General features: G+C 37.8%; 3 protein-coding genes across 5 annotated transcripts; 1 reads left to right on the top strand and 2 right to left on the bottom strand.

Moving 5' to 3' along the window:
* Positions 1–7,043: 7,043 nt before the first annotated feature.
* On the bottom strand, positions 7,044–11,576 carry LOC112453113. Its single transcript, XM_025013674.1, has 6 exons — positions 11,291–11,576; positions 9,699–9,910; positions 9,264–9,402; positions 7,779–7,958; positions 7,478–7,629; positions 7,044–7,341 (listed from the first exon to the last, which is right to left on the bottom strand). The coding sequence occupies exons 2-6, from the start codon at positions 9,797–9,799 to the stop codon at positions 7,116–7,118; spliced, it is 798 nt and encodes a 265-aa protein (XP_024869442.1). The 5' UTR covers positions 9,800–9,910; positions 11,291–11,576; the 3' UTR covers positions 7,044–7,115.
* A 4,251-nt stretch (positions 11,577–15,827) lies between these two features.
* Positions 15,828–33,605, top strand: LOC112453112 (phosphatidate phosphatase LPIN2). 3 transcript variants are annotated; one of them, XR_003040572.1, is made up of 13 exons: positions 15,828–16,139; positions 25,850–26,811; positions 27,226–28,212; positions 28,281–28,402; positions 28,485–28,693; positions 28,964–29,143; positions 29,576–30,100; positions 30,213–30,294; positions 30,371–30,638; positions 30,716–31,219; positions 31,336–31,439; positions 32,029–32,446; positions 33,209–33,297. XR_003040572.1 is itself a non-coding variant. In XM_025013672.1 (12 exons), exons 2-12 carry the CDS (start codon positions 26,623–26,625, stop codon positions 33,357–33,359), a joined length of 3,321 nt encoding a protein of 1,106 aa, XP_024869440.1. In that variant the 5' UTR covers positions 15,828–16,139; positions 25,850–26,622; the 3' UTR covers positions 33,360–33,605. The 3 variants fall into 3 exon arrangements, 2 of the variants coding, with proteins under 2 accessions (XP_024869440.1, XP_024869441.1); XM_025013672.1 differs by lacking the exon at positions 32,029–32,446 and having other exon boundaries at positions 33,209–33,605; XM_025013673.1 differs by lacking the exons at positions 28,964–29,143; positions 32,029–32,446 and having other exon boundaries at positions 33,209–33,605.
* A 2,913-nt stretch (positions 33,606–36,518) lies between these two features.
* LOC112453115 (mRNA turnover protein 4 homolog) lies at positions 36,519–37,921 on the bottom strand. The gene is made up of 4 exons (XM_025013675.1): positions 37,798–37,921; positions 37,219–37,538; positions 36,804–37,040; positions 36,519–36,729 (listed from the first exon to the last, which is right to left on the bottom strand). The coding sequence occupies exons 1-4, from the start codon at positions 37,823–37,825 to the stop codon at positions 36,574–36,576; spliced, it is 741 nt and encodes a 246-aa protein (XP_024869443.1). The 5' UTR covers positions 37,826–37,921; the 3' UTR covers positions 36,519–36,573.
* Between the last annotated feature and the right edge of the window lie 16,837 nt (positions 37,922–54,758).

Below are 54,758 nucleotides of genomic sequence, written 5' to 3' on the forward strand. Positions count from 1 at the left end.
TTTAAATATAAGATTTTTTGTCTCATTTTTTTTAATAGCTATTAAAAAACTGTCGTCAGATTCAACTCAATGAATCACACTTTATCTCTCGACAAGTTCGAGTTACAAGTTCCAGGGCAATGTCTATTAATCTACACAAATTATTGTGTAGAATACATATCTTTCTCGTAATATATTTATGTTATCTATATGAAGAAATATTTTATAAGCTTAATTACTCAATTAACTCAACTATGCGTTATATTATTACAGTAAGATTAAAGTGATAATCGAAAATAAGAACGGACTAGTGGATTGGATAAACACGTTTATCGTCAATGTCATAACTCCGTTCTTTAAGAACACGACTGTAAACTTCGTTCAGGAAGAAGCGACGAATGCAATTCAAACGTACTTCGATGAAATAAATCAATCGTTAAAAGCAAGCTGGTTACTACCGAAAATTACGAATATGGAATCAGTGCTGAATAAAAATTAAATGTGTTGACTTCCTAATACGATATATGTATAATTTTATATCCTACGTTTTTATAAATACATTACATTTTTTAAATGTTTGTGCATTTATTCACCAGTGCAACTTATTCCATCGATATAAAAAGAATTTTTAAATTGCATATACTGCAACTTTGATCATATATACATGACCATCGTCCAAAAGAATCAAATTGTGAAAAAGAAAAGAGAGAAAAAACTGTACAAATAAATAAATTAAAAAATAAATTGTCAATAAATGTGGGTATCGTTTTTATTAGACATTAACTTCTTTTACTATTTAATTTACCAGATAATTTTTAAAATTTATACATGTATATGTATATTTATTTACATATATTCTAAAATGATAAACAATAAAGCTATTCAAATTATCAGTCAATAGACGGACACATGTGGACATCTTTCCTTCCATTCATTAGTGAAATCATCGCTAATATTACAGAATATGAGATGAAACTCTTGCAGTTTTGGACATTGTTCTAAAATTATGGAATATCTGTCAGGTGTTATAAAAATGTTACATAATAAAGATGTAATTGTTGGCCAGTCAAATTAGACATTTGAGGTCGAAAGTGATGTGAACTTTTTTATTTCTTTTTAGGCGTGTAGGGAGTGTTTAAAAAAGCTTATTTCTGAGTTGTCGTGTTATTTGACCCAGAGCTTTTTGAGGGGTGGAGGGGAAACCAAAATTTTCGCGGTTTTTTGCATTTATCTCGTTTCGATTAATAGATAGCATTTTTTCGCTCCTGAGAAAGTTGTAGGGCTTGAAAAAACAAAGAAAATGAGCGGTGACTCGTTCCGATTCGTCAAAAATTGAGCTGAGGGGAGCCTCCGGAAGTCGCGCGTGTCGAGCCGAGCGTTCGGAACTCGGCGCGTTTTTCGCTTCTGTCTCTTTTCTGATAAATGCAATCGAAAAATGACTAATATGCAATAATTAAAAAATGTAACTGAACACGTTCTTAAATTAAAATGACTATTTCGTGCCGATCACATGACTTTCGGGCTCTCTACTGTATGCAATTTTCAATGAAGTTCGATGTAATGTGCGGCTAATGGTAGGTATTTTTATCCTCTACAAGTTTCATATTAGTCATTTTTCGGTTGCATTTATCAGAAAAAAGTAACCATTTTATTACTAAAATTATATAATTTTTACAGTGTTTTAATATTGCAAAGATAAAATTAATATAACTTTTTTGAGATGCTCGCAAGAGAAGCAAACACAAATTTTGATAAAACGGTAATATGTATTTTAAAAGACAATTAATTCTAGCTATAGCCACTTATTTTTGAGTCCTTAATTCGCCACACTCCGATCCGTGAGACTTTGTCGCATTGTCATTTTTATTCTAATTAATAATTTTAAGCTTGTACTTTAGAAATTGGAAATACCGACTTTGAATAAGATGTTTATGATAATATCAGGTCAAGAAAATGATATAAATTTAAACTAAACTTATTATAAGAAAAATGGAAAATTATGTTGTTATGTGAAAACTAGAAAACCGAAAAACGCGCGCGCGCTTTCAGCGGTCCACTGGGCCGAAATATGGCAAGCTAAGATTATAAAAAGAACTTACAAGACAATCCATAATTTTCGTAAATTCTTACAGTCAGCGAGAGCATTAATGTCCTGAACTATAACACAACAGAACCTTAGTATTAGTACTTATAAGTTATGTCATAAATTTCTCAACTTTATTGCAACTACGCGGTCTAGATCTAAAAGCAATAGAATACGCAAATTTAACACCCGCATAAGTTGAGTTTATTGCAATGTTTTGCAAATGCGTCGAGTATCTATAAATGTGCAATAAAGGTTTAATTGTTCTAAAATCTAAATCATTTAGTGTTTTCAGATACAAAAATCCTTCGTCTTCATGTAGAATCATTTTGTCAGATCTAATTCTGAGAAAAATATATAACTTTTGTATATATTGCAGGCATAATACAAAACCAGGCATTTTATAAAATACCTAAGTCAAAATCAGGCATTTTACAAAAAGCCGGCACAATATCATGCGTGTACCTACTTATAATGCATCATTTAAATTTCGCTTAAATGTTTGAGACGTATAAGAGTTTATGTCAGTGTTATGGAAAATAATTTGCTGATATGTGTGTATAAACAGTACACATGTAGACGGAGGAAGGGCGGAGCCCTCCCTCGCCCACGCACACATTTGCAAAATTTTTTTAATTATATTATGTACAAAAATCATTTCCAAACTCTTATTTCTTATCTAAAATTCTCGTTATGTCGGCTTTTTGTAAAATGCCTGATTTTGCCTGCAACGTATATGACTGCAGAATACGACGTTCGAAATGTCGAACATATACATATATACAATATTATATATATACGTACATACATATACATATACATATATATATATATATATATATATTGCACTACAATTCAGATAACTCTTATTCAAATAACTCTCAACATTTTCAACTATAATGATGTTTTATATTGTGATGATTGTGATTATTATATTATTGCAATAATATGAAATTTCAAAGACAACTTGTCTCTTTCTATGCAGCTATTTAACTTACCTTAAATTTCGTATCTCACAACATTTTTATATGACATTATGTGCAGATTTCTTAATGTGTCTAAATACGCAAATAGTGTATATATATTGTTATTAGTTTTGATAGATATCATATTAATTATTTTCAAATACGATTTTGATAATAGTACTCCTTTTTATTATATAATATCTATATATTTTCGAATAATTTATTTTTCAAACAAATATGGAGAAAGAGGCACGGAATTCTGTGTCACATGGAATTAATCACATATTTTTGCAAGAGTCTTGTAGTCTATTTCTTTTATTTTGTATATGTATATGCACAAAATACAGCACATATATCTCGCCAATAATACAGAAATTCACAAATAGTACAAATAGTATATCGAATGTCCGATAATGTTATATATTCAAAAGAAAGATTTGTTTAAGAAGGACAAATATATGTCTTTCAGTTTGAGACTCGCAATCTATTTCGGATTGTAACACAAATCAGATAATTTGTAAATCTAATAATTAAAAGAAAATGCATATATTCAAATTGAGAAAGTTCTAACTCTCGAAGACCAGTTAAATTATAGAAGAATATAATGAGATGTTATGGTGTTGCATTAACAAAAGACCTCGCCATGCCATATATCCCTACGAAAATTGGGTTTCGGTGAAATTAGCTAAAACTTTGGAAATAAATTATAGTTTATGTAATGCTGATGAAAAGTCAATGGGCAAGATTCACAATAATCAATCGTTTAGATGTTATCTGCGTTCAAAAGTCAAAATAAGGCGTTATGTCAGTACACTATTGTAGGATTGCAAGTGGATTGCAATGTATTATTCTACAGAATAACTCACACAACTTATTTTTTTTTTAAATACAAAAATATGTATTAATGTGAAAGAAAATATGTACATGCTATATACATGTATGTCAGTTATGTTATAAGATTATAATTATATAATATGTATATACATATGCATGTATACATATTTTCTTTACATAAATACATATTTTTTTATATTAACAAAAAGAATAAGTTGTGATTCTGTAGAACAATACGTTGCAATCCACTGTCCCACAATAGTACTGACATAATGCCTTATTTTAACTTTTGATAGCATCTAAACGGTTGATTATTGTGATTATTGTGATTATTTTGAACGTCGTATTCTGCAGTCATATATGTTGCAAGAATACAAAATCAAGCATTTTATAAAAAGCCTAACGAGAGCTTTAGATAAGAAATAAAAATTTGGAAAAATTGGAAATAACTTTTGTGCATAATATAATTAAAAAAATTTGCAAATATGTGCGTGGGCAAGGGTGGGTTCCGCCCCTCCCCCGTCTACATGTGTACTGTCTATACACACATATCAGCAAATTATTTCCCTTAACACTGACATAAATTCTTATTTTTCTCAAACATTTAAGCGAAATCTAAATGATGCATTATAAGTAGGTACACGCATGATGTTGTGCCGGGTTTTTGTAAAATGTTTGATTTTGACCTAGGTATTTTATATGCCTGGTTTTGTATTTATGCTTGCAATATATACAAAAGTTACATATTTTTCTCAGAGTTAGATCTGACGAAAAGTTTGAAGACGAAGGATTTTTGTGTCTGAAAACACTAAATGACTTAGATTTTAGAACAATTAAACCTTTATCGTACATTTATAAATACTCGACGCATTTGCAAAATATTGCAACAAACTCAAAACTTATGCGGGTATTAGATTTGCGTATTCTATCGCTTTTAGATCTAGACCTCGCATTTGCAATAGAGTTGAGAAATTCATGTCATGACTTAGAAGTATTAATACTAAATACTAAAGTTCTGCTGTATTATAGTTCAGGACATTAATGCTCTCGCTGACTTTTCGTAAGAATTTATGAAAATTATGGATTGTCTTATAAGTTCATTTTAATCTTAGCTCGCCACATTCCGGTCCAGTGGACCGCTGAAAGCGCGCGCGCGTTTTTCGGTTTTCTAGTTTTCACATAACAACATAATTTTCCAATTTTTTTATAATAAGTTTAGTTTAAATTTATATCATTTTCTTGACTTGATATTATCATAAACATCTTATTCAAAGTCGATATTTTTAATTTCTAAAGTAAGCTTAAAATTATTAATTAGAATGAAAATGACAATGCGACAAAGTCGAGCAGTCTCACGGATCGAAGTGTGGTGAAATATATAAGGACTCAAAAATAAGTGGCTATAGCTAGAATTAATTTTAGAAATCGATTGTTTGTTCCGTCAATGATAATTAAACAAGAAAAGTTTGTTACTTTCGACTACAATTGGCAATATGTACAAAGAAACGTTACGACGACGACGTTTCCACCCTTCGGATTGGGTCCTTTTCAAGCATCATGGTAAATTGATCTTTGTCACGAACCTAAACATCTGTATTTACAAAGATTTTACCCGAAATAGTAATAAAATTGTCGATGCATGAGTCAGTGACATCAGAGAATGCGTTTCATAAGAGGAGTGTGGCCACCGCCAAGAAACGGAGCACGACGTGACCGCGGAGCGACTGCTAACGAGTGATTTCATGTCGGAGTTCAAAAGTGTACTGACGCCGGAGGAAAATCCCGGAAACCCCGGGATCCAGAGGACGAGCGTGGCCTAGTAGACAGCGCACTGGTCTATTGAGCCGAAGTCCCGGGTTCGAGCCCCGGTAGAGCTAAAAAAATTATATTCGCTCGTTCTCCTCTCGGAAGGCAATGGCAAACCATCGAGAGTGTTCTCGCCATGAACACTTCTTTAAAAAAATATAGCCGTTCGGAATCGGCGTTAAACTGTAAGTCCCATATACAATGTGTATAATCTACGTGCGCAACACATGTATATGAAGAGAAGTCACCACGCTCGGACACGCGAGTAATAGGACTGAGGATGATGATCCTCCTATGAACACATCCGTCTGCATAGTTCTTACAATGCCACTGACGATGGGAAACAGTCGCATTGATTCTTTAATACACGCTTTAACTAATGTTATATCGCAAATAACGTGGAGATACAGGAAAAATTGCGAAAGGAAGCAACAATTGTATTACCTGACAAAGGCGTACTGACGCTTTTGAACTCCGACATGTAATCACGCGTTAGTCGTCGCTCCGCGGTTACGTCGTGCTCCGTTTCTTGGCGGTGGCCACACTCCTCTTATGAAACGCCTTCTCTAATGTCACTGACTCATGCATCGATAATTTTATGACTATTTCGGGTAAAATCTTCGTACATACAGATGTTTAGGTTCGTGACAAAGATCAATTTACCAGATGCTTGAAAAGGACCCAATCCGAAGGGTGGAAACGTCGTCATCGTAACGTTTCTTTGTACATATTGCCAATTGTAATCGAAAATAATAAACTTATCATGTAGAATTAATTTTCTTTTAAAATACATTTTACCGTTTTATCAAAAATTTTGTTTGCTTTTCTTGCGAGCATCTTAAAAAAGTTATATTAATTTTATCTTTGCAATTAAAACATTGTAAAAATTATATAATTTTAGTACAATTTTAGAACAATGTCCAAAACTGCAAGAGTTTTATCTCATATTCTGTAATATTAGCGATGATTTCACTAACGAATGGAAGGAAAGATGTCCGCATGTGTCCGTCTATATATATATGACTGATAATTTGAATAGTACGTTTATCATTTTAGAATATATGTAAATAAATATACATATATAAGTCAGTTTACTTTATAGAAATTATCTGGTAAATTAAATAGTAAAAGAAGTTAATGTCTAATAAAAACGATACCCACATTTATTGATAATTTATTTTTTAATTTATTTATTTGTACAGTTTTTCTCTCTTTTTTTTCACAAATTGATTCTTTTGGACGATGGTCATATATATATATATATACGAAACAGCATTACCGAAATGCTTGCAGCATCAAAAGTTGCAGTATATGCAATTTAAAAATTCTTTTTATATCGATGGAATAGGTTGCACTGGTGAATAAATGCACAAACATTTAAAAAATGTAATGTATTTATAAAAACGTAGGATATAAAATTATACATATATCGTATTAAGAAGTCACATTCAATTTTTGTTCAGCACTGATTCCATATTCGTAATTTTCGAGAGTAACCAGCTTGCTTTTAACGATTTATTTATTTCATTGAAGTACGTTTGAATTGCATTCGTCGCTTGTTCCTGAACGAAGTTTACAATCGTGTTCTTAAAGAACGGAGTTATGATATTGACGATAAACGTGTTTACCCAATCCACTAGTCCGTTCTTATTTTCGATTATCACTTTAATCTTACTGTAATAATATAACACATAGTTGAGTTAATTGAGTAATCAAGCTTATAAAAGATTTCTTTATATAGATAACATAAATATATTACAAGAAAGATATGGATTCTACATAATAATTTATGTAGATTAATAGACATTACCCTGGAACTTGTAACTCGAACTTGTCGAGAGATAAAGTTTGATTCATTGAGTTGAATCTGACGGCAGTTTTAGCGCGTACATTTGCCGACGAAGCTAGAATGCGGCCCTTCAAGTTGAAAAAGACCAGGTTTACGGTAAAACTGTATGATCCCTGAATACAAAGAAAAATATAGTATCATCAATATAGTATATATATATATCGTGTAGTATATACTTAGATATGCAATTCACCTGGTATATTTTTTAATTATGTTATTTAAGACAAGTAAAAGTCAAGGATAGAAAGGCTATTCACGCTACCTGTAAAACTTTAAATTCGAAGCCAAGATTCAGCTTTACGTCTTCAGCTTTGTAACTTAAGGTGGCGTTGCCATAACGCTTCAAATCGGACAAACGTTTCAGTATACCCGAGTGCAAAATGAGATCGGCTTTGTATATCATTGGTTCGACTTGGTTCGAAATGGTGGTGTCCGAAAGGTCCTGGCGTAAAATTAAAACAGTAGCTTTCATATTGGGTCTTAATAAAATCGTGATGTATAATTTTGTTATCGTAAGTAATTGAGTTAAGCTCCGGTTTATCAGAAATTAAATCTAACAGTATATCACGTGTGGCGAGATGTGGGTATAATTAGACAAGACGTGTAAGATTTCGTTGCTTATCGGCTGCGCAGCTGCATTATCTGCATGCTCCAAAATAATAAGATCATTGTAATGCGAAATCAAAAACAATGTACATGCTTTATCGGCGATAACTCTTCTGCAGTGGCGCAAATAATCTTACGTTTCAAATTAACTTGCTCTTAAATATGACATGTTACTTTCCACGCGAATATCGCGAGTAGTTCTACTTAATAATAGATTAATTAATTATTACTTCTATGAAATAGGTAGAACAATTTGTTGGAATAATAAATAAAATAAAATGTTACTTAATATTCTGCAAAATCTACAAAATACTTTATTTATTAATTCTCAATTCTCATGGAAAGCCTTCAAAAATCTTTTTCTCTCTATTGAGAAATTTGAGAATATATACGAACTCATTCAATTTCATGGTGCTACCGGCACGGTGCAAGATAAATGGCTTAATTCACAACCGACATGATCCGGGAAGAGTTTAAGCACTTGCGCTAGAACGGCGGCATTGAACTTGAGCCCGAGCTCGCCGTCTACCTCGATCTACCGGGTGAAACCTTGGTTTCACTCTCGTCCAAGTTCAAAGATATTGCGCGCCAGCCTTCGAAGGCGCAAAAATGGGATCGGCGAAAACGAGGCGAGGGATGACCTCGGCGTTTGACCGTGATCCACCGCGGCCCAAGGTCAACGCTCGAAAGTGTCATCCCGGGATTCACTCTCGCTCTCGTCCAAGGCCCAACTCTTCGGTTTCGCTTTCTACGGCCCCGAGGTTAAGCGTGCGCTCGCTTTCGCATCGCGGCCCGCTGACCTCGAATCCCAGCTCTGACCCCGAAACCCAGCTTTCTCCCGATTTTCGAGGCAACCACTCTCGCGATTGTGAGCGAACCTGCACGCGTTTACTGTAATAACGGACTCTCTTACGTAAATGACTGGTTTTCTCGATGGTATTACGGAATTTACGCTGTGAACTCTGCAGGCTTATAATTTATTACTAAACCTTTATTTCGCGAAGAAAGATTCATTGTAACGTGTATTACGACAAATATTTGCTAACTAGTCGAACGTAATTAATAATCAAAATAGGTATCTTTCAATTTAATATTGTTCTTATCATTTTATAAATTGAATTTATATAAGAGCATTACGTACCATCCATAATTTTGTCTTCGTTTGTGGGAGATTGAGTGGGTCCAGGTTATTATTGACAATAAATTGCGAAATTTGAGGAATAAATTCGTCCACAACGTTATTTATATTAGTATCTGAATTTACATTGTCTATAATATTCCTATAATTAATGAAAATTTACGATTAATTTATTTCGATTAAGTTGGATCTTAATTTTTAATAATATTAAAAAAGAGTTAAATTGAGAAATAAAACAGATGTTACATAGCGAAATAAAAGAGTTAATAAGCAAAGTATAATAAATAATTATTCTATATCTATATAATATACGTTAAAATAATTTTCAAGATTTAAAACAAATTTTTTTCTGAGTGCAAATAATTGATATTCAAATGTTAAAAATTGAAATTAAAGTTAAAATAATAATATTTGATAGCGATGAAATGTTACACTTACAGAATTTCTAGCTCCGCCGAAGCTAAAGAGATAAATACCAAAATAACGTAAACGAACTTCATGGCGATTGTAACGAGACTATGCCAAATCTCTATGACCATATCGCTTTTATAAACTCCTCAAACTCAAGTAAATCCGATTATCGGATTATCACCATCTCTCTCTGCGTAATCTCGACAATCATCAATCAAAATGCATTCCTTCGATCATATCTTTATTGCGCAGCCATCCAAACGAATGATGAAAGCAAGGATAAAATAAACAATATTATCGGAAATATCTGAAGTATAGGTATACAAGGAAAATAAATCAAGTCAATATAAAACGCAGTTAGGGGGAGTCCGGGAGACTTGACCATAGAGGAGAGTTGAACCACTTCAAATATCTCGTTCAGATTTTGAACAAAGAGCTCAATCTGAGCACGTTAAAACACGTTTGTCCCACTCACAGTCGAAACGCATTACCAAGCGTCATATTGTCACGTGCTCGGATTGAGCTGTTTGTTCAAAATTTAAACGAGATATTTGAAGTGGTTCAACTCTCCTCTATGGTCAAGTCTCCCGGACTCCTCCTACATATCGTTTAATCTGAACGGAATTATCTCACGGAAATATAAACTGTTGGTTGTTAAAGTTATAAAATAGTTTGAGAATCTATTTACAAGAAATAAAACATATATAATTAAAGAGCTCTTATTTATATTAAATATTATATTAATAATTTATATTAAATATTATATTAATAATTTATATTAAATTATTTATATTAATAATTTATATTAAATAATTATTAAATTAAAAAATTTCTTATCTTATTAGATTATAAATTCGAACTTTATAGAATATATATAGTAAAAAATTGCGTTTATATAGCAAGCAGTTTGATACGTGTAAATGTTGTTTATTTGTTCATCTGTTCATTATTTCTACTTAACGAGGTAAAGTCGATCTCTACCGAGAGATTTTCGACGTTTGTTATCGACGCAGACTCCATCTCGTTACGTGGCGCTCTCTGTACTGTAAATCTTAATTTATAACATTCACGAGGCGAATTGCGTTACATGTATATTTACAGATAATTAAAATAATATTCCACAAATTATTTTTTTAATAACATACAATTTCAATAACGAATTAAAATCCAAGTTGCATTACAGTTTTAGATTTAAAAAAGATTTTACACTTTGTGATTTTATAAAAAAAATTCTAGCCAAATTTTAACTGTAAAGTTAAACATTTCTACAAGTTAGGAGATTATTTAATTTCAATCTTCTGTTATCTTATTGTTTAAGTTTACGTTATTATATGTATGTATATTTATTTGTGTGCATAATAATGTTTATATTATTCATTTTTCATCATATATATCTCTATAGAGTATGTTGCAATAAAAATTGTAATCGCGTGTTTACCGAAGCGAACAGAATATAGAAATTAATTTCTTAACTTTAATGACTCGTTTCTTAGTACCGAAAATAACAAGCGGCATAATGGAACAATAATTCTGTAGTTGTCGTTTATGCCTGGATATTATTCAAAGTTCGCTAACAACACTTTTTGTCTCTTTCTACGTCTCTATCGTTTTTTACCAACTTTCAGATTCCTGAAATGAGCGCCGCGACGCACTAGGAAGTCGTCGCGAGTGAAAAACAATCTTGTTTGTCGGCCCTGGCAAATTCGTCCTCGACGAATCATTTACGACGGACCAATCGCAGCTCGAGAAAAAGTGGGTGTATATCGTGACGTATCTTTACTACGCTTTAATTGCGAAATCTGATGCGTAAGAACGCGCGCACACTACACTGTAACATGTCAACATAACTGAAACGATTGTAACTTCACGCGCACACATTCAAGATCTGTTTTATGTCGATCGCATAAAGCAGCATAAAGTGACTCTTCTCGACACTCTGAATATATCGTCGCCTAGCTAGCTCGTGCACTATCATATTTCAATAGCAGAAAAATGATATTATTTTGCGGTGTAATCAGAACCCAACTGTTTAATCATTATATATCTTACTTGTATCTTACTTTCATCAACTTCATTATCTCGATGAAACTCTATTAACAATGCCGAATAGGAGTGTATTTTCTCACAGTAAGATAATAATACATTGCTTACAATCTTGATAAAAATTAATAATTTCGTCTATTAGAGATTAATAGGTATTATCAGATAAAGAAATTCCTTTAAATTAATGAACGCTCCAAATAACTCGAGATAATAGGTCTCGTCTAAGCTTCTCTCTTTTTAGATAAAAAGAAAAATGGTTTCTCGCGCATTATCGCGACATATATACTTCCTAACGGATAATTGTTCAAGCGAGAAGCATCTGTTTGAGTAATAGAGGCCTCCATCGCAGATTACCGCAACGCTGTATTGAGAGGAAGGAGGCAGAAGAGCGCATTGCTTTCTCCTTCTATGCGGTTGAACGATCGAGGTCGTTGAAGAGAAACCCGCGGGCGGCGCGCTCTTGTTACTCCATTTTCGCCTTCGGAGGAACTCCTATACGGCCTGCGTATAAAAGCCGCGGATATATACATGGTGGTTAGTAATTGCACTCGCGATTTCCAAGGTCGGTGACCTCGCGAACGGCCGTGACGTAAGGCAGGCCATCTGCTATCGCGGAAAGGGATATCGCGAGAAAGTTTCGAGACTGCAGCACCGCCAACGTATTCTCGAGGGGAAGGTGCAGGACGAAGGGCTCGCGGCAGAAGATTGACAAGATAACAGAATCGTTGTGACGCGTACACTTTGCAGAAACTTATTTAGCGGGAAAGCGAAATTTCAGAAAGATAAAAGATTGAAGCTTGATTTTAGGAAGATAAAAACTTGATCTCGAAAATTCCAGAAACGCGGTAAAACTAAAAATAAAGCGCTAAGTGTATGATATCTCTATCTCGGGCTAGATATATACCATAAAAGGAAAAGATTAAACGTGAACACGATGAGATTCTATTATATTTTTATCCAATTGATATTCCTGAGGAATGACACTTTGATATTTTGTACGACGATCAATGGTCAAGTCGAATGCCTCTTTATATCAGTCGACATGTCATACGATGTCAGAATCTTAAATTAGCTCGATTACCAACGGAGTTCTACTATCAGCTGTTTTAATATGATGCGTATTGCAAACGCTACCTGTTTCACCTAATAACCGTTCAACGAATTAATGTCAGTTGCTTAAATTTTTAATAGGAAAGAATGAGAGAGATAAGATTTTCAAGTACTGTTTTTCAAACCGGTTTGAGAGCTATCAAGCGTAAACAAATGCGTATGTACAACACTACTGTTTTTATTTGTTACATTATGTGATGTTGTATTACGCAGCAGAAATTATAACGAGTCAACAATTCTCGTATGGTTTTCTTATTATCAACCGACGAGCGAAACGTCTTGTTGTGACTGCACAATAGCAGATAATGCACGATTACTTTGTTCAACTTCGTACGTCACCGATAAAAATGTGATGTTAACCTTCTATATTCCCCTGGATTGATAAATGAAGCGAAGTCAAAGTACTGTCTCGATTAGTTGTCATGATTATGACGCATAAATTATAAACTATAAATAGATAAATTTCTACGTAATGTAAACAATTTTTGTCTTCTTTTCAATATTTTACAGAGCTGCTAGTGTTTTTTTTTTTAACAAAGTAGAATCAATATTTTTCTCAAATCGCGAATATTTATTCCAATTAATGAAAATATAAAGAGGGCTTTAAGCGCATTTATTCGTGAAATAGCTAATAATAACTTATAATTATAACTGAGCGATAATATCGTATGAGAGTTACGCTAACGTGATTATAAAAAAAAAATGGCAATTATATAAATGGCAATTAAATAAAACGTGGCCTTGTAAAAGATTAAAATAATTAAAATATGTTTAAGATACTGTGGGCCTATTCTGTAATTCTTAACGACAGTTTCGTTATCGTTATATTGTCATTGCGCAGCTTTTTTAGCATATATAATATCTGCGCAATGCAAATATAACGATAACGAAACTGTCGTTAAGAGTTACAGAATAGGCCCTGATCACCGATCGCGCACAAAATTAAAAGATTATTCGAATAAAACTTTCACCTCGCTAATTATATAATGTGCATATGGTGTGACATTATAGTAAAAATACATGGTGCACAGCGCACATGTCGTATCTTTATTGTCTCGTAATAATTAAGATATTGTTTCCTTGTTCTATTTCAAACATTGAAGAGTTTGCACGTGTTTTTGAAATTCTTCAAAAACAGTATTTCGTAAGAGTTAATATTCTTGTATTATCTATATTACTACGTCAAAGTGATGGGCCGATGTGGAGAGGCAAAGAAAAACAACAAATCAGTCTTTGAGTACGATTCAATACGCATAGGAAAGAAATAACAAAGCTTTTAATTAATTAATTAGAAGATATTATGCGTCTCTTGCTAATAATTTAATTATTATAATTTAAAGAGACGAATTAATAACGCGTCGGATAATTTAAATCAGTATAAAATTATTTTGTGATAAATACTTGGTGACATGTATATAAAAAAATATAATACCTTGATTTATCATTTAACCCATTTGTCCGCGTCACTGACTATGTCAATGATACAAATTTTTGTAGTTTATAATAGCATATAAAATTTGAAAGAAAGAAAACGATTAAAAGAAAGCACTTTATTAAACGTAAACTAAGGAATAGTAAGTAAAAATTATCTGAATATGTGCTAGGTTCAGAATATGCTCATAATGGAATTTCAACTGTTCCTCGTCTATCAGTAGGACTCGCAGCAAAAGAGTTATAGTATTTTTAATGATTTTTGTCATAAGTATACTACCGCTTAAATTTTTTAGTCAATTAGCGCAGCTTATTGCTCCGTCATTTTAAATTATATTAGATCAAATTATTAGCGAGAGACACATAATATCTTCTAATCTAATTAGCAAAGTAAAAGATATAAAAATTTATTATATTTCATGGAAAAATATGTATACGTTTATCTTTAAATTTCTAAGCAGACAAGATAGTTAATTTAAATTTTAAAAACACGATACACGCGTTAATAATATACACTAATAATAAAGCTAGATATTTTTGTTGACCAATTATCCTTTAAAATTGATGCATTATTATTCTATATTTTCAAGAGAAAAATCATCCAAGGGGGGGAATGACAGAGCTACATAAGTTATCTCGTGTCACTAGTGATAACAGCCTTGGAAAAAAAACTATGCAGTAATAAGTACATTCAACCATCCAAGGCACATTCGAACGTCATCATGTAGAATAAAAAAATCACCAATCTGTTAAGTGAAGAAGCATGAAAACACCTACGAGGACGAGCCTCTGTTGTCGCGCAATAATTGGCTAATCGTTGTTGACGTGAGTCTCTTACGAAAATGTTTTTCGGTACGTGGCTAATCGCGCGATACGGCTCGGTGCCGTCGCCGATCTAGGCCAACGATCTTCACGCATTTTGCTTTCTTTAGTCCTCTACATTGAGGCAAAAAAGGCTCGCTGGTCCGACCCGTTAACGACCAATCACCAAGCTCCTCCTCATACGAAACACATCGCGTGGTCTTACCACCTCGCACGCATACTCGTCAGCGAATGTGTATACACACGCGTGTTTCGTGTACAGAGTGACGCGATTGTCCGTGAACACGTCTGTAACACGTGTATAACCCTGAATAGATAATCTCCAAGACGAATGCTTCGGTACAATCGAATTGGAAAAATGTCTTGGAAATTATTTAAATCCTCTATTCGCTAAGAGAGAAAAAGAGGAAGGAAGAGAGGATTAATAATGACAAACTAAACATTAACATTAAATATGAAAAATAAACATTGTCAGAGTGTTGCTGCCATAATTATTTACATTATACATCTAAGAGAAAACACTTTGATAATTATTGTGCTTAATATATGTATACCTATACGTTTTAAATACTTTTTGATATTTTGAAATAAAAGCTGGTAGAAATACATTTTATCTGCGCTCATTTCGATCAGTCGCTATCTAATTTTAACGGCTAATACAAATCCTTTCCGCACACCTTGTACATAGCAGGCATATATTCCCGGACAGTTTCCGTCACGACGCTAAACTTCGGACCGCGCTCGCCTGTGGTTTCAGTTTGTTTCAATCGCTCGTACAAGTCGGACGTGTTTACGCTTGCGCTCCTTCGCACGCAACGCCAGTCACACGTATACACACGCGTTCGCACGTACGTAGACCGATTTCGCGACTGGTTCGTGACGATAAACTTCGGAGTAGCTTCTTCAATCAAGCGCAGCCGCTCGGAAACATAGTGGATTAAAAAAAAAAAAAAAAAAAAAAAGAACTCGAAAGTCGTAAGCGTGTTCAAGCCCCATCGCGCTACGTGCTTCCTAACAAACGTCCACGTGTCGCATGTCGATACTTTCCCCATTTTTTTCGAGGTGAGTAATGTAACATTTCGCCGACTAACAGAACATTTCTCATTTAGCATGAATATAGTCATAGTGTTTGCTATTCAATCTTGAGAAACCTCAATTGCTTTTGTAATGAAGTTTAGAAGGCATCTCTCAGAATTAAGCGACGAAAGAAGTCCAAAGTTCACTGTGTGTCAAATGATTCTGTGCTTCTTTCTAGTTTTCCCAGAGAGAGATAATGTAACAATTAAATTCTAATTAGCTTTAGCTTGCGGGAATGGGGACAGATCGTATATAAATAATAAGTTTTTTATTTGTTTATAGTTTTATCGTATGCATATACTATATATATAATCGTGTATTATCGAAAAAAAAAAAAGAAATTTGCGAAATTTATTTGCTACCGTAGTGATATTCCTGAATATAACTGTTTACATAAGTCATTTAATCAATATCATTTAAATAACTCTGCATATATCAACATTGTCAATTATTATTCAGAGGCAGAGATCGTTTATTATAACTGTTTCCAAACCGCTGCAATCAAATATTAATGACTAAAGCTGAAATAGATAATTGATTTAATTACCGAGAAACATCATGAATGCATTTATTATCACTCATGAATGCTCTAATAAATGTAAATTAATACAAAATCTGCACCATGCTTTTTATTCGTTTTAGACTTTAAATCTTAAAAAAAAAAAAAAAAAAAAACAATTTTCTCTTCATATAGAATTTAATTTTGTTGAAGTATAAATTTTTATAAATGATTAGCAATACAAAAAAATTCTCTCTGTTAAATGAGCAAATGAAGAACTAGGTGAAATTAAACACTGTCAAAAATTTCCGAAGTTACGTAAGAGAAATTCGTCGAAAGAAGTTATGCAAATAATGCGACAAACACCTACGGTCTCCTGCCCGTGGTTACTGTACGCAATTCATCGCGTCAATCAGCGAGCTTTGAGCTCGCGGAAGCTCGTCGTTCTCATTTCGATGACACTCGAACCGCGGACTCGGAACTCGTTGACGCCAATGGAAAGCACATGAGTCAGTGAGGGAAAACATGTTTACACTTTAATGCGTAATCATATGTTGATCATTTTGCCGATAGATTACGACGCAAGTCCAACGAATTGTATACGCTATAGAAATGTGTTTGTGAGTACTTTGCATCTGTGTCAAGGTACCACAACAATTTTGCGAGAGATATAACTCGTTCGATGATACGATAAATAAAATATTTTGAACGTGAATATTTTGGAATTGAATCACTGAATATTCAAATACTTGAGAATTTTTATTATCCTTGTTTATTAGATTTTCTAAAGATTTTTACGTTGCCTTTAATTAGTTAAATCACAAGCACGGTTTATTAAATTATTATTTAGAAAATAATTATTATATCGTTGAATATATTTTGTTAAATTATATTTAGTAATTGTGATAAATCGTGGATTTCTTGGATGCTATGTTTTGATAGTATTACGCGATAATTTGACGATTGTAATATAATAATGCGATTAATAGCATGTTGGAAAAAAAATGAATGGGTCAATAGCAGAAAAATTTCTTGCATGCACTCATTGCATAATGTCTTCATTGGCTGCGCGTGCAGGTGGCTCGGGACAGCTGTATAGCTTCGTGTTTCCTGCGCTTTGATCTTATTTCGGTATAAGAAGCGCTGAATCAGCGAAGCTCGAGGCTATTGCGACTTGCGACTGACATGCCAGACTTTGTATTCTGAGAAGTCTGGGTCACGAGAAGACCTATTTTGTAGAAAAAGAGCGGTACATAAAGAAGTACAAAGCTTTTCTTCCTAAGAACAGTACGAAAGCTAATTCAGAATGAATTAATACCGCTTTTGCAGATAAGACAATTGACGTATGTACTTTAATTAATTGTCGATAAATATGTACTCTTCATTGTCTGAAAAAGTTGATTAAATTTTTAGAATACTTGAATTTTGGAGCACTTATTAGTGTCCAATAGTTGATGAATGAGAATAAATTTCAAGACTTTGGCATTATCGAATATTTAGCTGTTTTGTCTTTTCTTGTATTTCTTTGTTTTACTCTCTATTTTAAGAGTTAAAATTTTATCTTTGAAATTGAGCATCCGAATGCCCTTACTGAGAAGACGTTCGAAAATAAATGCCACCTCGCAATTGTAAATTCAGTGCCAGGTCCACGGTCAAAGAAATTCACCTGGACGAAGGCCAGTCGCCACCGCCCCTGCCTCGTCCGGATATTCTACTTTTGAAATCGTAGATCGGCGATGTCGGTCACGCGAATTCATTTCGATATCAAAACAGCAGGTCACGAGACTCCGCTGTTTTCTCTCGCTTCCGCGATAGTATATACCGCGGGAACGTCAACAACACGAGGTATTGACTGTCAGCGAAAAATAGTTTCAGCGTGTGTAAAGATGAGGTATACCGAAGAATATTGGACATATATCGAAATCTCAACGTGGTACTGAATAACCTAGATTACGCTTATAGACGAGAAATACGCCAGCGAAAGAGCTTGAACATAAAAATGCATTTTCGCGTGAGTTTGATATCATGTTATTAAAATGAGACATAAGAATTATGAGGAAGAGAGAAAAAAAGCTGCTTCTGACACCTTCAATTTTCTCAAGAGATGAAGCAAGCAACTGCACACTTAATAATTATATTTAATTACCGAGTATTATTAAGACACAATTAGCGTCAACTATATAGATTTTTCGCAACGTTAATGTTAGAAAGCTATATTACCGCTGTAATTTCGCGGACAGATCGGATGCCAGTTTCGCGCGCACTTGTTCGCACGCAACTTATTATCATTTTCAGGATTTTCGCGAAAACCAGTTACGCCGGCAATTTAATCGTTTTTACGCGACGTTTATTACAGGCAGCGCGATTTTTAGCAGCAGGTTACACGGAGAACGGGAGAAGTAGCGGCTCTCGCGGTTACTTCACGTTCGAATTACTTTCGCTGCGCGAGTAATAGCCCGCTCTCTGTCTCTCCCATGCACGAGGCGATCATGCGTGGACTGCGAACAAAGTTACGTAACGCACGTGCCATGCTATGCCACGAACGAACTCGGGGAGATCGATGCACTAGCGCGAAAAAATCGTACGTCATTGATCGGAAAATTAGCCCGTCGAAAAAAAAACCGCTCTGTCTGCCAGCGATGATCTCCGCGCATGCAACGCGATACGAAGAATGATTAATCGCGAGAAATACCGGCGACACAGTTAATCACCGGTGCATGCTTGCCGAGTGACTGCACGGGGCAACGGTCGATGGAATTAATTTCGCGATCTCGACGGAGGAGGTATCTTAATTATAAAGCCGAGTTTTTTGCAACGTGTACCGCGCGAATCGCGATCTACATTTTACAGAACCGCGAATTTTACGGTCGGTGATTGCTAAAAACAGGTTATTTTTCGACGGAATGTCTCGAGTTTCAGGATCGAAGTCTGTAATTAATATGTCTGTAGGTAATTTGATGTAATTTTGTAAGTAAGATTTCTTAAGTTACATTTGTACTAAGCAAAACAAAGATATAAATTTAAATTAAAGACGTTAAAGACGTTAAAGATATCGCTTTGCGATGTCTTTTTTATGATTATATATATACATATATATACACAAGACTTTGACCAGCTTTCAGCAAACGATGATTCACGGTACACCGAAGATAAAGAGCACCTGTTTTTATGTCACGTATTTGTCATAAAAAATTGCAATGTCATTCTTCCACAAAAATCTCTTTCGCAAAAATTTGCTTCTTACGTTTTTAACTTTTCTCGAATTGTTTTTCATATATTTATTTCTCTTTTTCATATCTTTAGTTTATAGTATTGTTTTGCTTCTATTATCAACGTTGCAATAAATAATATTTACAGCTGAATAACAAACGAAACTGTTTGAAAACGACTCGTTCAAACGATTTAACAATGATTTGTCACACACGAAACTTCAAGGCTTCGCGTTTTAGATATGTCTCGCTAGAATTTTGGCTGTTTGCCGAATGCCTCGGAAAGTCATCGCAATATATTTGCGGTTTAAGCAGACAGATATAAGGTTGCATAATAAAATTGTTGGGAGACGTCGTAGGTCAGTGCACCGAGGTAAAAGAAAAAATATTTGAGAACGCGGGTATCTGGGTATATCCGCTGATACCGAAGCGAATTAAAAGTTCGCGTGCTTCCGACAATTGTCGATTCGTTTAACGAGAACAATCGCTCGCCTTCGCCATTTGGCCATAGACATGACAGCGTATTCTCGTTAGGCGATCGTCCAAATGTCTAAACTTGCATTTTGTCTTGTTTCGAGAGGAGTGCGAAGTTCATTTCACCGATCAAGCTTTTAATTCGTAATTGCTCGCGTAGGCGTGACAAACTGCACGGTATAATTAATGTTGCAATTGTTGTTTCATTATCTTATTTCGTTATCTTACGTACAGTAGCGAATTTCAATATGTCAAGCCTGAGATACGACATATGTATAAGCGAGCTCTTTATTTAAACATTCAATTATGAGGATAATCATAATCGTAAATCTTTTCGATGGATCTTTCTCTATCTACGCAGCTTTATGATTTACGTAGATATTTTCGAGACCAGTAAACATTTTGCAAGTATCCATTTTCTATAAATATCCCGAGCGATTCGCGAAATATCGATTTGCCTCGTTTCGGACCAATCGATAGATATTTATTATTTGCACTTATTAATAGGTGCTCGAAAGCCCCCATCGACGATAGAACGCAGACGTTAACGAGGTTTCCATCTGTCACGTCAAAGCCACGAGTGGACAAATAGACAGATGTCACGTCGCGCGTCGGAAAGTTCCAAATATATGTGCACATATATATATGTCTAATTTCGCGAAAATATTCAGCTTTTTGAAACCAATCCAGCTGTCAGGTTGAGTCCTTTGTCTCTCTTTCTCTCGCGGTCTGCTCATCTCTGATTGCGCAATATTGAATAATCTTGTCAAATACGTTCACAAAGATGTACGCTTCCGCTTTAATCTCTGACGACGTAAAAATGTGATTGTGACGTAATTCGAACGTATTTATCCATACAATTTACATGCTACTTATACATGAAGGAAATAACATAATTAAATTATTATTCAATAATTACTCAGTGAAAACAGCAAGGGTTATAAAAAAATGTCACGAGACGCGTTGAGAACCTCTGAAACTTTCTTACTCGCCGGTCAAAGAGGTGAATCTCTCTCGTTGAGAAGACGAGAGGGACTGGTATACGAAGAGCTTGCATACTTCCTGGGAGAGCGTACGATCGCGCGGTAACTTTTACGGCTCTTGAACGACATCGAGAGACTTGGATTGAAATTTCAGCCGGCGAACTTTTCACGAAGGTTACGCAATCTATATAAAGTCGATTTAAACTTAAATCGCAATTTCGAAATTACGCAAGACGACGATCGCTCGTATCTCAATGTTTAAATGCATATTACCGCGGTCTGTTTACTATTTTGCCGCGGGTAATTTTAATATCTTTAAGGACAGCTTTAAATTAGAATAAAATGTAGTGCGAGAGTCACGTGCGTTCTCGAGATCGAGGCGAGCAACACAAACACTCGCTGTATATGCAAATGCAAAACAACACAAGGACACCATTCTCGTTTTGGACGAATGCGACTCGATTTTTTGTTTGCACGGGCTCGGTGACAAATCGAGAATTGCAAAGAAAATATAAGAGTGTATTTTCGTAAAGGGCGACGCAGATAGTAAAACAATTTGCACGTTGCGGGCGCGCAGGCCGGTCCTGTTGCTGCGTTTCACTCGCGCGTGCAACCTTCTCTTTTACGCAAGCCCCAGGAAAGTGATCGACGTTTTTGCGCCGTTATTCGCCAGTCGAAGATAAACTCAGCTCGTGCCTCGTAATAACGACCGTTGTTCTCGCGCTCGAATTAAGACCGCTGGCGATTAGTCGTTTTTATCACGTTTTCACTTTCCCGCTTCTTGTATGTTAAATGGAAATTTTATCAGTGAACTTCGTGCTTAGTGGATAACATTGAAATGTCGGATCTGAATGAGATATCAATCTGCATTCGTTGTTTATTGCGATCGCGTGCAATAACTGTATATAGCTAATGACCGCGAGATACGCGGGTAAAAAATCAGATAACAATTCGCATCGCGAAAGATCGGAAAATATAGTCAATTACAATTAAGAGGATGATTCGGATTTAACGCATCTCGCGAAAACAAACCGCTGCGGTACGTAAAAAAATGACGTGGGCTATTCAGCGAATTATGTATTGCGAAATCATTACGTGGCAAAAAACGTAGACGTTCTTACATTGATATTGATGAATAATAACATTTTTTTCTAATTTACGACTCACCGTACGACGAGATCTCTGTAAACATCTGAACCGCCTGCATCGCGACGAGAGGCCTTTGAGTTCTCGTACCAACAATTGTTCACATACACGAGCGCGCGGCACATTCACGATCGCGAAAGCTGCACAAAAAAGGATGAACGATGCCGTCATTAAACCTTGACAATGTTAGGCTACATGCGACTTGCGTCGGCGAACAAAGTACAACGTTCATGATTTTTGCATTGCGCTCACATCAGCCGCCTACGCGTGGCTCGACAATCAGTTGGCGGCCAAGTGAATGCAAAATGTTTGCATTTCCTTTTTTACTCATGTTCTTTAAGGACATAATCATTTAAACATTAATAAACAGCGAATTGCTACCTGGTAATTTTGAAATCCGTATGCAACTAAACATTCCGCGTGATATTAATTTTATTGATTCTAATTCTCGTTCTTTCTCTCTCTTTCTCTCTCACTGTCTTTCTATAATCCTCAGATCGAGATCTTAAGTAAATGATAAATAAACGACAAATAATATTAAAATGGGTTTGTATGGAAAATTAAAGTTCTCACATTATTCTTTAATGTAAAAATACGAAATTAATCTGTGAATACTTGTTAAAATTAGCAAGACATTAATAATATATCGATATTATTCATCTTTTAATATCTTTTCTATAACGAGAAAGGAATAATACCTTCAGTATGTTCATAATTCAAATACTTATTCAAAAATTAGCTTAGGACGCTAATTATTCATCTTTCAATATTTTTTCTGTGACGAGACTGGAATAGAATTTAGAAATGTAGAACGTGAGAAATGAGAACGTTAATACTTTGCTCAAAATGATCTAATTGTAAGCGAGAGCATATGTTATTAAGCGCTTGTTTCTATATCGTTGATGTTCTATAATAAAGATTTGCGCTATTTTTAACGGAATTACATCGAGGCAGACGCGGAACGGAGATGATGACTACCGCAACGCGTTTGCTTTGTGCTTCCTTCAAGTAGGTCGCCGTGCAGTCTGCTGTGTCATTCATATCGGGCATTCTACGTGAAAAGAAGACGTGGCATCTCGCATTCATATAGGTAGCGACCGAAAGAAACTATCACGGAAGGAAATCACGCGATATTCATTTACCGCTTCTTATGAATATTCTAAATATAACTCGGCTTACGTGACTTCGGGATTGAAACCCAGCGATTCAGCGTTTCACGATCTAAGGCCGATAAAACTACCACGCTATTTAGTCCTCGATAAGCCGGAGGTTCGTGACAGACAACGCGTCGCGGAAAAATCTCGTTTATATCAATGCCACTAATTGCCGCAATACGGCTGGCCTCACTGACGCCGTTAGTTAAAAATTTTTGGAGCCAATTTTGAAAACTAAAAAAAGAAACATAAATAAAAAATAGAAAGAGTACAGTTTAAAGTTTAACTTTAAAGGTTTTCAAATTACACATGTAAATAATATTTTTTAATTTACTCGATATTATCATGGGGAGGCCGCGTCCCCCTCACTCTTTCCCACTAACGACGTCCGTGCTGCCTTCGTTCTCCGATTAATCGGGGGTCGAGAGATGATCAAGCTTCGCTGCCATGTTTGCCAGGACGATTTCTCCGAACTGGCGATTAGCCAATTCTGCCTTCCGCTTATTTAAACGCAACGACTATTAAATTATGATCCAACGATTAATATAAAAAATTATTTTTTTCTGATGAATCTCTCTCACGCAATTGTTCTTCTTTTCCAAACGAATAAATCGAACAAAATAATTGACGATTTTGCCCAGCGTGACGTCGATCGTAACATTCATTCGGTTGCTTTACAGAAATACAGAGGCTTTTGCGCGTCTTCGTTCGAACGAGAGCGACTCGTTGGGCACGACTAAAATATCTCGCGATCATATTGATCGTCGCCGCTTCCGGCTTGATTATTTCTCGACTTCTGTCCGACGGGATTGCCCCGTCGGGCACGACCGAAATAACCCGTGATCTTACCTAATGGCCATTAATGGCGCGAGCCCGCCCGGTTCTCGAGCGTTAGGTTCCCGTGAACTTCGGCCCGTCCGCGCGGTTGCCGGGCTTCGCTGAATGCCGATGACGCTGAATGACGCGTCACGTCGTCGGCCTCCGTCATTCCGTCGGATATCTCACGCGGGGGGACCAGCGATCGACGGAGATTTACGCGGCCGCGACGGACGTTCGATCTGGATCGCCCCGACGAAACGAACGGCACAATGGCGCGGAAACCGTTGACGACTGGCCCGTTCCAATTAATTGAGCGTGAAGTTCGCAGATTTCTTATGCGACCGAAGTTAACGCTTTGAGCCGCCGCGGCAACTTCACAGTTCGCACCGCGGCGCCGAATTTTTTTCCCGCTGCACGGTTAAATATTGAAGGATGTTTAAAGCAATATCTTGAGTTAAATAATATTTTGTTATTTTTATTAGCTTCTAACTACCATGTCGAGATTTATTATTTTAACTTCATTGATTTAGTTAAATTAACGACATATTGAATAGGAGCAGTGGTGATTCCTATAGGAAATGGTTATAAAAATGAATCAAATTGAGTATAATTTGACACTACGAATTTAACAGGGTGTTTGTAATTTTCATTCAAGTTTTGAGAGTAGATCAACCAATGTATAGATAAATCAGAAACACAAATAATTTATCGAATAACACCTTTAATAAAATTTCATATTAACAATGATATGCCACTAAAACTTTGACTCTCATTTGATTCAATTTTAGGTATATAGTAAATAATACTGGGGCAAAATTTTTACAGACGCGCGTAAAGGCTTAATCATTTTTCCGTATAAGTGAATTTTAACGACGCTGGATAACATTACGTCGAATTTCTGGTGATAGCGTAATCGCTTTACGAGATTAAAATTCAAGTCCGCGAAATCTCGTTACGGAATCGGGACATAAAGGCTGATTTATAGAGGCCGTAACCGTTAATTTAAGCCGTAATCTTTAAGAAATTGACCAATCACAGTCGAATGTGAGAAGAACAATCGACTGTGATTGGTCAATTTCTTAAAGATTACGGCTAAAATCAACGGTTACGGCCACTATAAATCAGCCTTAAGACGTCTTAAAGATGTCATTAAGACGTCCTTATGTCTTGATTTTGGACATTGCGCTGTCTGGGTCGTCCCGTGGAGAATCAAGACCGATCGCGTTTTTTTTCCGTCGGCAGACGGAGAGAAACACGGGCCGACATATATTGCCGAGTGTCGGAAATTGCCTCGGACAACGGAGCGGATATATCGCTCGCTCATCGCGCTCGGAGGCGAGGCTGATCGATGCCGTGGCACACGGGCATGCGAGCGCACAGGTGGGCATAATGTCACGTTTCTTTGTTCCAGGCGATCCGTGCCGGGAGACGTTCTAACGTATTCGAAACGCGCGCCAACGTCCGTCGGCTGACCACGTGGTACGCGTCGCCGTATCGACCACCGGTGCGGCCGCCGCGCCGATTGGCCCGGCCGAGGGACACGTGACCGCGCGCAACGTCAGTTCGGACCGCCGTCTGCTGGTCTGCACTTGTGTCGGGTCGGGCCTACACTTGTCAACGTACGTTCGACGGGGGAACAAAGGACGGCCGCGGAGAGACGACCTTCTTCGCGCTGCGCTCTTTCGCGCTCTTTCGTCGGCGTCTCGCGTTCAGATCGTCTCCGTTCGTCGTTCTGCGTGTCGCGTGTCTCGATCCTCGACGCAGCCGACGGGGATTCGCGCACAACGTCACGGTGCTGGAGCAGCGCGTCCCGTGAGACCCATCAGGCGCTTTTGACAGCTCGCCGTCGCCGCGCGTGACGGCGTCGTCGGCGGCGGACCGCGGCCGGCTGAGTTTCGTCGCAACGACGGTGTCATCGGTGGCTCGAGGGGAGATCGGACGGGGAGCCGTCGACGAGTCGCGACTCCGTACAAATCCGCCGGAGCGGAGTAGTCTCGATCCTCTTCGCGGCTCTTTGCGTCTCCGTCTCTGTCTTTCTCTGGCTCTCTGTCTCTCTCGCACGCGGGAGACCTTCGGACTGAAGACAGCCGCGAATATACGTTTTTTTCGCCTTTCGCCGCGCCGCGAATTTCGAACGACTCCCACCCTTTGCCATCCGCGGCCTGCGGCGCGCGGGCTTAGGAGATGTACAGCATGAACTATATCGCCAAGATCATCAGCAACTTCCGCCTCTTCTACAACGAGATCAACGCCGCGACTCTCACCGGCGCGATCGACGTCATCGTTGTCGAACAACCGGACGGCTCCTTCACGTGCTCGCCCTTCCACGTCCGCTTCGGCAAGCTCGGCGTGCTACGTTCCCGAGCGAAAGTGGTAAGTCCCCTCGAGCACTCGCACTTATTATCGGCGGTTTATCGCATAAATGAGTACAGTGAGATTAGAGATCTGTTTTAAAAACAGTTATTTTCCTCGGCTTTGTATCAATCGGCATTTTTTTTTGAATTGTTATTAAAATATTTGATTATGATACTTATAACATTGTAGTGCTTACTTATTTATTATAATTGAACATTTAATATTTCTGTTATTAAAGTAATGTGCTGTTGCATATTAAAATAAATTATTTATCATTATTTGACGTTGTCCTTTTTAAGATCTCTTCTACACGCCATTCTTGTCTTGTACATTTATATTTTTATTATGTTGAGATAAAAAATGAATATTGTACAAGAAAGTTATTTTTTTTATATATAAAGCTTTAGATACATATGAGAAATATTTTCATAGGTGGACATTGAGATAAATGGAGAACCTAGGGAAATTCACATGAAACTTGGAGATTCCGGCGAGGCGTTTTTCGTAGAAGAAGTCAGCTCAAGTGGATCTCCAACGGATACCGAAATTCCGCCGCATCTTGCCTGCTCTCCCATACCCGACAATTGCTTCCCACCGGCAAAATTCAATCTGTTGTCGGATCTGCCTCAGGAACAGAGAGAGAAGATCCTTGTAGACTCGGTTCTGTCCATAGAGCGAGAGAAATGGGAGCAGATGTCCGCCTTGCCGCCCGATCAACGGGAAAAGTTTCTGATTGAACAGTTCTCAGATCTTCCCGCGGAACATCGCGAGAAATGGCTTCAGATCGCCTCGTTGACTGTGGAGGAACGGGACGAGATGTTTAAGGAAAGCTTCGGCACCATATCTCCGGAGCAGAAGCAACAGATGATCAGGGAACAGTATTCCGCTTTGAAGATGGAGGACAAGGAGAGATTGTTCAAGGAAAATTTTCCAGAGCTTTCGATCGAGCAGAGGCAAAACTTCGAGAGAGCTTTATTGAGTGACTGGAAGAAGAAGGAAGAGAAATGGGATGAGAAACACGACAAGAACGAGGACGAGGAGATATTTGATATGGACGTTATTAATGACGAGCAGCCGAAATCTACAATTTGCCCAAAATCTTTCGTAGCTGTCACTTCGACTGAGAGAATTCGAAAGATCAGCGTGGTGAAGAATGATTTTAGACCAATTACGGATGACCCCCAAAGTAGTAGTAAGGAAAAGTCTAGCGACGAGTCAAATTCGTCTTTGGGCAAGAAGAATTTGAAGGAAGAAATTGTTGATGAGAGCAAGAGTAACAGTTCGACTAAGAGAAAACGCAAGAGGAAGAGTATCATGAGGAAGAAAGGCTCACAGAGGAAAACCAGCAATGGCAGTAGCAGCCAGACAGAATTGAGCGAGACTGATGCAGTATTTACCGAGGAATCAATTAGTGAGGCGGTAAGTATTTCAATGAGATTATACTTCTGTTATATGCCGACATACTTACTTATTGAAGATATTTAAAGGGGCCCACTCCAATGGCAGAGGATGAAAAGAAGAATGCTGCTGCGGAATCAACATCCGCCGATGCAGTTGAGATACGACCCGAAACCGATTTTCACTTCTTCAGTGACTCAGAAGTTACCAAGTATGTAATTTATATTTTTTGTTTACATTATTACTATACATGTACAGATATACTTATCGACTTGTTGTGATGTGTTCAAAAGAAATAAGGACTCCAGACCATCTTCACCCGTTCAATCAGACACGGAATTCGAAGTGCGTAAAATTACGCAAGACGGCAGCGAGAGGGAGGACGATAAGGCTCATCAGCAGAGTTGGAGATGGGGCGAACTGCCCAGTCCACCTCCAGAGCCGGCGCATATGTCGCATAGAAATTCATTGAGTTCTCTGACGACAACTAATCAGCCGAATAGTTAGTATACGATTTCATTACCTTAGTTTATAAATATCAAACTGTGTACACCGTTCATAATTAACATCACATTGTACGGTTCTAATTGAAAATGCTGTTATCGATCATTCATGTTTCGAGAAACTAATACGCCTGATTCTGATACACAAAATTATAAAAAAATTTAACAATTCGATATTGTAAAATTCTTAATCTTTTTTTTCCATAAAAAGCTAACTCAAAACGCTTGATCACTAACTAACCGTTCGCTAACCGCTTTTTTAATGGCAGAAGATGCACAACGATCTATGCTCAGTGGCATGTTCTCCTTTATGAAGAAGACTTCTCGCGTAAGACACAATCCGGAATCAGAAGGAATTTATCTTAGCGATCTTAATGCCGACGAACTGGACCCCGAAGTTGCGGCTTTGTACTTTCCCTCCTCACATCGAGGCCCGACGATGGTTAAAGGTATATGGTAAACTGGCTTTTGCTTCTGCATGTTAAAAGCGCATGTAAAGTGCATCAAAACTAACAGTAAATGAATTTCTTTGTATTATGAGTATTGAATTAAAAGCAAAGTGTTTTTTTGCATTTTTTCTGTTTTTGTTTCCAAAAATAAAATAAAATAATCTTGAAGCACTTAACGAATATTTTATGTACTTGGCGCGAGACACTACCGTGTCTCTTGATACTATTCGGTTTGTCTTTTTGCTTTCTAGGAATGAAAGGGTTTACTTTCAACTTTGTGATAGTAATAAGTAAAGATAAATGACTAACAAAGGTGTATTTGTAAATAAAATTTGGTTTTCGTTGTTTTAATTAACTAAATTGGTTGTGGTGTTATTCCGTGATATTGTTTTTCATATTTTGTGTAAGAGTACATAACGTATTTTATTACAGATGAAAAAACGGTGGATGAAGAAGATACAGAGTCGGGTAACGGGCCGAGCCTACCTCAGAGCCCCAACAGTGTTGAGGGAGCTATCGGTGGACCAAAGTCTCTGGATAGCGATTTCGAAGAACCAAAGCATCCTATTTTCGATAATAGCATAGAAATAAGTATGTCTCTGTGCGGTGGTTTGGACAGCGAAAATGGACCATCCAAGGAAGCTTTCAACGAAAATTTATTGCACTTCGAGGACATCTGTGCCGATCCAAAATTGTACGAGAATCCAAATCTAGTCGTAAAAATTAACGGGAAATTCTACAATTGGGCTACAGCTTGTCCGATAGTGTTGACCTACGTCGTTTTTCAAAGACATTTACCGCAAAGCGCGATCGAAAATCTGTACATGTCGTTGCCGGTACACGAGGATAAGAAGCGACAGAGCAGCGGCAAGCCCGAAAGTCGTAGTACATATAGTTCATGGTTTTCTTGGAGACGTTCCACGCAACCTCCTAAAAAACCGGAGGACGCTAGTCAAAGTAAGATTTTTCAAACTTTCAATTTTACCTAACAAACTTTCTATTTTACAAATAGTTATATTTATTTTGAAATTAAATTATATTAAAAATATAATTCTTTTATTTATTACAGACGACGAAATTACTGCGCAGTCATCTGAACAGTCTTTGGGTGCTAAGACTGTAACAAACGATGAATTACCGTCTACTAACAGGTAAGTCTCTCGATAGCTTTTTTCTATCCGATTTTTTTACATTCTTTAATTCTGTGTTCTAATTATATATTTACAGGGAAGTAAAGACTGAGCAAAACACAGATTCGTCAAGCTCAACCGAAATAATGGAAACTTGTACAAGATTGACAAGTACGTCGAACGAAACTGCGCTTACAAAGACTGAGAAAACACGTGAAGGAGAGGGCGAAGGATACAGCGGCGGTGAGGATTCCGATAGTAACCACAACGAACCAGCGGGTATTAAGATTCCTGTGGAAAGAAGACCGTATTACGAGTCCACGGAAAAGTATCGTAAAACTTTGCGACTGTCGTCTGAACAGATAGTAAGTATTTTTGTGTAGTTTCTACAGTTGCGTAAAGTATGAACAAAAGAAGTGATTGAGTTTCGATCTCTTTATAGGCGAGTCTCGAACTGAAGGACGGCGCCAACGAAGTAGTCTTTAGCGTAACCACTGCTTACCAGGGTACGAAACGCTGCAAATGCCATATCTACAAGTGGAAGTGGGATGACAAGATTGTCATCTCTGATATTGACGGCACCATTACGAAGTCTGATGTCCTGGGTCACATTCTACCGATAGTGGGCAAGGACTGGGCTCAATCCGGGGTTGCTCAACTGTTTACGAAGATAAAGAACAACGGCTACAAACTATTGTACCTCTCGGCGAGAGCAATTGGTCAAGCTGGGGGAACTCGGGAATATCTGAGAAACTTGAGACAAGGGGATCTGTCGCTGCCAGAAGGCCCGTTACTTTTGAATCCTACAAGCTTGATCTTGGCATTTCATCGCGAGGTGATAGAGAAGAAGCCGGAAGAATTTAAGATATCCTGTCTGAAAGATATTCAAGCGCTATTCCCTGAAGGATCTTCGCCATTTTACGCCGGATATGGAAATCGCATAAATGTACGAACGATAAATCCTATTTATCGATTATAAATTAATTTGAGATGAATGATAAACTTTTTGTAAAAATTATATTAGAGCAAATGTAACATGTAAAATATATTTTATATATGCAGGACGTGTGGGCGTATCGAGCAGTAGGCATTCCTATAATGCGGATCTTTACCATAAACTACCGAGGAGAATTGAAGCATGAATTGACACAGACATTCCAATCTTCGTGAGTATTATTACATCATATTATTTATTTTAAAATATTTTTAAATAATGTTAAAATAATGTTTTTTTTCTGCGTCGAGGAATATATAACAACAGAAATCGAGAAATAAAAATATATATTTATTTGATTATTGCTCAAATAACAATATACGTAATAGTAATTTAATCACTTGTTTTTACACTTTAATACATTAAATTCTTTTTCTGCTTTGTAGCATTTTTTTTATCTGTTAATTTTTTTCTATTTGTGATTTTTTAAATGCTGTATTTTGTGCTTCTAAATACCCTACTGTATTAATCTTGAGCAATGTGTACTAACTTTAAAGCAGTGGTTATTTGCAGATGGCATTTAACATATTATTGCATGTATTTTTAATTAATTTTTATATCTACTACTTACTAACAACTTTTATGATCGAGAATATTTCTTTTAAATATGCTAAAGGTAAAACTGTTAACAAACTGGAAGCCGTTTTTCTTACTAAACAATGAAAAGGTTTGAGCGTTAAAAATGAAGTTATTGGTTGAAAAAAATAGAAACACAAGTTTTTCAGAGGGTATTGATAGGTGGGATATTTCTGTGATTACAGTTATACGCGTCAGTGCAATATCGTCAATGACTTGTTCCCGCCGCTTATGCCAAACGTCTACTGATGACACAACCATAAATTTTAATAGACGTATTAATTAAATTGAATTATATTAAAGTATTATACAGTAATGCCGGTGACGTATCAGGCTTTCATGCATTATTGCGTTATGTTTGGGACATTGCCATGCATAATTTCGCTACATTTCCTGATAATTGACATAGTACAAAGTTAAAACACACATTTTATATACACTGTAAGTACACACGAGTGATAAGCTATCAGGAAAGCTTATTTTCAGTTATAAACATTTAAATGTGATACGTCGGACGTAACCGTAATTAGATATGTTAATATTATATTTTGGAATATATTTGGTTGTGCGACAACTCCTACTTATCTTCTTATGATTTATAGGGTAAGCACTTGTTTTGTACACATTTGCTTTCTTATCACTGCTTGATATGCTTTGATTTTTAGCCATTTCTAACATCTCGTCATTGGGATATATTTTCCATTTGTTTCTGGCAATGGGGAAGGGATGGTATTAATGATTTATAATTCATAACTTATTTGAGTGTATAAGTGAAGAAAATGTTTATCGCGCCTCTGTCAAACTCATTTTATCTTTTATTTGCTTATCGTATCATAATTTTTCAACCAAGCACTTCATGATTGCTCTCTCATAAACTGTGATTCTGCCATTCAAACATTAATAATATGATTCTTATAAACTAATTATAACTTATAGGCTGTGTGTAAATACTACGTGTGGGTTCTCATTTATATCGATTTTCCTCTGCAATTGATCATAACTTATACGATTTTTTCATTTTTATTCATTTTTATCTTTACAATTTATATTATATATGTTTCTCGTCAATCTAATCTTAGATTTCTTGTATGAACTGTATATATTTTAATCCAACTCTCTTATTTAATGTATGTACATATTGCCACACATATCATACATTAACAGTGTACGTGTTAAGAAAGATTGAGATTGATAAAATTCATTGCAGTTTTTTAATCGATTTACATTACATATTAATTCGTCATGTTATAAAAACGAGCTGTAAACGCCAATTAAACATTCATTTTTCAGTCATACTGACGGCACAAGGATACGAACGTGTTTGACACGTGCTCTCTGCAATTTTTGTTTATTCTCTCATTGCAGGTATTCAAACATGAGCTTCATCGTCGATCACGTATACCCGGCACGGCGAGAAGACGCTACCGATGAATTCAGCAATTTTGCATACTGGCGAGAACCGATACCTGAAGTACCGAAACTCGAGGAGCTCTACACTCAAGCTCAAGCTACCTAAGAAACTTCCTTTATTCCGTCATTTTCTTGAACTACGAACGACGATTATCATGTTTAACTAACTTTTATACTCTGTGCGTCGTAGTGACTTTGACAGGTGTGATTGTCTATAATACGTCTGGAAAGTCTCACTATTTCTTTGTATATTGGATTTGTTCTTTAGATATTAAGTAATTATTTGTAAAAAGATCCAGAAGAGAGATTGCTTATATACCTATAAAAGTTATGTATAATATATATATTGTATATATATGTTATATATACATTTATAATAATTAACTTATACATATATATGTATTTGTATCATTTATATGGAAGAATAAGTTTTATTACATATGTGATTTCTCTTCGAAAAGATTAAATTTCATCGAGATATGCGGCTAAACATTCCAGCTTTATTACATTTAAGTAACGAGAGATCTTTGTGTTAAATAATACCAGATACATTCTATGTCTCAGTCGGACTTAATCACACCAGTCAATGTACACGGCGCGCCTAGAAACTATAATACACTATAGCTACGTGCTTTACAGTGTAACTAACAGCGAGCCTTGTATCGCGCACTATACTTCAGGAGTCTGCAAGTTGTCCCAAATGGTATCTTTTGTCAGAGTCGGTGTAGAATACTCTTTGAAAATGATTAATTGGGAGTTTCTTAATCTTTGTCGCCTAGCGTGAATCGTCTATGTATTTGTGGCTCCTGCTAGAGAACCTCGCTTGTTACTGCACACGTGCAAGTTTTATACGAGCATATAAATTGTCTGCGTACATGCCGTCAGTTTTCTACATTGAAATGCGTTGGAATTTCGCTTAGCAATTGATAGTAAGATATTCTTCTAGGACGTAAGGTGCATTAGCAGGCGGATAGTTAAGTGTTTACTGCTTACGTTTCCTACTTTTAGATAGTTATAATTTCAGAGAGCTATAATTTATTTTTGTATAAGATCTTGATTAAGTTAGTGTGCTGTGAAATTGCCATATCTTCAAAATGTTATCATTTACATTGTGATATTCTGATCAAACTAGGGATTATTAAGTAGATAACGGATACAGACATGGATTTCCTTTGAAAATATTTTTGTTAAGATAATCGTACGAAGTACGAATCCACTCTGTACTTCCGTAATCCGTACGTGACCTAATTTTTATTTGCTATTTAATTGTTCTCTTCTCAATATCACGGTTGTCCTCTAATCAAATACATTCTCGCTTTTGGTCTTTCATATGTTACCTAAAATATTTTTGACATACATAGATTAAGTTATCATTATTGTTTTAATTCGGTTAACGTTATGTAAAAATAATGTTGACGGATTTCACTTCTCGAGTCATGCGATTGAAGCAACAAAAGTACAACTGTATCCAACCAAAGAGGATAGAGTTATATTCGCAATAGATTATGTCTTTTATTACGTGATAATGCACTCACTGTAGGACAACGAGACAGGAAAATTGCAAGAACAAAGTACCAATAATTTTAAAAGCCTCTTAATTTAGACAAACACGGCACAGATTGACAAAGGAATTTATGACAAAAAGAAATATTGTATATATTTTGTAATACTGATTTAGAACAGACTTTAAATTAACTATTATTTTAACTATTATTTAACTATTATATGATGCGATATAATGTTATACTGTAAATTTATAATTGTTTAATATTTAATTTGTAGTATTTATCTATTTTGTTAAGCATTATTTTTGGTACAAATATATTTAGTCAGTCTGTTTATAATTTCCTTTACTCTGTTTTTTTTTTTATATAATTTGTTATACTACCATGGTATAATCATTCTTCGCAATAATAAAAAGTATTTTCCATTTTTTAATAAGAATCTAGAATCGAACAAATTGGAAGTAACGCATAATAGTAATGAATATATTGATGTAATGGTAATTATTAAATGCGACATCTTTTTACCGAATAATCTAATTTTTACAAATGGAAATAATGCATATAGAGATTATTATGGGACAGTGTTAAAAATTTATGTTATATAAGCTGACACATGTTTACTAAGTTTTTCATGTCAATAATAGTATCACACATTATACCTGTAAGATGATCTCATCGTAATGCAACCTGTTTTATTGAATTTAGTTTACTTAATTTTCGTCTCTTAGCAGTATTAGCACATCCCTAAACTTCTACATATAATAAATGTATGACCTGTACCCTTTGGAATCGTAAATAATAAAAATTATGAAAATGACTACTTCGTCACAATCACAATTATGATTACTTTGTAAAAATATCAATAAGAATTCTTGAATTGATCACATAACGATATATTTTATCATGTAGGAACCAAGATATTTTATGTTCATATTACAAACAATGTCTTATTAATCATTTTTTATACTGCTGCCATAAATGTTTTTGTACGTGAAACATAATATGTATATATTAGAACGACTTGTAGAATCTTCTTTTTATTGACGTTTCACTCGGCCAACAAGTTTTAATCTGAAATATTTAACATCTTATATCGCATATTTATCATAATATGTTTCATAGATCGTTAATCACGCTGTGCATCCAGGATCTCTTACACGCAAGTATTTCAATAATTTCAACAGTTATGTACCTCACGTATTTTTAATCTTTGTATATTTTTTCTTCTAGTACCTTCATTATCTGAATGCTCTACGGATTCAATAGACGATGTACTGTGCCTCTTAATAGAATCGAAATCGAAAACTACTTTGGGCGTATTGTTATCGGCTTTGTTTGGCGACCAGTACCAATGATATATGGCCTAAAAATATTGTTTGAAACATGACGAATGAAATTATTATGTATAGAAAAATGCGCGATAAAAATTCAGTACATGTGATAAAAATTCAGACAAGAATTTCACAGATACGTCAAATTTCACTCACCCATAATATACAAATCGTCCAAAATGCGGTTAAAACAATTGGTTGCATATTTTAATTGATTAATATGAATTTTTATTTAAATATTTCATGAAATTACTTAAAACACTAAAAATTTTGACACGTTTAAATTACCAATTATTCAGTATTCGTTTGTTACATATCTTAAGCATTTAAATACAATTTCATGACACATAAAAATGTTTGCTGTTGAAGTTCTTTAAATTTAAACAAAGTGATTAGGGAAATAATTAAAAATAAGGAAATATATTTTTGTATAAAATCATATATACATATTCATTTTATTCTAACACTACAATATATATAAATTTCATGTATCATTGTTTTCCACGTCCATTTCTTCTTTATCTTCATCTTCATTCTCATTTGTGTCATCTGTTACTGTAAGTTTCTTAAAACCATGTTTTTTCGTATACACTCCCAAAAGTATCAGCTTGAAAACTGCTAGCGGTTTATCCAATAATTTCTACAAAATATATTGAAATTAATAGCTTCAATGTTTCAACGCATCTTGTGTCAAGAAAAAAAAAAAATATGCACCAAAATTTGTGCCTGTTCCGGTGTCAGGGTGTCACCCATCTGACAAACTTTGAACGGTTTAATCAAAGTAATAACTCCTTTTTGCAGCGACGTAGGCATACCCAACTGTCTCAACTGTGGTTCCATGCTATGCTGGAACTGTGGCAGAGGTCCTTCAGGTAACTCCACTGTTTCAGGTGTTACAAATCCAGAACGGGCATACTCCAGTTCTTCGTATTCCTCTGCCCATTCTATTACCTGTGCAAATGTATCGTTAACGATAAGCATAAGGAACCTTTTTTTTTTTTTTTTTTCCTTTTTTTGGGGGAAATTTCAAGATATATTTGTATAAATATGAAAACCTGTTTACCAAATTCTTGCTTCAAATTCAGTTAATTTATTAATAATATTATTTAAGTCTTTATATATTACCTACCTGTTTCTTTGGTCTGTTAGTGAATAACAGACCACACTGGCCATTCATCGAGTGATTCTTCATTGCGTTAGCCAATTTATGTATGCCTTCCGCAATCTCGGTTTCCTTTGATTTCCCTAGGCCTAGCGCAATTATTCTGAGTTTTCCAAAGAAAAGTTTACTGTCTTTCCATTCGGCACGTAGCTCAAGAAGCTTGGTGTTGCGTGTATTTTGAACAGAGATTAGAAATATATGTCTGTATTCGTCCACACATTTCTTAACGTCTTCCATGATCCGCTGCTTCAATACTAAACCCTTTCTATCGGTTTTAGTGAGAGAAACTGTAATAAAAATATTTTAATATATATATCATATATTTATGTTACACATATATATTCCTTTTAAAACAAAGACGTAAAAAATAACAGTTTTCAAAATTGTTAATTTATTACGATAAAAATATGCGATAAAATGTTAAACCGTGAAATTAAATTATTTAAAACTCGCTTTGGAGGTTAGTTGCAATCAGGCTAACCGCTTCTAAAGAACACTTCGTACGGAAATACGTGAAAAATATACGAGAAATTTTTGGGAAATTACTTTTCTTGTCTCTCTTCGATTTTGGCATCTTTGAAACTGGATTCCTTCACGGATTAAGAAAGTACAACAAAATTATTATTGATCAAAATTCACGCTTGACGTCCATGCGCTACCATGTGCTCACGCTCACATCCCATCATCCCACATCCCATCCCCTCACCTCACATCTCACATGCGATGTAAGTTCAGAAATTATACAGAGGACGCCACACGTAACGATTTGGAATAAATCGCAGTGAATTTCTCCCGTAATTTGACTGTTCAAAAGAGAAAATCTTTCGAAAATATCATGTGAAATTTTATATTATTTTAGATACTAAAAAACATTGTTTCTAATCTACATTTTTATAAAGAAAATTATTTTTTATCTTCCCTCAGAATAATTTATTTCTTTTTTACTAATAAAAAAAAAGACATTTATTAACAATTATTTAACAATTTTTTAAATATAATCTTTAAACCCAATTTTTCAAAATTTCGAGGGTAAGATGAAGACAAGACTTGAAATATAAAATACAATTCGATTAAATCTCAATTTGTTTATATTTATACGGCAATATTCGAGTCCCGTCGGGCTGAAATTAACGCTAGGCATAAAATGACGAATGTCATTAATCTTTGCCCAACTTTAAGTGCTTTTTTGCAGGAACGCGTTTCAGGAACGAGCGAACGAGCGATTCGAATCGTCGCGCCGCGGCGCGGCGGAAGCGGGCGCGCGAGCGCCCGGCAAGATGGCGGTTTCCGCTGGTCGCGCCAGTGCATTCAGCGAGAGCGTAGTGAACGGTAGCTGTTGAACACGTCGAGAGCCCGATTTCCCAGGCCGCTTACAGCACTCCGAAGGTGAGTCCGTCCCGTCACGCTGCCGTTCGCCACCCGCGACCGTCGCGGATCGCGTCCGGGATCGCGATCTGCCGCGGCCTCGCGGCGGATCGCGCGACGTGCGCCGCAACGCGGCCCGTGGCCCGTGTGGACCCCGTAGCCATGCCGCCCGAGTCCCGACGTCGTCGTCGTCGGGGCGGCCCGCGCCGCTCGGAATCTCGCCGCCGGTGATCGCTCCGCACGTTTCTCGCCTCCGTGGAGAAAATCGGCGAGATCGAGTCGAATCTCTGAGGGGAGGTTGTGCCCGGCGAGATGGTCATTTTAGCGAGATATGAGCGGCGGATTCGTTCGTTCTTTCCATCTCCTTCTATCTCTTTCTCTCTCGCTCCTCGCTCCCTCTCTCTCTCCCTCTCTTGGCTACGTCGCCGCGATCGACGGCCTGAAGGCGGCCGCTTGCCGCACCGATGACGCACGAGACGCCGTACGAGGAAGAGAGAGAGAGAGTGAGAGGGGGAGAGAGCGAGGAGTGCCAGTCGTCTCGTTCCTCGCGGCCGCCATGTTGCTTTCGCGACCGGCGACGAAATTCCTCGCACGTTGCCGGGCCAACTCGAGGAAATGATACGTCGCGGGGGTGCCACTGCGTGGCTCCGGATGGTTATCGGCCGGACGATAAGCGGGGACGATTAGAAGGTGATGATGAGGGGGGAGGGGGCGGGAGGGAGACGCCGGAGCTCGCTCGCTCACCCGAGCACTCGCATCGATCGCTTTTTTTTCCCTATCTCTATCCATCTCCCTCTCTCTCTCGCTCCGTCCGTCTTTCTCTCTCCCTCCCGAGATTCTTTTAACCCTTATTTACAGAACAGGTCCGTAAGAGTTATTATTCGCGATGTCGTAATGGTCTTTCGGCGCGGTTTAAAAATGTCCCTTGGCGGTTTCAGCGCAAGGTGGGCAGCGGCGCTAATTGCGCGGCGCCGCGAGAGGAGGAGAAGCGGTTCATCTCCTTATCGACGAGAGACGCGAGATTGATAACGCGAACGAGGAATTGTGCAGCCGAGGGCATCACGCGCAACGGCGGGCAGCAGGATTCGCGGAGATTTAGAGGAGGATTTCATTTTTGGCGGCGAGAGTCGCCTTTGAAAGGTTGCCCACCCTCGCGCTTCGTGCGTGCCTCCGTTTCTCTCTCTTTTTCTCTCTCTCTCGCGAGAGATAAACGGATAGATAAACGCGCGAAGCTGAGGTGATCCACGAGACAGGCGATCTATATGTGTCGCGGACGCATCTGTTCGCACGTAACTCGCTAACGCTTCTGGCCCGAGAAAGGCGCGCCGTTTATTCTGCGTTAATTTTTAAAACACCTGGATCTATTTTGAAAGTCACGCGGAGGAGATAAGATAAAGATGTCTCAATTTTTGCGACTGGGTACTCCGATTATATGAAAAAAGATTATCTCATTTCTAGAAGGAGATATTTGTTAATTGAATAAATTCTGTAAGCGAAGGGTGAACGACGAAGCCTTTCTCTCTTCATAAAATTACATTCTATATATATCTGTACCTTAAAGGTAAAGGATCGTATCTCCAGTTTTTTTTGTCAAAAAATTATTTTTTACATTTCTTAATACAACAGGAACTTAAATTGTATAATGGTAAAGCGTCTTATGTTTACTCCTAAGATACAAACAATATTTAGAAAAAGTCGTATTGAAAATTTGTATAGTGTCTAATTTTTAAACCAGATATAAACAATAGATATAAACCAGATATAAACATTTAAACCAGATAGATACAAACAATATTTAGAAAAAGTTGTATTGAAAATTTTTATAGTGTTTAATTTTTAAACCAGGTACAGGCTATTGGCAGTTGCACTATTAAACGTGTCGGTTAAATTACTTTATTAAAACCTTAATAAATCAAGTTGCTACTTTTATTTTATATCTGTAAAAATATATCGTTTTTCTATTTAAAACTTTAAACCTTGTTTTCTCGAAATGTTCAAAAATGGACATACGATCCTTTATTTCTAAGATACAGATACATATATATTTTATATACAAATCTATAAATCTATATCTCGCAACGAGCTCCTTAGCTTGGAAAAACAACTCGTTACTAGAAGCGGATGATATTACGTAATTACGTTCTCGCATTGATAGTTTGGCAATCGATACTCCGCCGCTGTCTATCGTTTTATTAATTTTTGCCATCCAGCTGCGCCGCGAATGGCGCAGTTGTTTTTCTCGCGTTAAGATAACGAATCTAGATGTTGGTAACGAGCGAGCGTAAAGTGGCCCCTCGTTAGGGATGTACGTTGGATGTATTGTCTTTGATATACGGCCTCGATACCACTTTGGCAAATCTCCCCACCCCTTCCCCTCTCAGGAGGGCTACGCTAATTCGCGATTTAGGTGTGTAATGAACGATATTATCAGATTACCTGTCCGCTACGTTCCCGCCCACCTTGCCTCTAGGTCATCGAACAGCCGGCGAGGTCTGGCTCTTTTCGCCAAGGCCGACACCCTCCGCCTCGCCCTCCCGCTTCCTCCACCTCGTCGTCTCCTCGTCTCCTCAGTCCTCGTGGATCGGCGTATTTGCGTAACGAGCGAAGACCTCTCCTACGTTCTGGAGGCCGCCGCGTTCCTCATTCTCGCAACAACTCGCGATTACTCTCTCGCCATTCATCCGTTGACGCGGTCTTACCGATCGATCGCGACTTACCTGGAACGTGAGAGAAAGAGAGAGAAAAAAAGACGCTTGTATACAGGGTGTCGAAAAGTATTCGGTAATTTAAGGGAATAATTTCTGTCGAGACTCGTATAGTGTCAGGACGTTAGCGATTCTTTAGAAGCGATTGAAAATCAGAGGGTTTTAATATCTGGATCTAAGAGAATTAAGAGATTACAGAAAGAAGTGGAGACTCGACGTCAAAATGATCGAAGAACGCTTCCTTAAAATTTTGAGTCTGTTTTGGTAGTCCGTGCTTTTTACTGCATTTACAAATACACCATATCTATGTATAACCATGGTAAGAATAAAGCGATAGCGCATGGGTCTGAAAAACGCGCAACTTTATGAAACGAAAAATTTTAGACTATATTATTGGTTCGCGGAAAGCGAGACGCAAGTTAATTGGGATTGATGTATCGATTGCGGTGCGATCTGGTCGGAGCAGCGCGACTAGCTAGGAGATACAAGTGAGACCTGTTTATCAGCGCATTCCCTGAGGAACGTGATACAGCTTCAATGGAGAAAATATCCGGTATCTTCCAAGAAATCCGTAGATAAAACCGTGAACTGTATAAAAGTCGCGATTAGCTTTTAGCTCAGTGAGGCTCATTAAACATATTTGGATGAGAATCTCAAATAATTTTGAAATTATTTCAAACAGTTATAAAATAGGGCCAAAAATGCCATGTAATTAATTTATTAGTGTCAATATTTAATTTATATAATTTAGTTGTCCCCGTTGCATTTGTACATTATTATATAATCGACACAAAATCAGTATCCAGATTGTGTACCCTGGTCGTACGTGTAACTATATATGGTTGTTTATCATGCTTGAACACTGCGACACACACGCATGCACGCGTACATGCGCACACAAGTGCTTTCATGTATCCTGGGAGCGCTTAAAGCAGTTACTACCCCGCTGCATACTGCGCCGTAAATCGGAGTATTAATTTAATCAGAACGATTCTCGACATTTGTGGCATCGCGTAAGGGACTTCGCTTGCTTGTTTTAATTAACGAACGACTGGATTCGTTCGGTGATACATCTACATCGTGCGAAGCCAGCGTTCAATATCGTTTCGAATTTAATCCGAATTTATCGGGATCCGTATCTCGAGCGCGTACAATGTATCGTGTAATTCGATCGTGTCCATCAGGCTATTTACTTAAATTTTACATAACATGTTTGCGTCAACTAGTTTTTGATCCCGGATGAATTGAGAGTGATGCCGAAATCGTGTATCTCGCCCGTATATACCTGTCAACGCATCATCAGTTTATTTGCTCGCTCGTCGATATTGCGGGCAACGTGCAGTCGATTAAACGTGTCAGTAGCTTGCGCCGTTTACAATTACGTTACATTTGCAATTCCGAGTGATTTAATTTTGCCGATTTTAAAACACTATAGATCTTCTCTCTTTGCCCTTAATTTTTATCCAGATATTAGGACGTAGTTTTTATAACGACTTTTTTAATTGGGAAACTTGAAACTTAGGCGTATTGTATACAATACACATGATTCGCAGTTATTCTCGACTTGTGCTATTGTAATCGTTAGCTGTTAATGACGAAAAGTCGAAAACCGATGCCAGAACTAACTAAACTACGACGATGTTTCGTATAATGTTTCTAATTTTATCGAAATGCAGCAGCAAAATCTCTGACGCGACCTTATCGATTCGCGTCTGTGGCGAATAGGATCGCAAATACGCAATTTCCTTCAAGATATTACTTGCGGGCTGTCAGTTAATAAATTACTAAAATCTTCTATTAAAAAGATTATATATAAGCTTTCTTATCTCGTATGTAAAATTGCTATTAAAACATTTTAATAACCGCGCGTTACGTTAGTATAGTCACGGATTTATTTACAAAACAAATTTATTTTTGCTTTTTCCTTCCTTTCTAATAACGTTCTAATAACGCAGGAAATTACGGATATGAAGTATTTGCGCGAAATGTCTCGCGGGCGAATTCGATCGGGCGAGAATCAGCCGGGGTTTCTCTTTCAATTCCATTCGCGGAAAACCGCTCGTTGGCTAGCGGCGCGTTAATGGATCTGAAAATCGCGTTTCTACGCGGTCGGCCGTAATGATTATTCCATCTGCGAGTGGAATTCGACTTGACGCGAGCTCATTTCCTGGCTGGAAAGCGACGGCCGTTGCTGATCGGAATCGCGCCCGGCCGCGGCCCATTCAAGAAAGTCGCGTTCATTCGAATGTACCGTCGCCCACGACGCCCGTATATTCGTTTAGCCTAAACGTAGCGTCTGACTAGACACTAGACCCGTGACAACGGTCCCGACATCCGTTTTGCAACCACGATCGTTAAAATGAGCTTTCCAGACTTCCAGCTATCGCGATTCAACAGGCTTCCGGAAACGCTTCGTACACCGACATGTACTTTAGTTAAGTGCTTAGTCAAGTGTACTTTAGTTAATAAACGACACTTGTGTCAAATTAAGAGACATTCGTCAATTAAGATCGCTGTCGCACGTGTGTCACGTACGCGAACACGCCCGTCGATTGGAGATCGATGAGTCGTTGCATTCTATTGCCGCAGCTGGCAAAAAGAATTCGACGCTCGCTCATGGCGATCGTCGATGCAATTAGCGTCTAGCAGCTACGTTTCATTTGCATGAACGCGCGTCGCGTCGCTCTCCGCGGGAGTGGCGTTAATTATCGCGCGTCAATTAGTCCCGCGTTTCGTGCGCGAACTCTGTCATTAACGCCGCGCGTCCTCTTCCTGCCGTCGAGAACGAGACCCCGGGACTGTTTCGGGACGCGACGGGTTGTACACCTCTCGAGTTCGCGCCGCTTTAGGCTACTGGAAACACGTTCGAATTAACGCGCAGATTGCGCAACGAGAGAGAGAACACTCGACCCCGAAGCACCTTGGGAAAATTTAACTACGTCGGAACGTCGCATGCAACGTCTCTCTCTCTCTCTCTCTTCCGAAATTTTGCAACGCGAGCATATAATATATAAAAATAACCGCGCTCAACTTACCGCATGACCTCCGAATACAATATTATTTGTTATATACATAATATTAATATAATACACAATAAGATAAAAAGGAGTTATTAGAGAGATTATTGATTAATATGTTTCAATGTTAAGAGTTATTTAACCTCTTCGGGATCGGAAGCCTAATATTAGGCACTGAAGTGGAGCCGTCTTTTTCGTACTTCAACCCACTGACAAGGGCAGAAATGTTCTAGCACTAAAACTAAAAAGGTCGTCCAAAAAAGGGGCCGGTCCTGTAGAGGTTAATTACCTTTTCGGGAAGTTAATTACATTCCTTTCGTGGAAACGTTGGTGCGTAAATGAACAAGTTCGATTTCGCGATAGAATTTAGTTTCGGCGAAACGTTTCATTCGCGATATTACGATTAAAAATTGCTGAGAGTCAATATATGTAAAAGCGCCGTGAAAGGTTTGATATGTAAAAGCGTAGCGAGACGTTTGATATATAAGAGACTTTAAAATCGCGTCATTAAATATGCCGTAACCGTTAATGTAAAAAGGACTTTCGTGCACGGCCCTTCGACATATTGCACACGTGGACTCGCTTGATTAAAGTCGCGAAATTATACATTTCCACGTTCAGAACGGAGAGCGGTATTCGCGATGCGGGGGGGGGGGGGGTGACTAATTAATTAATATTCCGCGATTTACTTTACCAGAAAGAATTCGCGTCGGACGGGTTCGGGGTTGTTTGCAAGGACGTGATTCACGTGATAACAGGAATTGCGTAACAGCATGGGTAACGATTAAGGAGAGGCATCAATCGGCACGTAACCGGTTGCGTAATACGTCTACGGCAGAAGAGCATCCTATTAAATTGACATTTTCGTTGCGGGCCATCGAGCTATCGATTTTCCGCCGATACTAACAGATTAAATAGTCGGAGTGGGTAGATCCCAAATAGGCCAATCCTAACTGCCTCTTTGGGAGGCACTTTATGCTCGCTCGAAAAGGGATTTCGCTACTGCAGTAATATTCGAGAGCGAAGTGAAGCGTATATAAACGTAACTACTAACAGGAATTGAAACGAAATTGAACGTCGGATTCGTGAATACGAAGATTCAGAATTAATTCATTCGAATTTCCTATAGAATATGATCCGATCTACATGCATGCGTGTACATAACAATTTATTATCGTTATTGAAATCCACGAAATGTGGATTTAAATTAGGTAAATTAAGAATCTCTGGGAGAATAGAATTTGGGTTTGTGAAATTTAAAAACCGCGAAATTTAGAAGTCCTGTGAAAACTAAGGAATTTCGGCTTTCCAAATTACACTGTAAAAAATTTAATGTCCCAGAAAGTCCACTCTAAATTTTGTGTTAAAATAACTCATTCATCATGTTATTTTTTACATTTAGAAATGTTATATCGACTAAAAAATGTCGATGGGACATTAAATTTTTTACTGTGTATTAATTAGTAATTATGTAATCGTAACTATCAATAATTTATACTATCAAATCGGATAGGCGATCCAGCTCAATTTTCTCTCGATCGCGGGTGGTCTTTTTCTCAACTAACGCTCACAAAAAGCGCGCAAACAGACGATTCTCGCGAGTCACCCCTAGCTGGATGATTGCGCAATTTCCTCCGGTGTCGTGCTTCTCTCTGGGGGGTCGCGTTGCAAAAGTGGCTACGAGAAGGGTCTCTCAGCTCCCTTTTAAGAAATGCTTTTAGCGCACCACCGAGCGACCGGCATTCGTCCTAAGTGAGTTTACCGAGGTAATTAACTGGCGCTTCGTTGACGCTTCCCTATCGGCATTCATGTTGCATTTCCGGAAGGATGAGAAAGAAAGAAGAATGATCTTTCTTCTCCTCTCGCGAGATACACTTGTGATATTTACTCCACGCTAACTAAAATGAAGAGAAATAGAAACAAATATCTTTCAGGATAAAGTTTTATTTAATTTGCAAAACTTTTAACAGTCATACGATTTCTTGAGCAGCTATACGATGGAAAATTTAGACTTTATTAGGTCGACGATATCTATTTTCATTAAAGCTAACGATAAATAAGAGGTCTCGCGGTAATCAAACCATAAAGTTATATCCGTAATCGCTTAAGTGTTAACGAATTCTGTATTAGTGGCTTTCCGTACAATTTTAATTAATTTTTAATTCTCTCCGAGTTTCCTCCCGAGGATCGGCGTGTCAAGGTTGCATCATAGGTCGCGCGACTTATCGTGATCCATTATCTCCCGTTAATTAGCACTCCCGGGAGAACGGATTAGGGTCGTGTACTTAGGGGATGACAAACCGGTAGCGCGGTGTAAATTAGAGGGCGCAGTATAATTTGATTGCATGTCCGTGCATAACGATTTACGTTTCGCTTCGTGTAATCCGAAGATCGATATGTCCAACTGCGCGATAAATTTCTCTACACACACAATCGGTCTCGCTGACATTCTCAGAAACGCGAGACCAATTTGAATATTGTTTGACTCCTTCCAGAGACATACAATATATTTCTGATATTTTCATGTTTATAGAGATTTAGCGAATTTAATTCAGACTTTTCCGCATTGTTTGTTAGAAGAAAATTTGATTCTACTTTTTCCACTGTCATAAAAATCCGCTTATACGTTTCTAATAGTAAAGTTAGATGTCTCATTTATTAAAAAATTTATTTTAAGTATTTAAATTGTAATATTTCTCTTTGTTATTGATACAAAAGGGCGACAACGATTTTTTTTTTCTAATATGACATTTCTCGACATTTTCCATAATATTTCGAAATAAAATTTAGCATGTCTGCGCAATCCCATATGGGAACGGGCGTTTATTCGTGCGAGAATGACGTGTCCGTGACGGCTGAGCGGCCGCGTGCGTGACTCACGTTGAGAAAATACACGGAAACCGCGTACGGAAATAAAATCACCGAAGAGCGAATTGTTGCGAGGGGGAGAGTGCCGCGGAGCCGGTACCCGCCATAATCCATAATTAGCTCCGGGACGAGCATCACGATTGTGACAGAGTTCGCGAGAGTGTCTTCTCCTCTCCACCGTCGGAAATAATCAACGCGTCACAATCTCGCGGTTTTCCTCAGACGAATCTGAGAATCGCGCACGTCGCCAAGTGTTGACAACAATTTCGCCGTCCGCGAATAATCGAATTAACGAATTCGCGACAGCACTTTCTCGCTCGCAGTAACCGAAGGGATGACTATAAATCTCTTTCTCTCTCTCTCTTTCTTGGTTTCTCGAGAGAGTGACAACGCGCGCCGGATAACGCGTGCCGTGCGTGCGCGAAGATGCGGCGTGAGAGGACGCGAGTATAAGTGCACGAGGCTTGACATCAGCCGCTATTCCAAGCCGGGTGACGCACTACTATATCTTTCGCTGGGTCCCGACGTACGTCGTGTCCACGTTACGACGCGCCGCGCCGCGCCGACGGACGAGCACGTACGCCGGTGTGTGCGTGCACGTGCGTAACGTAAAGCCTCTCGCGTGCAGCCTCTTTTTCCGGTCGGTTCCCTCGACGAGGGACGCGTTGCGCCGCTCAAGTTCCCGGCGATCGCTCGCAGCCGCTCGTACCCATCTCGCGTACCACGCAACTTCGATCCCCACGATCCAATTTTCTTCGAACGTCGAAAGATACCTTTGAGACATCCGGCGTGACTATGAGAACGATTATCGAAGCAAATTGATTAATTATCGAAGCCGTGTGTTTCTACAAAAACACCCGTCATAACGACGTTACGTGCCAGAAGAGAATAATTTTATTCTTAAATCTCGTCGAGTTGTTTTAATCAAATAGGAGATGTTAGAAGATACGCGAATAATACATTTTAATACTTTTATTTGAAATTTTTTTAAAGATACCATTTCGGTGATCTTTTATGCGTATACCTTTTATATTTAATGAACGAACAATGCGAGTTTATCGGAGCACAAAGAAACAGTGTTTCGGACAAACGTCGTAATTTTTCCGCGCGAGTAGTCGGCCTGAATGGAACTCGGAAGTGTGTAAAGGCGAAATGAATCGAGTGAATGGTAGTGCCCTTACACGAGAGGCACGTTACGTAACTGCTACCATATATAAATTGCCGGAGAAAACGGTTCTTATCGCGCGGCATCTAGAAAAACGCTAGCATCTTCGTCATTACGAACAATTGCGAATGTAGATCTTTAGGAAGAAATTGGATCAAGTACAGCGTTATTATTTATAATAGTAAATTATGAACTTGGAAGCGATAAAAAATGGCACAGAAATTCAAGACGCAGAAATAATAGGTAATTATGCATTCTGGTAATGACAGTAGACATTGCAAAACACATAATGTAAAACTTTTGTCAACGAAATTTGATCTTTTGTCCAGTAGAGGCATTGCGACAGTTGTTTTTTTCGACGTGACGTGCGTCTAACGGATGTGTTATCTTTCTGAGATGTCGATGAAATCTGGCATTTATGTATCCGTAACCATCTCGGTTGCGTTTCACACGACGACGCGTGATAACATGCGAGATAACGTCGGCGATCCGACGTTATCGCAGCTCGCGCACGGATATTTAGCATATTGTGCGATGGGCGTTCATTGTATTCACACACAGAGAGATTGCGTATTGGCGGTGCTCTCCTCTCGTATTCGAGAAACTGTTTATGTGTTTGTGTGTGTATATGTGTCACCATCGAGGCGTCGGGAATGTTTAGGATTCAAGTGACTTCGCTGGATATTGCAACTGCGTTGATTTGCGAGCCCGCAGTCCCTCGAATGGAAATAATAGAATTTAAGGGGAGTTTACACACGCAATGATTTGCGGCGCCAATCGATTAACGCCAGTAAAAATGCAAGTGTAAACACTTGATACAAACTGGCGCTAGTAATGTGGCGTTTACTGGCGGTTAACTCACCTTAATAAATGTTAAATATTTTCCATGTTATACGCCAATCACTGTGTAAACACTTGTGAGTATGCTAGTCGGTTTTTGGCGCCAATGAACGTGTCAGTTGGCGCCACTAATCATTGCGTGTGTAAACTTCTCTTTAGCCTTTTTTCTCCCTAGCGACAGTATTAATTCAAGGGAGCTTTGAGCTTTGGAAGGGAGATTACCGCGAATTTAACGTTACGCGAGATGCAACGATTTTGCTGAAGAAACTGTTCGACGTGATTCGTTTAATAATAACGTTTCTTTGTCACGTATTAATTTGACGGAATTAAATTGTGAGGACAGCACCTTGAATGATATCTCAAGTTCACGAACTTGAGGTGAACACAGTGCTTTAATTGTCATCGTCGCTTCTTGGTCGCTTCTGGATTGTCGGTGAGTTGATTATGAAACTCGACGACAGAAACATTTAGAATATCTTTCGTATAATTTTATATAATATTTACGACATTGCGCCACGTTAATTCTCGTTAAAAAGAAATGCCGTTGACAAGGCCGAGGTGAAATTCTCTACGGTCGAGGTAAAATTCTTCTTCGGAACTGGACTCGTCTGACGTCGCTTGACGCGAAAACAGCGGAAAGAAGAAGAAAAAAAAGAAGGGCTAAAAAGCGCGCGGGTACTAATTGCAGTTTTTTATCGATCGACGAAAGGGAGGAAGGCAAACCCTTATCTCTCTTTTTTCTACCTTTGTTTGTACGACGAAAGCCCTTAGGCTGAAGTGGCTGCGTATACACATACACACGGCGTGTACGCGTGTACAGTGCCACCTGTGGCTTGTCGTCCACTCGAACGACGAATTCGAGTAGATTTCACCCTGCCAATTTGGACCAGTTTCGTCCCGGAACCGTCGGAGAAAGTTCCGAATAGCATCTCAGAGAGTGCAGAAGTACCTACACATCTCGTTGTTCGTACTTTCGTACGCAGGAATTCTTAAATTATATACAATTAGAAACATTCGTGGAATTGATGATACGTACGTCCGCATCTCGCGTGATTTTGTTTCGCCGTGAATGTCGTTTGCAGTTCGCCAGATTGGACAGCGCGAATCGGAAAGCTTTTTTATCTATATCTCAATTTGCGGGAGGGAATCGGATTATCGTTTCGTTAACGCGACGCGACACGTCGACGCGTCGTGACATTTCTCAGCTGTGTCTCTAGAGCTTTACGCACGCCAGATTGTATCAAAACAATTATAGATTAATATGTCATACCTTAAATAAGAACTTCATGTAATTGCTATAATTTCAAAATGATGTTTTCGTTGAGAAGTTTCACACAGCGAGAAAATTAAGATGTCGTTTACAGGAACAAGCTTGATGAGTGTTTTTAATCAAGATTCTGTTGTAATAAAATCAGTCTGAGATTTAGCTGAAGGGAAAAAATTTTACCGTCTCCGTTTGCGTTTCTAAAGCGTAACGCATCGAACGATCTCTATATCGTTCTCTGTCGATCACGATTCGGAATCTGTCTACATTGAAAAAAAGGAAGTGTCGAATCAAAACTCATATACTCGTATATACGCAGCAATCTATAATCTTCTTAAGAATTTCAATTTTTCATTTCAACTTTTTTTTCTTGGTTGAACTATATCTTTACTTTAGAGATCAAGAATATCTTTATTATTATGAACTCAGAGAAAACAAAGTTTAAAATTTTAAATAAGGAAGTGGTATATTTTTTTTAAGATATAAAATAAAAGTAGCTTCTATTTCTTGAGTTCTATTTCTTAATAAAGTAATTTAACTGACATGTTCAACAGTACAACTGCTAATAAACCTGACTGAAATTAAGGGACTATGAAAATTTTCAGTACTTTTTCTGAACATTGTATCTTAGGAACTAATAATAATAGATATAAGACACTTTACTATTATATAATTTAAGCTTCTTTACAATTTAAATATATTGAAAAATGTATTAACTCCATTTTGACAAAAACTGGATATACGATTCTTTACCTCTATAGGGTACAGATACACAAATGATTTCATTCAAGCAAGCTTTCTTCGTTTAACGCAATATAATCTCATTTCCAAGATTATAAATTGTTATATATATAAGTCTTGATTTAACATTTCTTTTTTTTGTGCATTTTTCTTGTGAAGGAAAAATTATTTAGCTCTCCAACGACAAAATATTAGGAGCGTAAAATCCGCCTGTTATCGAACACCATACAGATCCAGAACGAATATAGAAAAGAACGAACGATTCAAAGAGGTCAACGAGCTTCCGATTAGTCCGCGTTTTTCCATTCTCCACACAGAGATCGCGATAACCAACCGGTGTTCACCGCACGGTGCAATTTAATGCATATGTAATTATCGATTTACGTTGTTGTTGCTGCTGCTGTTGCTGCACCATTGAGCTGCTCGCGATGGCGATTGGCTCGAACCGATCTGCCGACAACGTCGCCGTCGCCGACGTCGTGTTTTCCGCGTCGAGAACCGAAACTTCTCTCGTGATGTCGTTTCGCTGGCGGGAAGTCCGTATTTCTAGCTGCTTTTTTGGTATTTTCGACGGGCGATAATATCGATCGACGTCGCTTTCGAGTCTCCGACCAACGTTTACGGCCACCACCGGCTGGACGGTTGTTTTTACCCTTCCAACTTTTTATTCGCTGTCACATGTTCCCGAGATTGAAATTCGTGGAAATCGCTTTTGGAGATTAAAACAGCTTGCATCGGTTTTGAAACACCTATTGTCGCCGATGCTCTCACTATACGTGGTTTACGTTTTATTTTTTTAACGACTTTTCTCATTCCAAATTTCCTTTTCCCTAACTTTGATCTTTCTCTAAATTTTCTCTCCAATTCTGTTGTTAGTGCGCTATCTTATTGGCTTGTTTATATTTCCTTTCTGTTCTATTTTCTTTTTAGTTCTAAAATGACAATGAAGATAAGAGAAATCCATTCTTTCACGTCAATGTAATTTATACGCGATGTTGAATGGTCAGTCGCTTCATTCGCGTACAAACTTTATCGCCTAGCATTGTGTTGGCTGCGATAAACTATATTTTTCCTCGAGTACAAGTGCCTAGGTATTTATCGGCCTTAGTTGCGTAAACGGATATAGAGGCGTTTCGCCATATCTCATTTTATTTTTAATTTAATTTTGTGACACATTTTTTTAAGTACGTGCCGTAAAAATTTAACGGTCCAATCGTTTCTCGCTTGTATTAAAGAAAGGTGTGAATGTTACTTGAAAAAACTCAGCGTTAATACCTAATAAGTCTAAATATATACAATTTTTAATTAACTCGTCCCTCTATTAGCTTTGAAAATTAATTGTCACGTTAATAAGTTTTAATCTGGACTTCGTATAGTATTACGATGTTATTATTATAACGAGAGAGAGTATATCCCGAACATGACATTTCGAAAAAAGGTAAAAACACGTAGGTCGAAGTCGGGGAAGAATAGAACGTAAGAGGTGACACTGTTTATTCCGAGCAACGTGACACAAATCGAACGGCGCTACGCTAAAAGCAACTTCATTGTATACGGCCACGAATGAAAGAATAAAATCTCATGATTTAATTTCAATCCGGGTATGTATTAGCACGAGAGTATTTATAACGAACGTCGCACGTCACACGTCGCGCTTGTAGAGAAATTATCGAAGATAGAGAACTGGATTATTTCGACTGAAATCGCGGCGCGATCTCGTTTTCGGAAACGAAGATGAGACACATCGTTGGATTCATTCACGAACGGAACGACACGACATAAATTCGAATCACACGAGCGTTATCGCGCCGCGCGCGTCACTCGGAAACTCTCCGCGGGATAATTCCGCAGACGAGTGGAGATTCTCCGATCAAGTGGGCAAGGTCAGTGTCGTGTGTTAAAGCCCGTCGTGTCCGTCCTCGATTTGCGCTGCTCGCGCGACGGTTTCGCACCGCGGCTCTACGAGAAAAAGTGCATTCACGCTGCTCCGCGGCGCGAATCGGCCGCCGGTTCGCGGCCGTTTGCCAATTAAAAGCAAACCCGCGGCTTATCCGTGGTCGACGGGTCGACCGATAAAAAAAAGGGGGGAAAGGAGTAACCGTATGACCGCCTGTTTACTATTACTACGCGTGTATCGATCTCCTTTCCGAGGGGGCGCGTTCAATCGAGGCACGTGCGACGACCGACGTCGGCGAGAATTTACGGCGGGTAATTCACGCGAGAATTAGCAATTGCATCGTGAATCCATCGGCGAAAATTCACGATTCTGCGTAATACGGTACATCACTTTATCCACGGTACGGTAGATAATGCGTTATAAAGGTTCGAAGGTTGCGCATTTACGCCTCGATGCGAATCCGAAAATAGAGGAATTTCGCAGACTTTGAATCGACGAATTCGCTGAAAAATCATGCAGTGGATTCTAACGAGGAAACGTTTCGAATCGTCTTTCACCGGATTTGATATGGCTTTAGATATGTTGTAGAGCAGCGAAAAATAACATACGTATTTTTTTTATCGGCTTTGAAGCATGTTTAGGGGTTGAAACAATCCCTCGAAAGAAATTCCATATTCAATTACGAGTAAATATGAAACCGTGAGGTATATGAAAAAATATTCTGGACAAGAAGGTTACGGTATTACGCGTGATCGTATATTTAGATTTTTAAAATGTTATATTTTTGCAAAAATAATATTGAATGGTGGGAGGATAAAATATGACATTTAAAAAAATCCAAATACACATTTATAGAGATTACATACTACTGTAACCTTTTCATCTAAAACATTTTTTCATATATCTCATTGTTTCAGAGATATTCGCTCGTAATCAAGGAATTTTTTTCAAAGAGTTGTTTTAATCCTTAAACATGCTATCAAAGCCGATAAAAAAAAATACGTGATGTCTATTTTTTCGTTACTCTACAACATATCCAAACCCTATCGAAATCAGTAAGGGACAGTTCCAAACGTTCGCCTGTAAGATCCGCATCATCTTTTGAAGTCCAAGAACGGGTTGAATTCGCGCGTCTAGAGACTCGCGGGAATACAAAGAGTTCGTGGACTCAAAGGCTTAAAACAAACGTTCAACGTTCACTTTTGACGGGGGACGAAATGAAAATACCTCCTCTCCACTTCTCGCGATCGGCGATGGCCCGGCGGAAATGAGTTCATACGCGGCCCGATGCGTCACACGCAAACCACGAGCCAATATTGATCTATTTGTTACTAACCTAGTGTATAACGCTGGTCTCCGAGCGGAGCGTTAAAGGCTCGCCCACACCGGGTAGGTGTCGAGAATTTCTATTAAAATGCAGGCGCGACACAGGAGCGTTTGTTAAATTACCGATTCACGTGGACGTAAAGATTCGTGTATCGATATGCTCTCACCGAGGAGTTCCAATACGTTTAGAGAGAATCTTTTTTTAGATTTAATCTCAATGCGCGATACCGACATGTTTTTCACGATTGAAAATACCGATAAATGCGAATGATATTTCGTAGCGCATAAATTTACACGATCTTGCAATATTAAATTTACA

The sequence above is a fragment of the Temnothorax curvispinosus genome, unplaced genomic scaffold, assembly GCF_003070985.1.
Source record: "Temnothorax curvispinosus isolate PA1 unplaced genomic scaffold, ASM307098v1 QBEX01004051.1, whole genome shotgun sequence".
Taxonomy (NCBI): domain Eukaryota; kingdom Metazoa; phylum Arthropoda; class Insecta; order Hymenoptera; family Formicidae; genus Temnothorax; species Temnothorax curvispinosus.

Excerpts from the sequence above, each read along its gene's own strand:
- LOC112453115 (XM_025013675.1), bottom strand. The coding sequence starts at position 37,825 with ATGCCAAAATCGAAGAGAGACAAGAAAA. Across the intron at positions 37,539-37,797 it reads ATCGAAGAGAGACAAGAAAA|TTTCTCTCACTAAAACCGAT; the intron begins GTAATTTCCCAA and ends TTTTTATTACAG. Across the intron at positions 36,730-36,803 it reads CGGAACAGGCACAAATTTTG|AAATTATTGGATAAACCGCT; the intron begins GTGCATATTTTT and ends TATATTTTGTAG.
- LOC112453112 (XM_025013672.1), top strand. The coding sequence starts at position 26,623 with ATGTACAGCATGAACTATATCGCCAAGATCATCAGCAACTTCCGCCTC. Across the intron at positions 28,403-28,484 it reads AGTGACTCAGAAGTTACCAA|AAATAAGGACTCCAGACCAT; the intron begins GTATGTAATTTA and ends TGTGTTCAAAAG. Across the intron at positions 30,101-30,212 it reads ACCGGAGGACGCTAGTCAAA|ACGACGAAATTACTGCGCAG; the intron begins GTAAGATTTTTC and ends TATTTATTACAG.
- LOC112453113 (XM_025013674.1), bottom strand. The coding sequence starts at position 9,799 with ATGGTCATAGAGATTTGGCATAGTCTCGTTACAATCGCCATGAAGTTC. Across the intron at positions 7,630-7,778 it reads TCGAATTTAAAGTTTTACAG|GGATCATACAGTTTTACCGT; the intron begins GTAGCGTGAATA and ends CTTTGTATTCAG. Across the intron at positions 7,342-7,477 it reads TTCGAGTTACAAGTTCCAGG|TAAGATTAAAGTGATAATCG; the intron begins GTAATGTCTATT and ends ATATTATTACAG.